Here is a 72,089-nt window from a genome sequence, read left to right as displayed (position 1 = left end):
CCATTAAAGCAGGAGAAAGAGCCAGACCCATGTAGAAACCACCCTTTGTATATATAGATCTGTGCATGGGCGTCGTTTGCTTCGTCTACACTCTGTGTCCGTTGCTTTTGAGTGCAGGAATACATGCAGATATGTATGTGTGTGCATGTGTGTGCGCGCATGCATATACACAGAGAGACGTGGGTGTCCATGTGTGTTCTTCCTTGCAAGTCCTTCCTTCCCCCATGCAAATACACAGTGTGCCCACCCACCCCTTGCTGATGCCGCATTGCTCCCCCAAGTCTCGTTCTCAGAGCTCTGTCCAGTTCAATTTGCAATTTCTCACATGAGTCATCCTCTCTCCCTTCCCATGGGAGAGGCCATTTGGTAGACTAATTGCTCTCATGGCAAGTCAGCAAATGGCTACTGTTCCCTTGCATTTGCTCAAGGCCAATTCCTTTCCTTCTCATCACCTGCTGCTTGCTCGTTCCTGGATTCTTTCCTATATCCAAGCACATATCTGCACCAGCTCAGCCGGGCCACACCCTCACCAGAAACTAGGCCAAGCTCTAGAGTTTCAGTTCTCCTAATGTTGCTCCATAAACAGAGCCCTTTAAGCAACAGACTGTAAAGTTAGGGACAGGGGAAGCTGTAACGCTCTGGATAGCATAGGACTCCAGCTTCCACCAACCCCAGGCACCATGGCCAGTGAATGATGGGAGTTGTAGTCCAGCAGCCAAAATTTCTCCATTCCTGCAACAACTGCAGGAATGGATTCTGTGGTTGTCTGCAGAGAAAATCCGGCACACAAGTACTTCCTTGTATGTACAGGCTCTGCACAGGTGTCCAGTATATCTGAACCATGCCAACCTCCTGCTGCCTTGCTGCTCCCCCTCTAGAAAGGGCAAACTTTGAAGGCCAGTGGATCGCTATTAGGAATAGGGAACAAATTGTGGGGTTTATCACCTGGCTCATCATTTGTTCATCCTGCACTGTTCAGAATCAGTGCATTTCCCTGTCACTTTCCCAACCCTAAAAAGTCCATTTTAAAAAGTGATATATTTCACTAGGATAACAGAGACTTCACTTTAATTGGTGAATCCCTCCCACAAGAGAGTGACAGTCTGGAGGCTTCACCAACACCCAACAGAAACGGTTTTCCCAATAAGAGAGAAACTCCACGGTTTCAGAAATGCTTCTTCGTAGCAATTTTGCTTTAGGTTTCTTTGGAGGGCCACCCCCCCCCTCCATCCTCTTATTTTTCCTTTAGCACAAGTTCCATTCAAACTGTGTGTTTCCCAGCAACCAGCCAGTAGGATATAGACGATGCTGTTAACTGAAGGGCAGGAGCTCACGATTCCCATTGATTTAGATAATCAGTTTAAATATTAAAACAGCAGCAGAAGGGAGATAAAAACCCTTAGCAGCAGAGATTAAGAAAGCAGTTTACAGAGGTGGGTATTTTGACAACATTCTGTTGCCCCACCTAGTGGCTGAAGGAAGAAAAGTGCATATTGATTCTCTTAAAGGCACTCCATTCTAACTTGCATTGTTCGAGCAATACTTTCCATCTCTTTGTAGGCCCAAATATTGCAGTGGGGTGGGGGCACCCCATAAAACCTTTTTAACAACAGTGATGGTTGTTGCTGTCCAAAGAATGGTGCTGAAATATGTGTTTAAAATTATTTCACTGGAGATTAAACAAAAAATCTTGGGGAATTTGCTGCTCGCTGGTGGCGCTGTGGTCTAAACCACAGAGCCTAGGGCTTGCTGATCAGAAGGTTGGCGGTTCGAATCCCCGTGATGGGGTGAGCTCCCATTGCTCGGTCCCAGCTCCTGCCAACCTAGCAGTTGGAAAGCACGTCAAAGTGCAAGTAGATAAATAGGTACCACTCCAGTGGGAAGGTAAACAGCATTTCTGTGTGCAGCTCTGGTTTCACCAGAAGCTGCTTAGGCATGCTGGCCACATGACTCGGAAGTTGTCTGCGGACAAACGCCGAGATGAGCATGCAACCCCAGAGTCGTCCGTGACTGGACCTAATGGTCAGGGGTACCTTTACCTTTACCTATTGCTTTTTTTCTAGGCGAGAGTAGAAAGAAATTTAAAGTGAGGAGTTGAGGATTTAAGGCAAGATCTGATACCCCTCACCCTGTAAATCCATGCCAGTAACAGAATACATGCCAGTTCTTCTAAATCCCCCCTAATGTTTCTATCTATCTATCTATCTATCTATCTATCTATCTATCTATCTATCTCCCCTCCTCCTACAGCATCCTTAACCTCTCTCTCCTCTCCAGCCCAAACAACAGGACTGTTAAATGGAGATTCCACTAATGAGGTTCAGCTGCTTCACATAAAATGGATTTAGATAATCGCTGCTGACCCACCTCCTATGTGCATTATGACACAGCCATGCACACTTCTTACTTATCACTCTGCTGTGGACACTAAACAGTGTTTTGTGCATGAGAATTGCATAGAAACCCAACAGATCTTGTGGGCTTTCAGGGCAGAGAAGTGTGAGGTTTTGGTTGTGCAGAATCACTGCAGGAGAAGAAAAACAGGGTGAAATGTTCCCTCCCTTCCTAGAGACTGTGCATTTAAGCAAAGGGACTATATCTCCTCCACATCATTTCCATCTAATTGAATTTAGCAGAAGGTTGGTGCTGAATCAAATGCTTCTTGATGTTTCTTCAGGCTTCTGTCTGTCTGAAACAGACTTTCCATGTATTTATTCAACTTTAAGAAGATCTTAAGGAAGAATTCACAAAAACACACACAAACATATGGGCAAATGTGATCTTTGATTAGGAAGAACTTCCTGACAGTAAGAGCTGTTTGAATTTATTCTTCTAATACATAATTTTAAAGAAATAGATGACTTCTCCACAGATCCATCAGGCTGGATTTTAATGTAGCTTCTGGTGCAGGATGCTATATCTCAGATCCTCTGACTTAAACCATTCAGATTGTGTTGGAGCTTCCACTTTTATTCTGTTTCATAGCAGTGCAAACTTTGCAATGCAGGTTTGAAATTGAGGGATTGAACCACCTTTTTATTTTAAAGAGTAGACCCAGCCTACCTACTTATTATTTTGGGATCTCACCTCAACTGTCCCATCAGCACAAGGATTGCCTCCACCTGTGTGTGCCCTACTGCCCCAAATTTGTTCCTAGGGCTAGGAACCTCGAAAACAAATTTATGGGGGGAAGGGGGGAGTTATCCATTGGCCAGGCAGAAATCCTTGCACTGATGGGACCATTTACTTAGTGTTAAAACCAACCCCATGCAGAACTTGTCTGAGGCCCGGAGCGGGAGTCTTGTTAGAATAAAATTATAAACTCAAACAAAAAAGCAGCCAGTCTCTGGTGCCCCCCCCCCCAGCTTAGCCCTCTGAGGTCCAGGGCAAGTGTATACAATGTCCCCCCTTCCCCTGCTTTGCATGGGCCTGGCTACCCCTCCCCCCCATTTAACCTTTAACTTTCATTAGGTTAACAGAAATCAATCAGAAGTATTTAGAAAATTAATTTCACTTTAGTTTGTATTTTATTTTAATCAAACGATTGCACACGTATACCATTAATTAGAAGACTCCAGAACATATTAAAACCTCCCATAGCAACGTTGATAACATAATTAAAAACAAGCTAAGAAGCTTTCAGTCTATTAAGACGCAACAAAATGGGTAAAAGGAGTCAGAAAAGAAGCAGACTCAGGCACCCATTCTTGCAAGTCCTGCAGCAATCCAGCTGGAATAGAAACAGTTCAGGGAGAAGAGGAGCCAATGGACCTGATCACTTTGCTTGAGCACAATGGGACCAGTTCTTAACTCTCCCTCCACTGCAGCCTGCCACAACCAAATAGTGCATCTGAGCACATGCCAAGTGTTTTCTTCTCAGCACTAATCAATTACAACCTGCTCCATTATCACACATTTAAAAGCAGCTGGTTTTTAAAAAAAAAAAAAAAAAAAGCTGGAGATGGCTTAAAGGCAGCTTTAACCTTTTAGGCACATTGTGGTCCTGATCCAGATTGAGTGTGTGTTCATGCATGCAACAGTGGTTCAAAAGCTACTAATATTTTCCTCCCACATTAAAATCTATGGCAGCAACTACTAGAGAAATAAGGTGGTGTTTGTACAAATTGAATTTTGAAGCATGAATTTTGCCAGTATTACAGTGTTTGAAGAGGGAGCCACCTAATGGATTCAATGTGCAATAAGTATTTCTTTAGTTTTGGAATATAGTGACAAGGAGGCACCAATGTTTTGGGGGGCCCAGGGCACTTTTGGAAACTTGAGAAACTGTTGTGAGCACCACATACACTCTCACACATCACACAACCACACACACTTTGCAAGTTACCAGTCAATGACATACCATGTAGCCCCACCCACCACTGCAACCATGCAACCTTCTGATAAGACACAATTCCACACAACCCACAATCACATCCCTTGCAATCATCCTCCCACAGCAATCACGCACACAGCCCTCAACCACATAGCCCTGCAACCATGCAACGCAACACAATCATTCAATACATGCTCTACTACACACATCTCATGTAACCACAGAACTCCTCCTGCTCCCACAGCCACACACCCCCTCTTCAGTCATACAATGAGAACTAACAATTACATTCCAAAAACCATCGCTGCAAAAAAGCTACTTTCAATTTTAATAGACCCTAATATTTTAATACATTTGTTTTTCAAAAACCAGGAAAATGAAAGGAATATATATATATGTGTGTGTGTGTGTGCGTGCGTGTGTGTGTATACACATACACACACACACACACACACCACACACGCTGGTTTAAGTCCTGAGTTGACTGAAACTCAACAAAACCAGGAAATTAGAAGTCAAAGTCGACACCTTAACAGCTGGGCCTCTCCATCAACCACGATGTTGTGCAATGTTACAAACTGTGCTTTCTTACAACTTACCCTTCATGCAACCCCCCCCCCCTTTTCCTTGGTTCTTCAGGCCCAAATCCAGAAAGGGAGGATGGCGTGCCTGGGACCAGCAAAGACATCCCACATTGTCCTGATTCTGTAATATCGGAGCCTTAGATGAATTCTCCTGTGTGTTGGTCCAAGCCTGCACATGGGCTTGGAAGCACACCAGCTGCATCCTCCACGAGAGGCTCTGATTTGCACAGAAGGCTGTGTTATTGTGCAGCACAATTAATATGCATCGGATACTCTGCCAGAATAAAGAGGGTCGAAAGGTCAGGACCCAGAGGGGGCATCTGCAAAAGTGCAAAAAGTCCTCAAACTACAATAGCAGCGGGTGGTGGTGTCAGGCTGGGAAAGTTTGGTGGTGGTGGTGGGGAATCAAGAACGGAAGGTCAGCTACAGAGCAACCTAGGGATCCAGGACTGGACTAGTTGTGAATCTTGAAGAAGATGCATTAGAATAGGATGCCAAATCAAAAGATGCTTCATGGAATGAAATTGCAAGGTGGAGTCTCAGAAAAGGAACCTCAATTGATCTGTCAATCTTTTCTAGCAAATATCTTGACAGTTGCACATTAGGATTAAAGGAGAAGGAGAAGAAGATGTACTGAGTGAATGCTTAATTTTTTAAAAATAGCACTAGAGTCATTGATTCTTCTTCCCAGCACTGGCAGATCAAGGATTAATGGTGCTTATGCAGCCCAGCACCAGATATACTCAAGTAAATGAGAAGTTGAAAGAGGGAGGAAGAGGAGACAGTCCAAGGGAGCAGTCCAGCAGCATCACTATCTGCCTGGCAGTGAAATTAATACCAGGGTCACTGTCTCTTGAAATCTGTTCCCCTTAGGCTTACGGTGCCAGCGGAGGTGAATGGTTGCTGCTCCTTTCAGTAGAGACGGCCTGTGGGCAGGCGAGGCAGGCAGAAATAAGCACTGGGGAAGAGGCTCAGGTTGATGGGGTTGCCATCCAAACGGATGTCCTCCAGAGCCCGGCGGATGTGGCTGTGGTCCCTGCTGTCGCAGAACGTGTCTACGTGCATGGTCTGGATGTTGTTGTTCTAGGGAAGGAAATTGAGAAGGGAAGATGATCACCAGGTGGAGCTGGTGGAGGAGGGGGGGCGGGGAATCACCAACACTCGTAGATCAAGAAGAGGCTCAAAGTTATTAGAGTTTTCCCTTGTTCTGAATTCTGAGATTCCATGGGCAAAGCAGACCAATGATAGCTTGGGGGCATGATAGCTAACTGGAAAGGGCCTTCACCAGTATAGTCCAGGGTGGACTATAACCTGGACTTCAAAACACTTAGGGCCTGATTGAATGCATCCAGGTCTCTTGCTGGGCATGGCGTTGGTTGTGGAGGTTGGCAAGAGACCCCATTTAGGGTTCAATCACAATTGCAAAACAGGGAAAGAATATCAGTAGGTACAGATCACATGCAATTAGAGAAACAATGGCAAAGATAATGCATGAGCCCACATTAAAACTGCTCCTTGCTTTTTAACAGTAATCTGAAAGGAAATGAATGGCAAACGACAGAGCCTCTCAGAGGCTTGTGCTTTGGCTGTTGGTCCCCTCTCTCTCTCATTTAAAGAGTTCAGCGCCATTCTCTCACCTGTAGATGCAAAGACCTCAGTCTCTCAGGCAGCGGCATGGGGATATAGTCCAGTTTGTTATCAGACAGATGAAGGAACTCCAGCTTCTTCAGATCCTGAAAGCAGAAAGAAGAAGGACCCTCAGCCCTTTGCCTCCTTGCGTGTTCAAGTGAGGCATCCCAGGATTTTCAATGGAAATGTGAGTTTTCAAAAGAAGTCAGCTTGGCTAGCCCCTAGCAGATTGAAATCCAGGACAAAGCAGCTAAGGGTTTGTGCAGGGGTAAAAATCTAACCCAACAGGAAGCGTGCCTCCACAGATGATAGGAGGGAGCCAACATATTACATCAAAGTGGTTCCTCATAAGGATGTCAGAGAATTCCATCCTAAGCAGCCATTGGAGCAGATATTGCTACAGTTTGCATATCTACCTGTTCAGGAGCTGTGTTCAACTGATGGGGTGTTTGTGTGTGTGTGTGTGTGTGTGTGTGTGTGTGTGGTTCAAATCCTGCTTTTTTAGCAAACCTCTAAGCACCCAGCCAACCTAATAGGATTTAACCACTGCCCCACTTCTGCCTCAATCAGCAAGTGCAGGTGTGAAATCAATAACAGTGACAATAATTATGACAGAACTTATGAAAAAAACATAGCAGACAAACAGCAAGATGCTGGGAATGAACTGCAGCAGAAAAGAAACGATGCTGATTTTTATAAATAAACTCTTATGAATAAAATTATGAATAAATTTTTATGAATCCATATAGGTTGAGAGCCAGTGTGGTGTAGTGGTTAGGAGTGGTAGACTCATAATCTGGGGAACCGGGTTTGTGTCCCCGCTTCTCCACATACAGCTGCTGGGTGACCTTGGGCTAGTCACACTTCTTTGAAGTCTCTCAGCCCCATTCACCTCACAGAGTGTTTGTTGTGGGGGAGGAAGGGAGGAAGGGAAAGGAGAATGTTAGCCGCTTTGAGACTCCTTCGGGTAGTGATAAAGCAGGATATCAAATCCATCTCTTCTTCTTCTTCTTCTAGGTTGGAATAGAAATGACTGCCTTCTTACCTTTAAGCACCCAGGCCAAGAGACAAGCTCAACAAACAGATGGCAAAAAGAGTTGGGTGCTCTGGAGCCTGCTAAACGTCTGTTACATAGGATGTACCGTAGTACAAATGAACATTGATTTTCTATTGTGTTTTTTTGTTTGCATAAAACATAGACAAAAGGTTAAATGCAGAGACCTCAAGAAATTAAGAAGGGAGCCCCCATCCCCAGACCTTCCTGAATTCCACTGCTGGGTTCATCACCAATGGTTAATGTCTACAGCAGGAGCAACCAAAGTGATGCCCTTCAGATATTGATAGACATCAGCCCCCAATAATCAGCTATGCTGTCTGGGGCTGATAGGAGTTGGTACAACATCTGGAGGACCCCACATTTCTTACTCCTGTTCTAAAGCAAATCAAGAAACCACAAGGAGAGGGCTCAAACCTGGCGATGATTTGCCCAAATCCCTGGTAGGGCTGTAGTGACTCAGTGACAGGGCAAGCAGCTGCAATCAAGGAGGTTGATCAGCCCGTATAGCTCAGGTCCATTAAGAGGTCCACAACACCAGGGGCAGTCACTTTGTACCCTAGATCATGTGAATGCTTCACTCACGTTGTCTGTCCCCACTCCCCACCCCAAACACTTGTGAAATGATGCAGAACATCCATCTGGAACAACCTTCTCTTACCAATACGGAATGAGAACAATCCAAAACAGCAAATAGTGGAAGGGTCTTAATCTAGGCCTTGCAGCATTTGAGAGGTGCTCACCTTGAAGGCTTCCGGTTGAATGCCTGCACTCTGGATTGCATTAAAGCGGGCGTCCAGCTGCACAATGGAACTGGGCAACTCAGGCAGGGAAGTCAATTTGTTTTCAGGGAGGACAAGCTCTTGCAAGGAAGGCAGCATCCTGAAAGCGTCTTCATCCACCCAGGAAATAAAGTTGCTCGTGAGGTCAATTCGTTTCAATTTTGCTGTGAAAAAAAGAGTTTGGGGAGCCGAATCACAGGTGATCACTTGGAAATCAGTTAATGTGCATCACTAGCATAGTGTTTCCTATTTTAAATGAGACCACACATCCCTTCCAAGGGAGTGAGAGTAGACTGGGATTCCCTTCCGCATTGGCGGTTGATGATAGCCCCTGTGCAAACCCATTTCTGCATCACCTGCCTGTTCAACCCACCTGTTCAGCCCACCTCCCTCCCCTCACACACGCACTTGTTGCACTGATCTCTGGTGAACTGACAAGGTTAGGGGGAAATTGTCAATTTCACAGATGCCACCAGCGGTTTGGTGCTGTTGTTTTAATTACAATATTACTATGAACACCAGCACTGGAGTACATATATGCTATTTGAAGAAAAGAAAAACAGCTAAAGAAACATGCCACTGAAAGGCTGCTTCAATGCATGCACAAAATGTAAGATAAAAGCAAATGTGCAGGATATACTCCTCTCTCAGCATTTGGGAGCTGCAACGAGAATCTGGGATCTCCTTGGTGCAGAAGTGTAACACAGATTCAGCCCAAAATAGGATCATTTCCTCTTTTTGAAATGTTTAGTTGTATTTGTCTTTCTCTCAGGCTTTGATGAGAGTGGACTGAAACATTGAGCCCTCTGGTATTGTAACAGGATTGTATCCAGTGCTGTGCCAACAAGTTTCCACTGGTTCAATGAGGCCTTCTTTTCCTCTCCTCCCCACAAATCTGCTCTCAAGAGTACCCCTATTTCTCCTAAGCTGATTTTGGGGGGCAAACAAGGGGCTGGAAAAGGCAGGAGAGGAAGAGGAAGTTCTATTGTGCCAGAATTGAATATTACCTCTTTTTCTTCTTTTTTTTAAAGAATCAAAATGAAATTAGCTGTTCTGACACTGATGTCTCACAAAACAACTTGCTTTCAACGCACTGCCCAGGAACTGCACAGCTGACAGGCTTTGTGAAGTGAACAAGTTCTCTTCCACCAGTTTCCCCTGGTATTAAACAGTGTGAGATGCTAGCAAAATGCCAGCCTTTTTCTTTTGGTATTGACTCAAAACCTTCAAAGGTGAAAACCACATTCCTCTTGAGGCTTTCCACTGGCTGAGAATAGAGCATTACAAGGTCTCAAATGTATGTGCCTGGCAGAAATTGGTCAGTCTTTTCCATCTCCAGATCCTGGCATATTTATTTGTTAAGGGGAAAAAATCTTTTGGGCCACAGTTATTTGGGGCTAATGCTGTGTAACCACAAACACGAGGAAGTCTTTGTGCCTTACATATGCTGGTACCTGGTTGCAGAACAAGCAAAAGTCCTGAGGTTTTCTTTTGCATATATTCATAATTTGTGCACTAAAGATAATATACAACAGGAGTCAAATTAACATCAGGCAAGAGAGAATAGTTTGGTGCTAATATGAATCTTATTCCAGATCTTTATTTCCTTTATGCATGGCTAGAACACAAAATGGTTGCCCAGTTGTTAATAGACTTGGGGATCAATGGGTGAGTTCACCCAAATCCCACCAGGTTGGGATGAATGTAACCAGGTTATGTCCAGATGAACAGTGAAATTTGCTTTGTGTGATTGCTTCATCACATGCCCAGACTAGTAACTCAACTCGCGGTTATCACACACTGCAGAATCCATTGTGATAGCTCATAATAAAGGTGGATATCATTCCAGATAGTGCAGGAATTATGTCATGCTCACTGCAACCCAGATTCTGTCCGGATTCATTCCATTCACATTTTCCAGCACACTTTCAGCCTGTTCACACATCCATTTAGCATTTGATAGCCACAGGGAAAGCCTGTAGGAATCTAGCCTATGCTGTGCCGGCTCTATGTGTCTCACCACGTTGCAGAATTTGTGGTGACATGCCCAAAACCAAATTCCTTTCCCACTGCTGCTTCCATGCACCTTGTGGTCATGAAAACAGAGCCTGATTGGGTCAGATTTTTGGCTTGCAATCTGGCAAGGACCCAATCTTCTTTCAGTCTGCATTATGAAATAAGAGCCATTGTGAAAACAGACTCTGGTATTCGGATATCCACTTCTGAGACAAACGTGTGGCAAACACATTTCCCATCTCACCCTCAGGAGAGTAGCGGAAGAGCAGAGAGTTGCACAGGTGACCTTGTAACAGACAAGGCTGCCTAGATGGGGTGAAGCAGCTTGCAAGTGTGAGAACTGCAACCAGAAGCCCTAAGGAGCATAGCATACCAAGTCCGGTGAAGTCACTGGCCTGAATCTTGCTGATGTGGTTGAAGCGGGCATAGAAATATGTGGTCTCCAAGGGCAGAGGTGGGATGTGTTCTAGATCAGAGTCATCACAGTACACAGAGGTGCTGATGCACACACAGACCAAACAGGTGGGAAGACCTAGAGACAGAGTAGAGAGTGCTAGTTAATGTGGGCCTGATGCAGTGAAAGAGTTTAGGAATGGCCCTACAGAGATGGAGAAATTGTTGCTGAACCCAGTAATGATCTATGTGGTGGGACAAAGCCACAAAGCTGCTCTCCTGACACCAGCATTGCTACAGCTTAACCTGGATTACACTGGGATGGGCCACGGTAGTGGTGTGATTGTGGCTGCACAAACACACCAGCAGAGGAAATTGGGAGCTCTAGCTGGGGTATCCACATCCTGGCCACCCTGCCTCACCCCAGCACTGCCCAGGTAAGCTGAACAACACCATTGTCAAGAGGCTGGCTCTGTAGCTCTGCCTTGCCATTTGGGCTGCTAGTGGTTGAGCTACTGTTTCCACCATTCCTAAGCATTGGCCATAATGGCAAGGGCTCAGAGGGAGCTGGAATTCAACAACATCTGGAAGGCCACAACTTCCCTATCCCTGCTTTAAGGAACAAGACAAATTTAATTTTTAAGGATTAGAGCTAAAGGACACATCCATTCTTTAAGTGCTCACATTTTGGTATTACTTTAAAAAATGCATTTTCCATTTTTCTATTTACACATCATACTTTCCCATCATGCATTGTTTCTGGTATTACTTTTTAATTGAAATGATGTTGCATTTTACTGTGTTCTTTTGTTTGCTAAACCGATCCTGGGAATTCTCCAGTATGTCCATGACTACCCGTGACCTGAAAAATCTTGTTAAACATTTGTCTCTTTTGAAAGCCGTAACATAGTGAACTGGACATTCATTTTATTATATGTATATTGAATGAATGAATGAATGATGAATCTTTATTTGCATCATCCACCAGCCATAGCAATAAAACAAACAAAATGTATATTTGTATTATTACAACAAACAACAGCAACAACAACTTATTACTTGCAACACCCCCCCCCCGCTGCCATTTGACTAGGTTGCCTCAGCCACTCTGAGTGGCTTCCAACATAATAAAAACACAGCAAAACATCAAACATTGAAAACTTCCCGAGACAGGGCTGCCTTCAGATGTGTTCAATGAAGTCAGATAGCTGTTCATTTGCTTGACATCTGATGGGAGGGCATTTCACAGGGTGGGTGCCACCACTGAGAAGGCCCTCTGCCTGGTTCCCTGTAACCTCACTTCTCAGTGAGGGAACTGCCAGAAGGCTCTTGGAGCTGGACCTCAGTGTCTGAGCTGAAAAATGGGGCTGGAGATGCTCCTTCAGGTATACTGGTATATATTTATACCCCACCTTTTCCCAAAGGAGCTCAAGCTGGCATACATGGTTCTGCTATGCACCTCACCAGGTAACCTTGCTCAGTCACACTCACTCAACCTAGGCTGCCTCACAGGTTGTGGGGATAATACAGGGGGCAGAACCTTATATTTTGCATTGAGCTCCCCGAGGAAAGGGTAAGATTGAAATGTAAGAGATAAATGATAGATCTGCTATTTCTCCTAGACTCAAATATTTTCTGAAAACTGTGGGCATGGGATAGAAGGAATTGCCACTCTCATTTTGCTATCAGGTGAGAGGACGACCTGTTATGGAAAATGTGGGGTGTCAAATTGGCTCTGTTCACAAGTGAGTGCTAAATTCTTTTAAAAGGCAAAAAAAGAGGAACAAATGAGTCAATTCCAATTAAAGAGACGAATCACAAACCACTAGTCCAAATAGCTGCTTAGCAATGAATCAGCCTGGGGCCAAGTCCAATACAAAGGGTGCAACGTTGCCTTATTAACCTTATGGTGTTACCCCAGGAATTTTGTTTGGCCTTTCATATTCAGAGAAACCCAACCGAAAGGAAATGGGAGTTATTTTTGCACTGAGAAATCATTGCTGCTGCTACGTCTGGAACCAACAGCCCATTGCAGAGTCAAAGTGACAAGATTCCAGGCACCAATTAAAACTGCTTGAGTATTTAAAAAAAAAAAAAAACTTCTATTCAGAGGACTAAACAGACTCCAAATCTATTAGTGGAGGAGTTCAAAGCAGAAAGCCAACAATTTCGCTCAGCCTACTACTTAATTTGTCCCAGTTCAGAGTGGCAGAAAATGAATAAAGATATTTATCCCTCGCTACAGGATTTTAATTGTCACTAATCTAATTGCTACTCTGTCCGATTGTCGCTGCGTCGCTGCTCATTAAAGTGTTGGTGCTTTGCTGGCATTTCTGTTTGTTTCTGAGCAGCTCCTTTATCAAGCTTCTCTCCTGTCTCAAACAAGGAGCCCAAGCTTGCTTGCTTTTTGAATGTACAAGCAGAGCAAATTTTGCTTTCTTTCCATCTGTCAGATGGATGGGCATAGGGCAGAGAGGGGATGAGGTGAAAAGAACCAGGCGCCTCTTTTAAATGTTCAGCAGTGTGTGTTTGTTTATCAAAAGAAATGGGAGCTGCTTTTCCCATCAATTAAAATACTCAAAACTGGCATGCAGTTTGAAAAAAACAACATAAGGACAACAAAGGAATACAAAAATAAACCAGGCAAGATATAAAAACTGGCAGCAGAGATAAATACAACACTAGCAGCACCATTCCCTTTAAAAGAAAAAAGAAAAAAGCAGGCTTTACTTCAACAGAATTTTTTGTTTTATGGTGGAAGAAAGATGCTTATTACAATCATATATTATTCATTAAATTGGTATAGCACCCTTCATCTGAAGATCACAGGGAGGTTCACAACAGAAAAATACAAAATGAGAACACAAAAGACATAATAAAAACACAATAAAACAAAACTAATCAATAGTCCCACAAACACATTAAAAAGGCCCACAGAATATTAATCAGCCAAAGACTTGGTTATAGAGAAAAGTTTTCGCCTAGCACCTACAGTTATGTTATGAAGGAGCCAGGAGCCAGGTGAGCCTCCCTGGGGAGTAAGGTAAAGGTAAAGGGACCCCTGACCATCAGGTGCAGTTGTGTCCGACTCTGGGGTTGCAGCGCTCATCTCGCTCTATAGCCGAGGGAGCCGCCGTTTCTCCGCAGACAGCTTCTGGGTCATGTGGCCAGCATGACAAACCGCTTCTGGCGAACCAAGCAGCGCACGGAAACGCCGTTGACCTTCCCGCTGGAGCGGCCCCTATTTATCTACTTGCACTTTGACGTGCTTTCGAACTGCTAGGTGGGCAGGAGCTGGGACTGAGCAACGGGAGCTCATCCTGTGGCAGGGATTCGAACCGCTGACCTTCTGATCAGCAAGCCCTAGACTCTGTGGTTTAACCCACAGCGCCACCTGGGTCCCTGGGGAGAGCATTTCACAAATGGGGAGCCACCACAGAAAAGGTCCACTCTTGTGTCCATTTGTGTGCCTCCTCCAGACCTCTCATGGAGGAAGCACATGAAGAAGGACCTCAGAGGATGGCCTCAAGGTCCAGGTAGATTCCTATGGGAAGAGGCGGTCCTTGAAGTAATGAGGTCCTGAGCCATTTAAGGCTTCATAGGTCAAAACCACCACTTTGAATTGGGTCCAGAAACTAATTGGCAGCCAGTACAGTTGGGCCAGAATTGGTGTAATATGCTCAAACAGTTTTGCCCTGGTGAGCAACCTGGCTACTGGATTCTGCACCAGCTGAAATTTCTGAACTGTCTTCAGAGGCCCTATGTATAATGTGTTGTAGTGGTCTAACCTAAAGGTTACCAAAGCATAGTTAACAGAAGTTAGGCTATCCCTGTCTAGATAGGGGCACAGCTGAGCCACCAGCCCAAGCTGATAGAATGTGTTCCATGCCACTAAGGCCACCTGAGTCTCAAGTGACAGCAAAGGATCCAGAAGGACCCCCAAGCTGAGTTCCCACTCCTTCAGAGGGAATGTAACCCCATCAAGAGGAAGGAAACCATCCAGTCTGAGGAACCACCCAAGAACAGTGCCTCAGCCTTATCTGGATAGAGCTCCAGTTTGTTGGTTCTCATCTAGTTAATCACTGAGGTCCATCCCATCTACTGCCAAGACTATGGACCAAGACAATGGTCCATCCCATCTACTGCCACACCTGCAGATGTAAAGAAGAAGTAGAGCTGTACTCCAAAACTCCCGATAACCCAACTCGATGTTTTCGTGTAGATGTTAAACAGCGAGTCTGAAGGAGATGCTGCCGAATATATGCAGATTGTTTAGGGCTTTGCAGGCAAAGCTGATCAGGTGTTTAGTGATTTATTTATTTCTAGATGTTCAACTTCAATAAGCTTTTAATATTTAGTGATCTGTTGCTTTTAGACTGTTTCTTATTTAACTATCACTTCTCCCCTTTGAGCTAAAGACAAGGAAGCTATCACCACAGCGAGAACCCAAAAGAATAAAGGAGCCATTCATTCCCAGATGTGACAAAACATCCCTTCCTTGGGCATTCAGGTATTGTGTGATGCCTTAAGCCTAACATGGCACTCCAAACAATTATGAATTGCAACTATTGAGGAACCCATCCTGTACGGATATGAAGAAACACAGATGCTTCACATTCCTCAAGAGACCCCAGCAGTACAACTGGGGCAATATTTCACCAGCTGCTTCACACTGAAATTTCCTGCGCAGCATATGCCACTCTTATCCTTAGTTTTTGTTTCATGCAGAAAGACTAATGGTTTTGAGTGTTGGTGTTTTACTCACCCTGATCTGTTATGGACCCAAACAGGCCTGGTCCCTGAGGCCTGGCAGCCGTGGATGTTGGTGGGCTCTTTTGTGGAATTTCAGTTGCCCCAGTTGTTGTGCTCAGAGGCCCCGCCAAGCTCCTGGTAGGAGGAGGCAGGGTGCCAACCTCAATCTGTAAGTAAAGCAAGGGCCTTGTGATTGCATTAGTTATGATGCTCAGAGTCCATTTTACAGAGGGCGAAACTGAGTCATATGTAGGGCAGAAGTTTCCAGGTTGGTCTTCTAAGGGTGATTCATACATAATGTTGTTTTTCTTCTGCACACAAACACTTCAGGTGTCCCTTGCTGGGGTAATGTTACATAGTCTTAATGTTCCCAGCAGCGGAAAGGAAATGTCACCCTTCCTGTGGAAATTACAGTTCACCATACTAGAGACCAGTTGATTATCACAATACATTTCTTTATGTAGGGATGCAGGGGGTCTTGATTTGGATCCGGACCCTGGAAGCATTGGGTAGGCAGAGAGGGAGGCTTTAATGTTTTATCACCTGCTGCAGTTCTGACCAAGATTTATGTCTGCTATTTGCACGACTGCACATTTTTCTTTCCCATGCAAATAGCAGTTGTGGGGGGGAGGGGGGTCCAGACCAAGGTTGCACTGATGGAGAAAGGGTTAAAACCTCCTACCTGCATATGCAGGGGCCTCAATCTGGATTGGGTACCTTTTATATGAAAAAATTGAATCATTCAATTAATTGCAGAAACGGCATCTCATTTAGTTTGGTTCTGAGGGCTAAATCATAAGTTACATTAAAATGTTGCTTTAACTAGTAAATGTGGTGGCTATGAGAGGGGGAGAGGGTGATCCGGAACAGAACAGTGGCATGTGGAGAATTTGAGGTCTTAACTCTCTTCTCCTGCAGTCTCCGAATACCCCTCTTGGCTGCAATTGGAGGGAATCTCCCTTTGGTGTCATTTTTGTTGGAGCGATGGCAGGGGATGAGAAGGTTCCCCTCCTAGCACGCTATGGTCCTGATCTGGATCTCCCCACTCCTATTGCAGTGGCATGCAGTTGCTCTTTAAGACTTCAGTCTCCTTTAACATATTTATGGCTGCCTATGAACTGCCCCGACAATAGTGTTGGTGAAGGATTTATAGAGAGTACAATCTATTGCAGCTTGCAATGTAAATGTGGGGAAAGGAAACAATTTCTGACTGGGTAGACAGTGGAAGAGATGTGCACAGCTAATTGAAATTGCTGCTGACAGTTGAGCTCCTGGGGTAAGGTGGTAAAACCTGAGAAGCTGATGCCTCTGCACAGGGTGACTATGTCTACATATAAGTGTGGACACACTGTACACTCAGAATTGTGATTTGGCCCTAGGGTAATCCAAATTCTGCAAGCGGAGTACACCAGTTTGCATGTATACACTATATACACAACCATCTGGCAAGATCTAGTTACAGGTAGGTAGCCGTGTTGGTCTGCCGCAGTCGAAACTAAATAATAAAAAAATCTTTCCAGTAGCACCTTTGAAATCAACTAAGTTTGTTATTGGTAGGAGCTTTCATTGGTCTCAAAGGTGCTACTGGAAAGACTTTTTTTTTATTTTGTTTCGACATCTGGCAAGAGTTAGTGGGTTATTAGAAAGGCAGAGTATGAATATTGGGGACAGCTAAATTATTGGGAGGCACTTAAAGCTGCGATTCTGAGCAGGACAAACTATCTGCTGAATAACAGACGTCACATTTCAGTGGCAATTCTATAGTACCTTTGATGCCAGGTCCCCGTAATCGTAGTTCTCTTCATAGTTACTAAGATCGATGACCTCTCCATAGTTGTCCAGGTTGAGGTCATAGTTGCCTAAATCCAGACTGTCATAAGTGGCAGATCTGTGCTTCTCCCTCTTCTTTCCATCTTCCTTCAGTGGAACAGCCAGAGTCAGAGCCAGGGTGGATATTATGCCCACCAAGGCTGCAGTCTGCATCCTGTGCCTGAGTGTCAGGTGGGGAGCAACAAGAGCAGGAGCACCATAAGAAAGCCAGCACCAGATGAGTACCATTCCTTGTTCTGACACAGACTCTTTGCCATGCCCTTTGGCATGTTGGTCTACCTGGGCATTAATTTTGCATCCATAAAATGAAAATGATCTTGCCTCACTGAGTATGTTGTAAGAGACTCCAGTAGGATGGTGATGGGCAGAACCTTTCAAAACCTGACATCAGAGCATGGTCTAGAACCTGCTTTCAGTACCGTGTAGAGGAAAAAAGGAGCCAGCTTTTTAACGTAAACTGAGTGCTTTCCTTCCACCACTGAGGAAACACCACCAAGACCCTGGTTCCCCATGGATCTAGAATTCAGGTTTGCAGTGAAACCCTCACACTGGGTTCCCTTCACAGACTCCCTTTTCGGGAATGGAGGCAAAGCTGACTGGGTGCCTTGAGCTAGTAGCTGCTTCTCAGCTCACCTACCTCACAGGGCTGTTGTAGGGATAAAACGGAGAGTGAGGGAGCCACGTACACCACACTGAGCTCCTTGGAGAAAAATATGGATATCTATGTAATAAAATAAGATAAAGAAATAAAACCATGGGCCATTGACCTGATCTAGTGGGCTCTTCTTGTGTTCTGAGGAGGTATTGGCTGAGGGCAGACTGAGGTTGGTTTGCCCTTCTGGGAGCAGCCAGATCCTAAGGAGCCTTGATATTGTTTTTCGCTCAGCTAGGCCTTTCTTCCTAGCACCACGCTTCCAACTCGCCTTCTCAGTAATCTGGCTGCTGCTTTTTCCTGCTCCAACTCCTCATCAAAGCCTCCACTTTAGCTCCTTATTACTATACCTTCCAGTGCTTTCAGAGACCACCTGACCTTGCCCTGCAGCACTTTCAAAAGAAGCTCCACTACAAGCTTCATAAAGAGCTTGCAGGCGGCGGCGGGGGGGGGGGGGGGGAGCAGTGGAGGTTCACAGCGCCAGGGAACAAATGGCTGAAGCTTCCAGCCCTGAGGGGATATTAATCTCCTTCCCCTTTCAGTCATTTTCATGCCTGACTGCTTTGCCGTGCCGGAGAGGCCCAGAGCAACTTCACCTCTTACTCACAAGCCAGATTTGACTGCAACAGAAAAGGACGTTCAGACCCAGGGTGGCAAAGCTTCAGAAAGAGGGAGTTAAAGCTTCCGCTGCCACCAGTGGGAATGCTGAGGCATCATTAGCAACTTGGTGAGCTGCAGACAATAAGAGGATGCTTCTTGCTAGGGTCTCAACCTGCATTTTTGCTCCAGATTGCCAAGTGCATGAACCCTGTCGAAAGGTAATTGTGGTTCAGTTCACAGCCGGAGGGAATGAAGGCATGACTAGGAGATGCAATAGTTTATCAATAATAATAATAATAATAATACTAATAATAATAATATAATAATTTATTTATAACCCCACCATCTGACTCTGGGCAGCTTCCAACAGAATATTAAAATACAGTAGTCCGTCAAACATTAAAAGCTTCCCTAAACAGGGCTGCCTTCAGATGTCTTCTAAAAGTCTGGTAGTGTTTTTTCATCTTTGACATCTGGTGGGAGTGTGTTCCACAGGGTGGGTGCCACTACTGAGAAGGCCCTCTGCCTGGTTCACTGTAACTTGGCCTCTCGCAGTGAGGGTACTGCCAGAAGGCCCCTTGCGCTGGACCTCAGTGTCCGGGGCAGAACAATGGGGTAGAAACACTCCTTCAAGTATACTGGACCGAGGGCCGTTTAGGGCTTTAAAGGTCAGCACCAACACTTTGAATTGTGCTCGGGAAATGTACTGGGAGCCAATGTAGGTCTTTCAAGACCGGTGGTATGTGGTCTTGGCAGCTGCTCCCAGTCACCAGTCTAGCTGCCGCATTCTGGATTAGTTGTAGTTTTCCAGGTCACCTTCAAAGTTAGCCCCACATAGAGCACATTGCAGTAGTTCAAGTGAGAGATAAATAGATCATGCCACCACTCTGGCGAGACAGTCCGCGGGCAGACAGGATCTCAGCCTGTGTACTAGATGGAGCAGGTAAACAGCTGCCCTGGACACAGAATTGACCTGCGCCTCCCTGAACAGCTGTGAGTCCAAAATGACTCCCAGGCTACACACCTGGTCCTTCAGGGACACAGTTATCCCATTCAGGACCAAGGTACCAGGCCACCACCTTCCTTCCCAATTGGCAAAACAAAACAAAAAAGGATCCAAAACCTTTAAGGGAACAGGAAGAGAACCCATAGCCTTGGCCACCTACAAGGAGGTCCACGGTGGTTGAGGCATTCTGAGTCTGGTACGAAGTTTCCCCTCTGAACAATGTGAGGAAGAGACAGAGACTGAGCGACAGAATTTAAAACCGATTAACTTCTCTTGGAATAAGAATCTGTTTTGTACGGAAGATGCCAGTGCTTGGACAGCAGCCATTTTTGGATCGTAATGTGTTTGCCAACGCATTTATTCCATCTGTTTGTGTACTTATGATTAATAATAATAATAATTATATATATAGAACCATCAACGTACATGGTGTTTACACAAGCCTAGGTGCATGCACACATACACACAAATTCACATATGTTCTCACAGCAATGCATCACATATGTCCAATACTTACAAACAGACACAGAAGCTCGCCCACAGAAGCATACAAGAAGCCTACGTTACACTTACTTAAGCTTGTTTCAGGCACAATTATAAATGCTGGTTTTAACCTTCAGATCCCTAAATGGTTTGGAACCCAGATATTTCAATCTAACCTTTAGGATCTGGAAGAGCTAACTTGTTTTTTAGGCACCCTTGACTTTGGATATTGGCTGATAGCAACAGGGAAAGGTCCTTCTTCGTGGTGATGTTCCCAACCTTATGAAATGCCCCCCCCCTTTCGATTTGTCAGATATGAATGACATGTCATTCAAATTGCCACAGCTTCTGGATGGTTTTGTTTAAGATACGGTTTTTATATGCTGTGGTTATACATTTGTTATACAGTTTCTACTTTATTGGTTTATTGCTGCTGTCTTTCTTACATTGTATCGCCTTTGCAGTTGCGTGGATAGTGGTTCTTTAGACTTTTGTAATTCAGTGTTTACTTCAGTCAACTGCCTTGTAGACCATCAGGTAGGAAAGTAGTATATAAATATTTAAATTTATTTAAATAATAAAATAGGCACACACATGACTATTCTACAGGAATGCATATGTGTAGGTAAATATATATATATAAAGGACCCCTGGATGGTTAAGTCCAGTCAAAGGCGACTATGGGGTTGCAGCGCTCATCTCGTTTTCAGGCCGAGGGAGCTGGCGTTTGTCCACAGACAGCTTTCCAGGTCATGTGGCCAGCATGAGAGAACCGCTTCTGGCGCAACGGAACACCGTGACGGAAACCAGAGCACATGGAAATCCGTTTGCCTCCCTGCTGCAGCGGTACCTATTTATCTACTTGCACTGGCAAGCTTTTGAAGTGGTAGGTTGGCAGGAGCTGGGACAGAGCAAAGGGAGCTCACCCCGTTGTGGGGATTTGAACCACTAAACTTTTAACTGACAAGCCCAAGAGGCTCAGTGGCTTAGACCAGAGCACCACCCACGTCCTAGCATAGGTGTACTCACACATCTGTGTGCACGCACGGCAATACACATAATTCATACAGAAGAACACTTGCAAGCATATAAAAGCATTATCAGAGGCTCTCTCTCTCTCTCTCTCTCTCTCTCTCTCTCTCACACACACACACACACACACAGTCTTTCATTGATGGATGCATGTACATATCTGACTAGAAATGTTTGTAATGTCCATTTCTGTCCACCACCCCCCATGCGTACATACGGACACATGTAAATTTAACCCTAAAAGAGAACATTCTAGTAAGGTCCCTTTAAGTGGTCATTACTCCCCACAGATCTTCCATTGATCAAATCCAGCATTGGGAATATCATGGCCAGATTTTGAGCCTCCACACTGCAGGAATAACTCATGCTTCGTGTAATAGTCCCAATCCCTGGGTAGTTTTCATGCCTGTAACTTCTCTGAACCAAGCCTGAAGATACTGAGCTCTGCTTGATAGCAACAAATAGGGAAGGGTGGGGAAGAGGAACAAATTATTGACATACATACCACTTTCACTGCTTGCCCTGCCTCGAGTGAAGAGCCTCAGTATTCCTGTAGCACCAAGTGTGATGGGACTGAAAAGCTTTTAATGAGAGTGGTGGCGGCGAGGAGGGAACACAAACTGTGCAGATGTGAGGGGTGGGCAGGGGCAGGCATAAAGGGCAGCCAATCAGGGTGATGATTATTCAGCCCATCTGTCACCAGGCTACCCCCTCCCGTTTTACCCCCCCCCCCCATGGCTACCTTAACAAAGTCCACCAGAAAGCAAACATGCTCAGTTAAACCTTTTCTCCAAGAAGCTGGTCTTGTTGTTGGGATGAAATGCTGCAGGCCTGGGAGTGACATTTCAGACTTTGTTGCAATGTGTGTAGGTTTGGAAGTTGGTGGGTGGACTGTAGCGTGGGGATGATTTCAACTCACACTGCTTCTGGGAACCCTTCCTAAATATTTCAAATGATATTAGTGCCTGGCCTAAAGCATACTACTACTACTACTACTGCTACTACTACTACTATAGCTCTTACGTGTCATTAATGGCCTCTCAGGGTTATTTTTAGGTCATGGTGACCTCCAAAGTGCTAGTATTGTATGTCTGTTTGGTGGTGGGGAGGGATTCAAGCACGTAATTTTGGCTTGCTCAATTAAAGTGGATTTAATGCTGTGTCGCCCAAGCAAGGCAGGTGATATATAGATTAGATAGATAGATGATTGTTATACATGCACAGGGCTCCTGGGAGTAATTGAAGCTAATCAGATCCATCTTGAGAGATGGGTATATAACTTGTGTCATTTCACACATGTGCCTGGGACTGATATGTATATCCTCAGAAACTAGGCATAAAAACCTCTCAGAGTGCTGTTTTGGTCTTCTATGACAGCTGTAGTCATTTTTCTTATGGCAGGGAGGGCAGAAACATGACATAATAAGAAATGAAATCAGTTTGACAGCATTATTAGGGATTTTCTTTTAGTTTTAATTTAATTTGTTTTGTGACGAATATTCTGTGCTCTGTCTGGACCAAATAATTGGAAATAGCTGTCAAAGAGAGCAAAGAAGAATCTGAATGTAATTAATAGATCACTTGATTAGTTTCAATGTATATAGCCTGCCCAGTCCAGGAAGTACAGGCTTTCCAAGCAATTAAAAGGGAATTATATGACATTGTTGTAGTAGTTTAAAAAACACACACACAACCCTGCATCTTTAATAGCATGCCAAGATGTAAAAATCAAGGAAATGAAGCTTCTCTGTTTATATGGAGACTGGTGGAGGGTGGGGGGAGCTTCCATTACCAGTTTATTGCTGAAACCATCCATTGGGGGCACTTCTAGATTGTGGCCATTTTCAGGTGTGATTCAGTCAGATACCAGCTTCAGGTTGAAGTTGATTGGGAGATCTTGCAAACAGGCCCACTTCCCCCAAACATGAGATTTTTTATGAGAAGGAAAATGATGGGGAAATATGCTGAAAAGTGTGGATAACCCTTGCTTTGATGCAACATCATCTAGCCTCCCCACAAACAAACCAGAATGGATACTCATTGCATACCCAACACCATCTAACCCCTGAAAACAAATCAGTGTATATATATCTACTCATTGTAGCTGATATCATTTGAAATAGGATTACCAATTGATCAGGGGGAAATGGCCTGATCTTCTTTTGTACCTTTAACAGAAATTGGCAGGTGAAGCTTACCACAGCATAGAGATGGATATTGCCACCTGCTAATGGCTTTGGCAGAAATGAAAGACAGAATGAGGCAAATATTTTGGTGGCATTTCCCACCCTGCCTCACCCACCTCAAACCAACCAAGTTGAAACTTACACAACATATTTATTATGATATAAAAAGAAACCAGCAGATCATGTTCCAAATGTTACAAGCATAAATCCAGAGTAACTCAACAAATATCAACGGGGTTACGCTAGCTTACACCGGTGTAACAAAAGGCCAAGTATGGCCCCATAGATAGATAGATAGATTAAATTAAAAGCAAGTTTCATGCCTGCATTTCCATTAAAATAAATGATCCCAAGCATGCCCAACCCCAACATGGGTACCAGTGGGATATGCTGAGTTTTATCCGGAGGGATGTCCAGTGGACTGAGGTTGTTTGGTCATTAGGGACAAAATCCAGAGTCCTCTGTTTTCAAGGGATTTGGATTAAGGCTCCACCCAAGCAGTGGTTTGAAAAGAGCAGAGATTGATTAGATAAGATGATAGATAAATGATAAATGATAGCTAGAAAGAAAGAAAGAAAGAAAGAAAGAAAGAAAGAAAGAAAGAAAGAAAGAAGAGGGTAGGTTGTGTATATTGCTGATTGCAGAGCTTCATTTACATTTAGCATGGTTGACTTCATACTGGTTTGTGGAATATAACAGAAGTGATAAAGGAGCTAAAGGAAAAATCATGACAGGAGATATTTCTCAATGTTCAAGTCTTTCAGTCTGAATTGTAAGAGAGGATCAGGAAGGCAGTGGAAGAATCTGGAGTTGTTTGATGGTTGAAGGTGAAGCACCTTAGGGTGCAGGGCCTTCTCTAGAAATCTCTATTTCTATAATGCTCTGCTTGTATATTTATACTTCAATTATTATAAAGACACTATATGTCTCCAGTGCTCTCTCATCCAAAGAAAGCTAGACCCCGTGTCATTGCCTTTCAGCTCAGGTAAGTGGGAAGTACATAACAAAATCTTCAAATCCAATGTGAAAGGAGAAGAGAACATGAGAATGGCCGATGAACTAAATCATCAGCTTTTCTGAGTCACTGGAGAGTCATTAGAGCTCCTGGAACTGAGGGTTGAAATATGAAAATGTACTGAAGAATCTCAACCAGAGAAGTTATGCACAGGTCCAAAGCCTAATTTTCTTTCAAGAAACCCCCCACTGAGTTTCATTTCACTAAGCTGTAAAAAGACTTGATTGGCTATAAAGAAGGATTTAGAGAGCATGCAGAGTGGAACCTGGCTCTTGGGGCAGAGCAAATCATGAGGATCAAAAGGGGCCTGAGTCATGGAAGTGAGTTGAGCAAACATAGCTCAGTCGGTGTCAAGTGATTAGGAGAAGAGAACTGCTCCATGTGTTGGAAGTGACTCATATAGGTCAGCAAAATAGGAAAGTCTTGTGCCCTGTTTATCCACTGGGGTCCCCTTCTGATATAATGTTTATGTTCACCAATTGACATTTTAAAATTATTACGCAAGCACCTCTGCATGGAAATGTTACCTGGGGACTGTGACATTTGTTGAATGGGATCTCTGAACAGAATCCTAGGGTTTTCAAGTAAAGTTGTGTTTGTGGACACAGCTCTGGGAAAGTCACATAGATGTCTAATCCTCATGCAATGTTTCCAGGGGTGCTGACATTGAGGGGGCCTGGTGTCACATGATGCATCCCACCCCCAACTAGTGTGGCAGTGGTCTCCCAGCAGCAGGGGCATATGGGAAGCACAGACAGTGATCTTTCCCCTCTGCCTGTGTTGCCCCTGCCCAGCACGCAAACACCCTCCCATCATCAGTGAGGGATGGTGGCCCCTTCAATATTTATTGGGGGACTTGGCCCCCTGCACACAAATATTGAGGGGGCCAAAGCCCCTTCCACCACCTATAGTTGGTGCCCCTGAATGTTTCCATGTGGCAGAGGTTTTCAACGTTATTGAGTCCACGGCTCCCTTGACCAAATAAATTCTTTATGTGGCACCCCTGTGGGGCTCAGGAGCCCAGCTAAGTCACCCCTTGCCTGCAGAGCTGGCAACCTTTCACCCTTTTGTGAACACCCTCCTTTGTTCCCTCAGCCTCCTCTCCCCTCTACTTGGGAGTCCTCTGGGCAGCCACTGCCACCCACCCCCCACAGCCCCAAAGAGAGGTGCCTCCCAGAGGCACCATTCGTCTGGTGAGCTTGTAGACAGGGCTACTGCAATAAACAGCTGTGCAAGCCTTTGGGAGGCAGAGATGAGAGAGGGCATCAGAGGAGGGAGGGGAAGAAAGAGGGACAGAGGCTAGTGCTGCCTGTTGTACCCTTGACCATCATTCAAGGCACCCCAGTGTGCACACTGGCTGAAAACCAATGTCATATGGGAAGTGCTTGCAAAATCACATTTAAAAGCCTATCTTTGAACTCAGGAGGCTATTAAGCCAGAAGCTGCCCTAGGCTGCATGAGTATAAAGAGGCCGGCACCTAACTTTTCACCTTATTGGTAGCGCCTGGTGAGTGGAATATTGCATATGGGCAGCTTAAATTTAAACCCTTGTGTTGCCCCTGTTTCTCAGTCTCAGTTCTTACTCCAGAAAGTAGGGTGGGTAACAGGCTTTGGCTACAGCTTGTGGTTAGTGAGGAGAGCGCTTAGCCATGAGTCCCAGTTCAGATGACAAGCTAAGATAAAGAGACTGCAGCACAGCAGAAAAAAAGGACTGGGGGAGGCCATGCTTTTTCCACAGAATTCCTCCCGAAAATAATGAGATGGTATTGTCCTGTCACTCCCAGGGGGGCTTGATCTATGTGCATTCATGACACGTAGTGGCAAGATGCCCAGCATGCAAGCCATTCAGGCTGTGACAACTTGATACCCTGTTTTTAGAAGTTTTTAAGGAGACCTGGGGAGAGTAATGGAGGCAGCACACAACCCTCAAATCATGTCACGAGTACTTCTCTTTTTTTAAGTGTGTGTTTTCAGGTTGATTTTTTCTTACAGGTTTCCAATTAAAAATCTACCCAGAAATGGAATGGGGTGGACTTTGTCCCCTCTGGAACTAGGACAGACTGGGCTTTAATGGGTCTGTCTGTCCCTACCCACAAGCAAGGCATTAGCTATTTTAGGATAGTATGACTGGTTTGGCCCCACTGGGCACTGCACTGTAGAGGGCACCACAATAACACTGTATAACAAAGTGCAAGAGGTGGGGGCACCAAATTTTAGCATCTCACAGGGTGCCGCTGGAATTTGAGAGCCTAAAGTTCACCACTGGTACCCAGCTGCACCCCCCCCACACACACTATGGGGGGTTATCTACGCATCTATATGGGACTCTATTGATATCTGTTAGTTGTTTCTAACATAACAATATATGTTTATTGTTCCTAGTCCAAGAGACTAGTCCCTGCCAGCTCAGTTTCCCATGGCTTCTCTCAACTGTATTTTGGCATGCTGTTGCTCCTCCTCTTTGAGTAATTTTACTGAAAGGGAAAGCAGCATTATGCTTGCGAACTTCAAGGGGACATTGCCTGAAGGATGGGGAGGCACAATTCCCTTTGTGACATCTGTCCTGTATAGACATTGCAAAGGGAAATTGTGTGAAAGTTAGTGAGGCAACAGAGCATTCGGATAAGCAGCCTCTTATGCAAAAGGACTCCCACATACAAACATATACACACGGCCCAGAAGGTATGGCCATATCCTTCTAATCATCATGGCAATGGGATTGTCCTTTCCAGGTACACCGTTCTATCCTTTGGCAATTTCTCTCTAGCACTGCACTTGTGTCACAGTAGCGAACTGAAGTGGAATTATACTGTGGGGAAGAGAATGAGTAATTAATCAAGCAATTATTCTCATTTTTAAATGGTGCTGTTAAAGTACCATTACATTATGTTTGGCAACTCAGGTACATACTGGCAGTACGTTGCTACCATCACCCGTATCATCCCATAAGAGCATAAACAGGGGGGATATCTGTTCTCTGTCACTCTTCATTGTACCCACAGTGCACTTCACATGGCTCCACAGAATACAATCTGCTATGCACTTTTATCTATTGATTAGCACATGCCACAGTATGGTGTTCCTATTACCATGGCATTTATGAGTGCCTGTCATCTATAAATAAATTTGAATATTCCTTTCCTTTGATCCAGCATCCTTATTAGACAAATGGCACTTTGAAATTTTACCTATTTAAATGAAATTGCTTCCTCCTCTTCTTCTTTTTGGTCTTGATAATAATAACAAATCCAATTTCTTTTATGAGCTTGATGTTGTTGGCTAGGGGTGGGTGGGTGCAAATGACTCAATCCGAAGTGTTAGACAGCAAGAGTACAGACAGCACAAATGCTGCATCTGGGTGTGTTCCCTTCTCTAATTTTGAGACAAATTAAGGGGTTGGTATTTAAGAAGCCAGTATTACTGTAACTTCTAGCTCTTCTGTGGATAATACACATATCAAAGAGGAATCTGTGGAACTCTCCTAGGAGACTCCGTAAGATGCTGTGTAAAACAAGATCTGCAGAGTTTCCTGCAACAGAAGGAGGTTGCGGCAGCAGCAGCAGAATGGAGCAGTAAAGAGAAGGCACTGGGGCAGCAAAGTCAGGGTAGGGATGGTAATAACATATATTCCCCATGTCTAACATAGACTGAAATCAAGTCACTGTGCAAAGCCAAAGTCCCAGAGGAGTGGCGATTGCTGCGTGGCTTAGAACACGACAGATTGCAAGAGTCGGAAGCACATCATCAGGTCCAAGGGGATCGGTGGCTTCAGGTGGTTGCCATCCAGGCGCAGATAGCGAAGACGGGGCATGTTTTCGAAATCTGAGGACGGATCATGGAAAGCGACCATAGAATTGGGGCAAATCTGGGTCCCGTTGATTTCTAAGCAGAGAAAAGAAAGCACAACAGTAAGTTAGGACAGTCAAGATAATTGATTCTGCATTTCTCTTTTCACCCTCTGGGCTTCCACCAATCGTCAATTCAAAATCAAAGGTTATTAGACTTCAGTGGTCCCTTTTGGCCTCATGTTTCCATTCATCATTGTGAAATACCTGGAGAAATCCTCCTTGTCTGCTTTGAACAAGGGCTTTCCCAGCTCATTTCTCAAGTCCCATATCAACCCCACCCCCTCATTTCATCGGCCTGTATAATCTAGTTTATAAATGATACAGACATCTTTCAAAAGAGGTTGGCAACAATGAAGTGAACATAGCTTTAAATGCACATAGATGTAAAATGTTAGAAAAGGGTGAATGTCACATTCCAAGGCTGCTTAGAAAAGGGAGTAAAGTAATGTAACACAGCTTGGTGTTTAGCATATTGGATATCCATGCCATCCCTATAGTATTCAGACTAGTACAGAATATTGCAATCTGTACATTCCAATCTTAAAGCAGATCCGATGTAAAGATGTAACTAAATGCTTGGTACAGATATGTGACTTCATTCATGTATAACTATTGATTGCTAAAGTGATGGGATGCATTTAGGTAAGCAATATAAGTTTTGCTCTTTTTGAAACGAACTGAGAAACTTGCACTCAGTTTCCCATATGGAAGACAAATTGGCCACTGGGTCTCTCTGCAGGTTAAGCCTTGGAATCAGTCTGCATTTGCCATTGAGCAGCTCTGATTCTGGGCAAAAAGTGTGTGTGGAGGGGAGAGAGAGAAGGAAGAGGCTTAGGAAGACCTGGAACTCTGCTCTGAGGCCCCTACTGCCCTCCTATGCACCTCTGCCATCTGAGTCCTATCATACCAACAACACAGACATCTATTTCTACAGGGGGTCTTGAATACCCTTCAAGTTAGTGTTGGTAAGAGACATTCAGTGCCACTGAGATGGTGATGATAAACAGCAGCAGCATTGTATCAACAGAACAGCGTTGTTCCACTTCTAGGTTCCAAAGACCTGCTCAAACATAACACTAGATGGCCTCAGGCTAATGAAGACTCTCATCCGTATTATTATTGCAAAATGAAACTATTCAAATGGCTCTCGCTGGGGATGTTATGAAGATAAAATAAACAAGTTAACTGGGCCTTTGCTGGTTGTGACTTATAAATACTGGCTAACATTATTTAAAGGGGGGAAAACATTTGTGTTTTTTGTTTTTTGTTTTTTTAAAAAAACCTAACCAACAAAGTAGGCCATTATTTAAGCAGGAAAACATCCAACCTCTTCCTTTGATCTATTCTTCAAAGAACCTTAAGTATTCTGTAATTCAGGGATCACTAACCTATGCTCCTCCAAATGTTCCCAGACTCCATCAGCCTCAGCCAGTGTGGCGGTCAAGACTAATGGAAATTGTATTCTAGCAATATCTGGAGAGCCAAAGTGTTGCCATACCTGCTGTAAATGCTCTAGAGGAATCCCTAGTACTCAGAAGGCTGGTTAGCAAGTAGCCAACTACTACACCCTTTCTTAAAAGGCTCAGTTTTTAGGTGTTAATTTATCTGTTGCTTAGCAGACATTACAGTATTTAGGTTACAACATCATTCACCCTTAGCCCTGATTGGCTCTGCCCCCACCCTCCTTATATTACTTCCCTGAAGTCTGATCAGTTATCCAAAGGCACACACCACTGGTGGAAGTACTGAGTAAAGTCTAATACTCTTTTGTATAATGTTTAGGCAAAGCCAACCTGGAGTAGTGGTAGTGGCGGTTGGTAAAATTATGTTTACATATGCTTCTTTCCTCCTCTGTGTCAATGGCATGGGATTTAGAGATCAGAAAACCACCTTACATTGCCAATTAAACATGCCAACATTTCATTATCTGTCATGCTTGGACACCCACCTTCCTACCCAATTTGAGCAGAGGAGAGGTGCAAAGTGCTTCTCTCTGGGGGTGAGCATGCTAGTGGCTAAAATAGGCTAAAATAGGACTTCCGGCGGCGACGCCATTGCGGGTGGTCGTGGGCTGCTTCGGCTGCGAAGCACCCAGTCCATCCCGGGGGTTAGGAGCCCTGCTACCGCAAAGCGGGGCTCCGGTTGGGGTGCGGGAAGAGCGTCCCGCACCCTGGGCTCCCCGGCTGTGCCCGTTGTGGCTCCGAACCCTTCCCCCGCTCCCCCTGTAAAGGGGGAGTGGGGGTGAAGGGACGACGGAGCCGGGCTATAGGGGACATGCCCCAACCGGGATGTAAATGCGGCGACAAAGCCTGTGATGAGCGTCTAAGTTCTACCTGTCTTTAACGAGCTGATAAGAACCCAGTGGCTGTGAGTATTTGATTGACTCTTTGTATTCTTGGAACGATCTGGGGGAAAGAAGAAAGGCAGCCCGCCTCTCTCCCTTCGGGAGGTGAAAGAAATTAACCGTTTAAGTGACTGCTGCTACAACAATCGATAGAAAGTATCTGGAATTTGAAAACTGAGACTGCTGAGATTTCCCTTCGGGGGTTAACTGGGGAAAAAATATCTCCATTTGAAGCTTTGGTCTTTATACTCCGGCTTCGGAGAAATGGCGACGACTTGGACTGTCGTGGGAAAAAATTGAAACAAAGGAAGGAAGAGACAGGAACTGAAATCTGACACTCACCCTCCCTTCTAAAATGCTGGACTTTGTGTGTGCACTGGTATTGAACTCTGGTTTAAAGGATGAGGAAATGCTCACTGTCTTGAAGCTGGAACTGCTTAATCGGAAACTGCAAGTTTTGAGTGGAATTATAAATAAAAAGGACTCACTTTCCACAGAGGAGGCTTTTCAAAAGTTTTATACAATGGAATCAAACCTTGGCAAAGAGCTGGGAGGGGTGCTTGAAGGATGGTTCGAAATGGCTGGGCAACTCCGGGAAAAGGAACCGATTTCTGGGGGTGGCAGCCCTGGAACGGGAAAATTTATAATATCCAGACTCCGAGGTGGCAGCTCGGGGGCAAGGGACATGGAATTAAGATTTCTACAAGAAGAAGAAGTATGGTACAAAGGTACGGAGGAGCCCAGAAAGGAAGTGATGAACACCCTGAAGCTCGATGCTAGGTTTGTTGTGAATGCCTGGATCTGTGGACACTCAGAAGAAGATAATTGGAGATCCGGTTTTGGTGAAAGACAGAAAAAGACAATGGACAGAGGGGGAGTGGGTTGAAGTATTAAATGTATAATCCAAATGGTCTGTCATGGTATCCGAAATCGGAGTGTGAAGTCTGTCAATTATAAGTTTATTTTAAATAAGTAAGGAGATATTGAATCTTAAGTCAAAAGCATCATGATAAAGGATAGAAGAAATAAGTTTAGTTATAAGAATATATGGTTAAGATTTAGGTTATAATAAAAAGATTAAGATAATTGTGTTATTTTTAAGTAAAGTTAAATTTTTTTATAGAGAAAAGTTGTTAAGGAAATAGTATATTGATTTAAAACCGAAGGTGAAAAGGCGGGGGAAGTCAAACGTCAAGATTCAGAAGTAGAATTTTTTTTTTTTGTAAGATATACAAATAAGAAGAAGAATCCTGACATTATGTGTATTTGTATTTGTTTTTGTATTTGTAGGTGTGGGGTTGGGTTTGTGTTATATTACGAAAATGCTAATAAATTCTGTTTAAAATAAAATAAAATAGGAGGGCACAATTTTGTGGCCTTGTCTCTTTTTCTGCTCTTTGAGGAGTGGCAGCCATTTCTTGTTATGCCACATTCTGACGGCAGCCATTTTGTGACTGGCACCCATGGCCCTTCCTTAAAGTTCAAAATGTACCCACTGGGTGGTAGTCAAACATTTTAGTCACAGTGGGCCCATTTAAATTTAGTTCCTGTCATTAATTCCTGTGGTTCTACTCTGAGTAAACTTAGTTGAATACCACCTACACAGTCCCCAAAAGGTTGATGCTCCTTATACAGTATTATATTTTCCCTCATGTAGCTTCTTGCAACAAAGCAACCTAGGCAGAGCAAAGGGCAAGGGTGGTGATGTCTTTTTCTGGAGTGCATCTCTAACTGAAAGTAACTAATGAAGTAATTAGTACCCTCAAACTGAAGCACTAATGAGACCCCATTACCATTTAGTAAAATATCTGCACCCACAAGTATCACATCCCTGCTGTGCAAAAGTGCTTTTATCCTTACTGCACAGATGGAACAACTGATGCTGTGAAACACAAGCTTATCTGTTCAAAAGAAATTTTTAAATCCTTTAGGTCTTAATCCTGACAAAACTCCCCAAGGGGTTGAGAAGTTTGGGAGTGCCCCCTGAAATGGGGCAAGTCCTGTTGCATTATTCTAGGTGAAATCCAAGCTAAGTGTCAACCTGAATGCTGTGGGGTTAAGAAGACGCCCCAAATAAATCTGAGCTCCATATTTCCCTGCTTCTAAAAGTAGGTCTCTAGCCTTTGTACTTGCTAATAAAAGATGTAAAGTTTGACCTTAGGATAACCTTAGACTAGAGACTCCAAGGCGTGTGAATCTAAGTTATGAATTTAAAACAAAAACTTGTAATTTTAACACAAGAATCATTAGTCTTAGATCCTGCCTGTGTTCTGTTGAGCACGGGAGTCATAAATGTTGCATCAATGAGCTAGCCTGGTTCAAATGAAATGTTTTTGCCTTGAGCTGCCAGATGTGAATAAAGTTACTCAGAATTTAACTACATTTTCTCTCTTTGGAGCCCATTGTATAAGCTGGCTTTATTGGCCTAACCCACTGCTCTTCCAGAGTGCCAAAAGTTTAAAGCAAAGTGCGGGGGGGGGGGAATAGCACTTGGGCCACTTGTGTCATGGCTTATTGTTTCCTTTGCTTGCTAAGAATTTCTGGAAAGGATTCTGCATTCCTGCTCTCCTGCAGATGTTTCCAATCAAGGCAGCAGGTGGTGGGAGCTCCAGCAGCACAAACATCTGGGGGTAGTAAGGGCTTTGTTATTCCCATGACTGTGCTTGCGCACTCTGTGGGATGACACCTGTCCTATGAAATGACATGGGCTTTGCCCGAAAGTGTATAGCCCAAAAGCATTGGCTAGATTTTCTGCCTCAGATGAAAAGTATGGGCACTATATATCTTGACTTGGTCACCATTTGCTGCTTCACCTCAGGAAGCAAAATGTCTTGGATTGGCCTTGATGACCATTCTTAGGTGGCTTGTTTCTGCCACATGTTCTCCTGTAGGCCTAGCCAACTGCAGATCTCTACTGACTCACTTTCAATGGAATTGTTATTCAAGTAGAGGTGCTCCAGCCTGGAGTTGATGTAGGGGATGTTGGTGAGGTTGTTGTATGCCAAGTGCAACACCAGCAAGTTAGTGAGATTGAAGGAATTCTTGGGCAGTCCTTTGTCGGAGAGCTTATTGTAGTTAAGCCTAATGAAAGCCAAGTTGGGGAAATCTTTGAAGTAGTTGTTGGGGATGTCTTCGATTTGATTCTCGTCTAGGAAGAGCTGGTGGATTGCATTGGGAACCGAAGGTGGCATCTTGTGTAGCCTGTTGTGAGCTAAGTTGAGCTGCATGAGGTTCTTGAGCCCCTTGAAAGTATTTTTGTTGAAGTTTCCATCATTCAGCTCATTGTGATGAAGGTCTAAGAGGATGAGGTGATTCAAGTTGTTGAATACACCAGCAGGGATCTTAGAGATCCGGTTCCTGCTCAGCCGAAGTTGTTCCAGATTGGGAGGCAAATTGTTGGGTACTTCCCTAAGATGATTCTTCTCCATGTACAGGAACATAAGGCTTTCCAACTTATCCAGCACCTTCTTGTTCACCTTCGCGATGCGGTTGTTATCCAGATTAATCCATCTCAGCTCTGTGGCATTCTTGAAGGACTCCTCAGGAAGCTCATCAATGAAGTTATTCTGCAGGTAGATATAATGGGCCCTGGGTGGGAAGATGGGCACTTTTCTCAGGTTGCGGCTATCACAGTAAATGGCTGAAGGGAAATCTGGAGGGCAGAAACATTCTCTAGGGCAGTCTGGGAAAACTGAGGGAGGTCCAGGTGGCAGAGGCGGAGGCAATTCTGTAGGTTCAACTGGTTCAGAGGGTGGAGGAGTAGCACGCTTTCTTCCAGGCTTGCGCCTCTGTCCATTCACCTCACAAATCAGCACAAGAATGAGCGGGAAAATCAGTCTGGCAAGCCCCTTCATGGTCTAGACAGTTGCCTGTTAGAAGACAAGAAGAAACTATTGAAAATAGGACCATGACACATACATATTGGACATTAACTTAGTCTTGCTATCCTTTTCTCCAGCACTGGATTTCCCTCACTAGAGTACCTTTAGATGCAAAAGTGAAGTGTGTGTGTGTGTGTGTGTGTGTGTGTGTGTGTGTGTGTGTTTTAATGGCTAGTTGTACATAGCTTATTTGGTGCACAACTTTTTATGGTCAGGCAGAGCAATCCTGCAGTGGCATAGCTAGCTGCTAAGGTACCCAGAGCAGCGTGCGCACCCTAGGGGTGGGGCAAGCTGCCCAATGGAGTGGGGCGCGACGGGGCAGGGCGTGCTGTGGAGCCTCCTAGGAGTCCACCTGCTGCCTCCCCTTCAGCTGTAGAGTGGCTGAGGGGGAGGCGGTGGGCAGACGCAAGCCCCATATTGCTGTTTCAGTCAGTGTGGAGCCTGCAGGCACCCGAGCCACCACATCACACCCAGGAGGGATGCATGGCTTGAGCACGCTGCAGGCCCCATGGTAAGCGCTGCCCCCCACGATGTGGCACCCAGTGCACAATGCCCTCTCCCCAGCTACGCCTCTGCAATCCTGTATACCAGGGGGTAGAGAACCTTCTTCAGCTCAAAAGCCACATTCTCTTCTGACCCACCTTCTGGGGGGTCACGTGCCAGTGGCATCCAAGGCCAGAGGCAAAAGTGGGCAAAGCAATGCATGTAAATCTTATATTTGTGCTGGAGGCTGGTTTCTACACACACTCAATTGTATTATAATTTGGTGTTGTATTAATGTGGCTTTTATTGGATTGTTATAAATGAAAACTAATAAAAATTATTAGTAAAAAAAAGATGCTATCAAATGCTGATCACATCAGCCAACAGAGAACTGTCAAACCTTGCAAATATTTGTACATCAAATGTGGATGCCTAAGATATTCAGTAAATGTTTGGAGAACATGCATACAGCCAATAAACAAACAAGGAATATTTGCCACCAAAACTAGAAGAAGAGAATGCTAAGGTGTGGGGTTCTTTTGCTCCATTTTCTGGTTCCTTGACTCATACTTTAGGGAATTAGATGTACTGCTTTATGGTGGTAGTTAACTAAGTTGCACTCAGAGCAGACCTAGTGAAATCTGTAGTCCTAACACAGTCATGTTCATTAAGTTAAATTGGCCAACTTAGTTAAATACTACACTCAATATCTTCAATTTTCATGGCTTTCTTTTCACAGCTGTGGATTTGCGAAAGAGATAAATGTGATCCCCATCTTGCAGCCTGGCAACCTAGCCTGCTGCCTTGGATCAGTGCCCCTCGTGCCATCAGCACAGCTGGCTTCCAGCCTTGAGTACAGGAGGGTTCCCTGGAAAAAGGAGAGTACCTGCCTTTACCATGGGGATCTCCTAAGCTCATGAATGCGTATTGCAGTGCATATACTAGGTTTTTGGTTTTTCATAAATCATGTGCTTACAGCTTGCCATCTCATCTCCTTTTTACGATACCAAAAAGAAGTGATACCCTGCAGTTGAAAATTGTTTAGGCCTGTTATCTTATTTCTACATCTCTTTTAAAGAATTCTATAGATGGACAGCTAATGCTGTAAAACAAACAAAAGTTCTCCATTGTATCTTTTCCTCCCAATCCCACACCATTCTGTACATTTTAAAAATGGCTGTTTTATTGATGATGGTGATGATTACACGCGGACAGCTTTTTAAGTATATGTTTTAGAAAAACCGAGGAGCACCTGCTAGCCAGTTCCATTTTCAGTATACCTCATTTCTTTTTTCAGCACCATCCTTTCAATTGTGCGTGTTTCCCTCATCTTGAAAACAAAGAGCACATCTACCGTACCTTGTTTGCAAGCATAAGCATAGCTAACCTCTGCAACAAGACTGCCCTTCCCTTTATTGCATGGAAGCTGGGACACCACACTGCCACTGCTAGAGTAGGTCTAGCATAAATATCTCACTGAAGAATAGCATCCTCTTTTTAAACAACCATCCAGAAAGGCCCTTATTCTCAAGAGTGTCGGAGGAATAAGAGGGCTTCTCGTGGTCACAGCTGTGAAGCAAATGTGAGCAAATTGTAGCCTGTACAACAATGTCCTTGAAAGCTGTAAAGAACCTGTAGGTGTAATAGCAGCTGAGAATGGTGCTGAGAACTGCTGTATTCTTACTGAAAAGCTAATGTCTTCCATCTCTTCATTTTTCATGTGAGGAAGGGAAAGGAGACTCATGCACCTGTACCTATGTATTTGGACTGTGGCTCCCTAATTTTTTTTTTTAAACTGCTTGCAGCATTTGATGGGAGGCATTTTAACCTCCCATCCTGCCCTGTCTGAATCCTGTGCAAAATAACACAACAGCTTTTGATCCACCCAAGCATGCATCTTGCACAAAGCTAATTGTTTGCATGGGAAAGCTGAACTAGAGAAAAAAAGAGTGCCAACATACACAATGATTCTTTTCATTATTCTCATGATGACTTCATTTACTCTCTCCTGTTCTCTGCTTGTGATATATCCTAATAAGTATTTGGGGATCTATCTCATTCTGGGTCCAAATTATTTTGTGTGGTAGCACTGAAGATTGGAATTCAATTGCACACCCGCCACCATCCTACTTTTATTAGTGTATCCTTTAAATTTTTGAGGACTTATTCATGCTTAATTGTGTTGCTTAATCTCTGCTGTGCTGTGTCTCAAATGGTAATTGTTATTTATTTTATTTTTCATATTGTATCCTAGCCATATTTAGCTGTGCCACCCAGAGAACTTAGGATGTCATCAATAAAAAGAAAATAATACTCAAATTATGGAATTTAGTTTCCCCCTGCTTTCCATCACTCCATCCATCAGGCTTCCTAAGGACTTGGTTCTCATTAGGCATCAAAGTAAGTGGCAGATTTTTCAGCATACCAAACACAGCTCCAATTATGGCCAGATTTTTAAAAGAATGTGACACACACAGAGAAGGGAGAAGTGCTTTGGACATCTGGTCTTTAAAACCCAAAAGCACAAGGCAGTTAGATCCAAACAGGCACAGTGGTTGTCATCATTAAAGCCATGCAAGGGAAATGGCTGGGTCCAAGTGATTTTGCAACCGTCAACTTATTAAATCCTTAGCAAGGCAGGAGCAACGCTGAGGTTCCAAGCTTGCAAATATTCCAACACAATGTATCAGGATCCATTATCTGGGATACGAGTCTTTTTGCACCACTGCCTTCGGGCAAGACGTATAGAACAATTAAAGCAAGAACAAATAGATTAAAAAATAGTTTCTATCACAGAGCTATAACCATCTTAAATGCTGTAACCAGATAATATTACCTTGGAGAGTTGTGATGGGTGTGGATGTATGTGGATGTGTGGCTGAAAATGTGTTTCTTGTTTTTGTCTTGTTTTTATGGGATGGCATTCAGTTTCGTTGCACTTGTACAATGTTGTACTTATACTTGTACAATGACAATAAAGAAATCTTATCTGGCAAATGCGAATGCAAATTGTCAGAACATATGGAGAGGAAAGGGAAAGTTGCTTAGCTGGGGTGTGATGAGGTGGGCGAGGTTACTTTCTTGGTTTCCTAGCATCCTCCTACTGAGTGTGGAAAAATCCTGACAGCTTTGAACCACAGTGTTTCACTTCAGCACAAATGGATATTTTAACAGCACTGCCACCAAGCGCCTGCAATGAAATCTGCACCACACTTTTTCTCTCAGTTGTAAAAATGCACAAGCAGAGCCTAATTAACTTAGGAGCCTCAAATGGTGCCAAGGGGCACTGGAGCCATTAGAAGTTCTGCCAAAATGGTTTATTGCAGCTTTGGAACACATTCAATGGAAATATCGCCTTAGTGATCTATGCTTAATATGGAAGCTGACTCACAAGACAATGAATCAGTACCAAATAGTCTTAAGGGTGCTGTCAGACTCTCAACTACAGCAACCAGCAAAACAGGAGCAAGCTTCTCCCTTGGGAAGAAAATGAATGTTTTCAGGCCCATACTCTGTCACAAACTTGTCCAGAGTCCCTTTGCAGAATCGTATTGAAACTTGGTCCAGGGGACCCGTGGCCCTCCAGTTGTTGACTTTTGAAAACAAATCCAATCACAAGATTTAAAGTCAAGGGACCATGTTGCATTTTGCAGCCCCTTCTGCTCATTTAACCTAACAGAGCAGCTCCTAATTGTGGTCTATTAGAATGTATTCTGCAATTTGTCACACTGGAAATACTGAGTCAAGCTGGTGTAACTCTAGGAACTGAAATATCTCCATTAAAATGTACAGGTAGCTCCCCCCCCCCAAATGCAGCTCTTTTGGATCAACTGACAAATCCCAAACCAGGGCCAGACTCTGGTAATATGGTACCCTGAGCAAGAAAAAAAATTGGGTGCCCCCCAATATTCCTTATTTTCACAATAATTATTTTTGGTACAGCTGCTTTTTATGGACCTCCTCATTATGCACCTGTACAAATATATGTGATATCATCATCATAATTTTGTGCCCCCTCAGCTCAGCACCTAAATGTGGCACTGCCCAAACCCAACTGAACACACACCGAGAGAGATTTCTAGTTTTTAAAATATACACCTTTCAACCCATTAAAAGGGCCTATTCAGAGCCTATTCCAGTCATGGCAGTGGGCCCAAATTGTCCTGCTCTGACCCATATGCCACAATCCCCCTCCAATTTGTACTAACACCTGCACACGAAGAGCAACCACAGAGATAAACAGAATTGTGCATCTCTGTGCCACACGGGCAGGCAGACTTATTCTGTCCTATTAATTTCACTGAGGCAGAGCAATGCACATATTGCTTGCTCCGCTTGCTGTGCTGTGCAGCCTACCAATATGTTCAATTTCCCCACATCTGGGAACATGGCCTTTGTAAGTGAAGCAAGATAAGAGAAATGTTCTGAGCTGGAGGGGATTTCTGAAGAATCGGATACATGAAGCTTGTGTGGCTTAACTCTATCTTATAATAGTGCTTGCAAGAGTCCGTTTTTGCCGAGCCCCGACAGTAGCGTTTTATTGGGTGTTCTAAAGAAATGCTTACAGGCTGACTCTTTTCAGTTCTCTAGCCTCATGCTGTATAGCCAAGTTCCTTATTGCTTAAGATGCTGCTAGTGAACTTGGATATTATTAGCCTCTTTTCCCATGTATGTGGAATTACAGCTCATATATGGCCCCCTGGATGACACTTGGTACCAAAAGAGTAACCTTCCAGGTATGAAAGGCCACAGAAGTGGCAACAAGTCAGATGTTAAGTCCAGAGATTATCACACTAGTAGCGAAAGAAAGGGCTCATTGATGCTTTCACTTGTCCCGTGCTTAGAAAACACGAGTCCAAGTGGTTTTCTGCTTATTCCATGCTTTCTAGGTACAGGTCTGAGCAATTTTGCCTTTGCTGTGCCATTTCCCCAAGGAAAATCTGTTCTTTAGTGTTAAATTGGAACAAGTAGCAATCAGCAGAAACCTTACTGCCATTTGTTCCAATTCAGTGCTAAACTGCAGCTTTTCCAAAGGGAAAGCATTGGGGCAAACAGAAGTGTGGATGACAAGAGAGAGAGAGAGAGAGAGAGAGAGAGAGAGAGAGAGAGAGAGAAAGAGAGAAAGAAAGAAAGAAAGAAAGAAAGAAAAGCACAAAGATAAAAGCCCTGAAAAACATAGGCCATGCTTATTTGAGAGCTATGTGGCTTAAAAATGAAATCATAGTCCCACTCTATTCTGCTTTGGTCAGACCACATCTAGAGTGCTGGGTCCAGTTCTGGGCCCCCAAATTTAAAAAGGATATGATCAAGCTGGAACATGTGCTGAGTATGGCAACCAAGATGATCAAGGATCTGGAAACCAAGCCTTATGAGGAATGGTTGAAGGAGTTGGGTATATTTAGCCCGGGAAAAAGGAGACTGAGAGGAGATATGATAGCCAGCTTCAAATATCTAAAGGGCTGTTACATGGAAGATGGAGCAAGCTTGTTTTTTCCTTTGAAGGCTAGGACCCAATAGATTCAAGTTGCAAAAGGAGATCACGACTCATCATCAGGAAGAACTTTGGGCAGTAAGACCTGTTCAACAGTGGAATGGACTCCATTTGAAGATGGTGAGCTCTCCTTCATTGGAGGTTTTTAAGCAGAAGTAAGCCCTGGAAATTAACAATGTAACTACTTAGCTAAAGTGGGTTATAGACCTGTAATCACAAGCCACATTTATGATAATACCCAGACATGGTACTGTGACAATGGATTTTTGAAATTTTGACAGCCGTTGACCCGCCTTTGAACAGACTTGCTAAGCAGATAGGCTTCTGCAAGGAGGAAGATTAGCAGTCAAAGCTAACCTAAAGTCGATTCAGCAGAGAGACACTTCCATAAGATTACAGGATGGTGTGTGAAAATGTGTACAAAGCATCTTGCTTCTCTCTTAGACAAGCCATTAGGCTGACAGAGCTTGTAGTCTTGATTACATTGGTTTAAAAAAAGTAGTACACAGCCTCGCCTTGTGTTTTCTTACATGCTCGAGTGACATGGGTCAAAATGATTTACAGAGCAACCTGGCACTGTAGGCCTGGAAGCCTCTCACATATCACTGTTCCAAGTGTGTTAGTTTATTTCCTACAGCTGTTGTTGCAAATGTAATGTGATGGTGCAGAAATGTTCCATGAGTTGGCGATAGTGCTAGAAATATTCAGTTCAATACACAAAGGGTTCCCAGAGTTTGTGTGTGTGTACATGCACCCATCATGTGTTTAGCATACAGTGGTACCTCTGGTTAAGTACATAATTTGTTCCGGAGGTCCGTTCTTAACCTGAAACTGTTCTTAACCTGAAGACCACTTTAGCTAATGGGACCTCCTACTGCCGCTGCGCCGCCAGAGCATGATTTCTGTTCTTAGCCTGAAGCAAAGTTCTTAACCTGAAGCGTTATTTCTGGGTTAGTGGAGTCTGTAACCTGAAGTGTATGTAACCCGAGGTACCACTGTACTGTGGGACAAACTACAGATAAAGCTACGAATAGCCATGCCTGGACAACGCTTTCTCCTTTTCAAAGAGTAGGATAAGGAATAAAAGGGAAAGGAGAGGTTAGAAATATTCCCTTGACAGTTGCTTCTCCCCCCCCCCCAAAGAAAAAGTTCCTCTCAGGGACTTCCGGCGAGGTCGCCATCGCGGGCGGTCGCTGGGTTGCCTCGGCTGTGAGGCCACTCAGTCCAGCCCGGGGGGTGGAGCCCCGCCACTGCTACGCGGGGCTCCGGTGAGGCCGGGAAGAGCATCCCATGCCTCGGGCTCCCCGGCGGGCCCGCTAGGCTACGCACCCTTCCCTCGCTCCCCCTGTAAAGGGGGAGTGGGGGTGAAGGGAACGCGGAGCCGGGCCATTAGGGGAAATGCCCCAACCGGGCGGAAAAGCGGCGAGAACTGGCCGTGGTGAGCGACGACGTTCTCCCTGAGAGATGAAAGGGAAAGAAGCAGGAGGTTGTAAGTACTTGATTGGATTAACTGCTGAGTTTAAAGACTTAACGACTTAACGACCCTGGAAGCTGTAGATAAAGGAAGTCTGCCTGTCTCCCTTCGGAGGCAAGAGAAATAACAGACTGTGATACTGTTGCTATTGGATGGATATATTGTTAAGACTTTTTTAGGAGTGAGACTTTACAGATCTCCCTTGGGGGAGGAAGAGGATGGAAAATATTCCATTTGAAAGTTTTGGTCTTTGCGCCCCGGTTTCAGAGAAAATGGCTGCGAAGACTCTGAACCGAAGTGGAAAATTACTGCTACATGATGAATAACACTGAAATAGAAACTGAAATTTGATACCTATGCCCGTCCTCACCATGTTGGGCTTTGTTTTTGAAACTGTTTTGGACTCTGGACTAACTGATGAAGAAAGGATTATTATACTGAAACTGGAACTGATTAATCGGAAATTGAAGGTTTTGAGTGGGGATTTGAAGAAAAATCTATTTCCCACAGAGGAGACCTTCCAGATACTCGATACTATGGAAGAAAGTCTGGGCAAAGAGCTGAGGGAGTTGATTGGAAAATTGAGCGAGTTGGCATGGCGATCCCCGGAAAAAGAAGCGAGGAATGTTATATCCAGCCCCCGAGGTGTGAGCTCGGGAGCGACGGTCACGAAATTAAGATATTTACAAATAGAAGAATGCAGCATTGAATGGGAGAAGCCGAGAGAAGATGAACAGTGTATCCTGATGCTCGATGCAAGCACTGTTGGGGACGGTGTCTGGTTCTGTGTCTGGTTCTGCGGGCGTATAAGAAAAGAGGACAATCTGAGGAGCGGTTCCGGTGAAAGATGGGGAAGGACATTGGATAGAGGGGGGATAGGGTGAACTCTATCAAGTATAAAATATAAATGCTCTGTTATGGTAATCTGAAATCGGAGGGTTAAGACATTAAGCTTTATTTTAACTTTTAATAAGAAAAGGGATATTTTGAAATTTTTTGATATTAGCAGCAGTTTAAGGGAAGAAGAATAGTTTAGATTTAATATAAGAATAATTTGTTAAGATCCAAAGAATTGTTATTAAGATTGTTGTTTAAGGTTTGAATTTTATTAAGTGAATAAATTTTTTAGAGAAAGGAAGTTATTAAAGTAGAATATGGATATAAAACCGAAGGAGAGAGGGTGGGGGAAGTCAATTGTCAAGATTTGGAACTAGAATATTTTCTTAAGTGTGTAAACAAGAAGAATTGTATTTGTGTTTGTATTTGATTTATATATGTAGGTGTGGGTGTGGGTTTATGTTTTGTTATGAAAATGCCAATAAATTCTTATTAAAAAAAAAAAAGAAAGAAAAAGTTCCTCTCAGACAGCTGGATTTAGACAACTGGTGGTGTGTTAGCCATCACCACCTTTTTATGGCATTTTTGCAAGACAAATGAGGCCACTGGAACTTTGTTATAGGTCCCTGCAGTGGATTCGTCTCTGAAGCAAACAAGCAACCAGTGCAGAACATAGTCACATCCTCCATTTGACTCCATCTGCACCGGCTACCAGTTCATTTCAGAGCCCAATTCAAAGTGTTTAAATCAACCTTTAAATCAATAAACCAAATAGCCTGGGATTAGGTTACTTGAAGGACCATCTCCTCCTGCATCAGGGGTGGGGAAATGGTGGTCCTCCAGCTATTATTGAACTTCTACTGCCATCATTTCTGACTATTGGCCATGTATGGCTGGGATTGATGGGAACTGGTGGCCAGCAACATCTGGAGGGCCACAGCTTCCCCATACCTAGTTTAGAGAAATTATTACATGAAAAAGGTTACAGGCTGATGCCACAGAAGAGTTCACAATGATGAGCTGCTTTCTCTTTCAGGGGGCAATCACACTTAGTGCAAGATTATTTTTTCAAGTGCTCTTGCGAAAGCATCCCTGCTTAGCAGAATCAATATTAACAATGCCTGTTACATGGCAGCAGCTTCTGTTGACTCCTCAGAGAATTCAGTGTTGCCTCCACTTTCCTTCCCATGAGAATTCTGGTACTTCACGTTCTTTCTCTCCCAGCTCTTTTTTCTTTGCATGGCAAGCCTTTCTCAACTAGTTAACTTTTCCCTCCCCTGTGATTCCAATGATTACTAACCCTTTGCTGCTATTCAACTTTCCCCTAAGCTTAATAGCAGCCTAGGGGAGCAATTTCTATCAATATGGTGGAAGGGGCAGGGAAGATATTAAGCTTTCCTCTTCCTGCAATACCATCCCTGTTTTGTTGCTCAGCTGACTGGAGAACTGCTGAGAATATTGAAAAGTAGACTGGACTGAGGATATGTTGAGGACCATATAAGATTAGTCTGTGGGGCAGAAACAGCTCAGACAATGGCTAATTGGGGATTATGCATAATGACTAGAAAATGTACATAATTAAATCAATATATGCACATTTTCTAAAGCGTGTTGGGGAAATGGGCACACTTCCTTCTTCATGGATGGATTATGTGCACAGTCTCCATGAAACCTCAGGAGTATGTACAAGGAGCAGTTGTTGTGCACCTTAACTGCTCATTTTACAGTCATATACAGGACTGGCTCGAGACATTTTGGCACCTGAGACAGACCACAAAATGTCCAGCCTCCATGCCAGGGAAGAAGGGGTGAGTGAAGATCTACATCAGGGGGAATAAAGATTTACGTCTTGAACAGGTGTGGGAGAAGGAGACTAGCAGTGTCTCCTATCCACCATGTGGCTGCTGTAGATGTGACATTATGAGGAGACATGGTATTATTAGAAAGGTGAGGAGGTGGCAGATTCGACCTCCAAGGAGAATGCTGCAGCAGAAGCTGCTGCTTTCGTCACCACAGTAGCAGCAAGTGATGCATTCCTGTGGATCCTGCTGTCTGAGGTGGTCATGACACCTTGCCTCATGGGTGGGCTGCTCCTATTCATTCACACACACACACACACACACACACACACACTACCAAACCCCCCTCCACAATTAAAACAAAAACACCACAATGCCAGAACCAAGTGAAATAGAACACATAACATAGTTACAGAGTCTAAAATATAGCTTCATTTCCCTTCAGTGCTGATAAATTCATCTCATTTTAAACCCTGAGGGACTAAAAAATGTCTTAACCTGGCATCTTAAACAGTGGCGGAACTACCTGCTCTGGCACAGGGAGCGCCGTACATCCAGGGGTGTGGCTGGTGCGCGTCCCAGGGGGCATGGCATGTATCGGGTGTGTGTGGCAAGCGGGGTGCATCCCAGGGCTTGCACGACGAGTGGCGAGCATCCCAGGGGTGCACGGCGAGCCCTTAGCATCCTGGGGGGTGGGGGCGGCTGCAATGTCATCCCCCTGGATGGCACCTGGGGTGGACCGCTTCCCCCACCCCATTTTCATCTGCCAGTGTCTTAAAGACAGTCAGATGAACTCCTCTGTGAGGGAATTATACATTCTGGGCACTCACCCCCTTTGTTGCCAACAGCAGTGGCACTTTGAGAAGTGAATCGGTGCAGGAGCTTAACTACCATATAGCTTGGTACTGATAAAGCAGTCCTTAAGGTACCTGGTTCCGAAGCCATGACAGACTCACAGCTTAATACCAACGGCTTGAATTATCTTTGGAAACAACATACCCAGCAAAAATAAATAAATAGATAAAAATCTTGGTGAAGACACAGGAGAATTGTGACAGCCAGGCTGTACAACTCCCTAGTCCACAAGATCACATTGTTCCCTTTCTTTGTGGGCTTCAGGCCAACACATTTTTTATTCTGGCATGCTTATAGTTTGGCTCATTTCTAAATCTCACTGCTGAAAAGTATACTGCTGGTTACCAGCTGTTGTACTCTTTTTGTTGCTTTTTAAGGTCACAGTGTGATTGTTCTTCAATTATGGTGCTGCTTTCATTGTGAGTTGGAAACGGAGGATATAAATATTTCAATTAATAAATGAAACAATAAAACATGGAGTCTATTAGTGGTCCATTCCCACAACAGTGTTCCCCCCCCCCCTCAGCATGTTCACTGAAGAAACTGATCACCTCTCTGACCCCCATGTCCCAGTCTTGAAATGTACTGTACAAACAAACAGCCAAACTGCTTTCCTTTTGGGGCTGCTTATGGCTTTGCTGCAGCTGAATTACCGGTAGTACTTATTGTCACTTTAGTGTGGTTAATAGTATATGTTCAGTTTTAATTGGGTTTTATTTTTCTTGCCTTTTACTGATTTGTAAGCTGCCTGAAGAATTGGGAAAGTGGGGGTAAGTATAATCTTAAAATACCGGTACATAAAATATATTTTTATGTATTTTTCCAGTATGCTCTATTAATACAATAATGTTCAAAACTTCACTGATGTTAGCAAAGTTGTCAGGTCTTAGATTAAAGCAAAGAAGGTGATGTTAAACCACTTGCAGACATTCAGAGGCCATATATGGACAAATCTGGTAGCCAATACTGACATAGTAAGAAAACAATGCTGTACCTATGATTAATTGAGGACATAATAATAACAGTGTATCAAGTCAAATTCCCTCTGTGGCTCCATATTAAAAATAATTAGCTCACAGGGCATCAGAGATCTGTGTATATTCTGAATCAGCTACCACCAAGCCTTGGCAAATGGCTAAAATAGTTTATATTCCATCATAAACTAGCTAGATGTTGTCTCAAATGCATGGAGGCTGGGCAGAGTCAGCATGTCCAACCATGGAATGAGTTTCTTTTGAATATGCTTTAATAATGGGATAATCCTGGGTATTTTAAAAGATACTTCACTAATGAAAATTCAAAAATCTCTGCAAGCATATCCCCATATTGTAAACAGGACTGATAGTCATGAAGTGTCTTCTAAACTCAATCCCTAACCATGCAAAGCTTCCACATATTAGAGGTTTGGTCCACACAAGGACTTCTGGCTATATCCAGTGAGTGTAGGCTCTGAACACAGGATCCCTACCCTTTATTTTTCAAGGGTAAAAATCACACGAACATAGTCATGGTGTACTGGACTGTCTGTGTAAGCCCCCTGTGCAGATGTGAGTTCCAACACGTGAAGGTCAGATACAACAAGGAGGTTGGGCAATTGGTACAATTCTCCCCTTCCCATGTGTGCGGCTTTATAAATGCTTTGACTGCCCATGCAAAGTAAGATAGGGCTAATATATATTTATGGGGAAACTGTGGCCCTCCAGATGGTGTTGGACTCCAACTCCCATCAGCCCCTGCAGGAATTGCCTTTTTAAATTATTATTTTTATTGATATTTTTATTAAAGATTTTCTTGATTTACAAAGGTAGTGCAATGTCTCTCTCGTATTTTTCCATATAACATTTTTACAAATCAGTTTTTGTTGTTGAGACATTAGGAAGAAAAGGGGGATCGAAGGTTCAGGTGCCCTGTCCTCTTATGCAGTGGGTTATCCTAATTTCCACCCTATTTAAGGTGCTTTACCAACTTAGTGTTAGCATCATTAGCAGTCAGTAGACAATTGTTTTAGATTGTTAAAAGCATTTGGAAGCTTCTAAAAATTAGACTTTCCACATTCAAATATGGCTTGTGGATTTTTTAAAAAATGGAATATTTTGCGCCTGTGCTGTGATTCTTTACAGTCTACTAACCTCAGCATGTTTCATTTCATCAACTGTCCAGCACACAGCTAGGAGTTCAGCTGCCAGTGACATCATGTATGCAGCCAGCCAACCAGCCAGGCTCCATCAGACAGCTCTTGCCCCATTAACAAACAGCGCTGTATGGCTGTCAAGTTCCCAATTGGTCTGCGGTGAGGAAATGTCAACAGTGTTACGCTAACAAGAAAACACTGAGGACCAACAGTAGACAGAGTCAGAAGTCAAAAAGATTGGTCTGAAAATATTTTGGGAAATGGCGAGATCTGCCAGTAAGCAGGCCTGCATACGCTTTTTCCAGTGATTGCAGATGCTTTCCTAGGATCCTCTCTTACATACATATAATGGCCTGGCAGTGTCTTCATTTGGAGAGTGGACATGTCTCCTACTTTACACATGTCCTCTATTTGAAGGGCTGTCAATCCTCTGTTTGGAAGGGTCTTCTCTTTGCTGTCCCAGTTCAACGATAAACAGATGTAGGAAGGGAGAGTAAAGACATCTATTTCAAAATTTGCATCTACAAAATATAAATCAGCAAATTGAAAGTTTGTGCAAATCTGTGTCCTCTTCTGCCTTCTTTCTCAGAGATGCATTTCTTCTTTTTTGGTGGCACATAAGTGTCCACCCTAGGGACGCGGGTGGCGCTGTGGTCTAAACCACAGAGCCTAGGGCTTGCTGATCAGAAGGTCGGCGGTTAGAATCCCCACGACGGGGTGAGCTCCCATTGCTTGGTCCCAGCTCCTGCCCACCTAGCAGTTTGAAAGCACGTCAAAGTGCAAGTAGATAAATAGGTACCACTCTGGCAGAAAGGTAAACGGCGTTTCCGTGCGCTGCACTCTTCGCCAGAGGCGGCTTAGTCATGCTGGCCACATGACCCGGAAACTGTACGCCGGCTCCCTCGGCCTATAGAGCGAGATGAGCATGCAACCCCAGAGTCGTCCGCGACTGGACTTAACTGTCAGGGGTCCCTTTACCTTTAAGTGGCCACCCTAGTTGCATCATCAAATAATACTGACACCTGACACCCCCTCCCTAAATCCACACAACACTGCAAGATCTGTCTGAGGCTGGGGAGGATACTTGGGCATAGGGAAGGAACATGCACCACAGGGCTGTTGGCATACCGGATTAGTGGAAAGCTTGGCCGCCTTTGACATATTTTGGCTGAGCTGTCTCAAAACATTCCTGGGCATCTAAGTTACAGACTCTTTCCATAAAGAGATTCTGTGCCTCCTCCCCTCCCCCTGTATTTGCTGCCATCTGTCTCATCTTAACCCTAGAATTCTTTGGTTCCTGCTTTTTCCCATCATCATAATGGGGTTGGGGCTTGGAGTCATTACCTCCAACACAAAACGGTGGACTCAGCAGGGACACAGCATGTGAATTATGGGAAGGAGGAAGAAAGTGAATGTCTCAGAAAACTATTTCAACAAAATGATCTTTTCTATAAGTCTAGCTCCCTCTAGTAAGAACACAGCCTTTTCACTCTAACGCCCCTCCTTTTGCTCCTCTGGATTTTATCCCAAAAGGTTCTTTTTATGATACAAGAACTAATGTAAGCTTCTTGTAAGGAGAACTAAAAATGAATTCAGATCTGGAGGCACTGGAGGCGAACAAACTTCCATGCATGCAAAATGTGAACACTGCATTTCAGGAGCTTCCTATAAAGTCGTAAAAGAAGTGCCAGTCTGCTTTGAATTAGCACATAACTTTTTAGTTTCTGATGATGCAATCTGTCAGTGTGTCATTTATTTCTATAGTTATGTAGCTGGGCTTTCAACAATATAATACACATTTATCTAGCTCAACCCTGAAATAACGTTTGTGAGCTGAGCTCACAAATTATAAAGGGCGGATGGCGAAATCTGGCAGATGAACTCACAATGTTAGATGTGAGGTAGGGTTGCCATATTTCAAAAAGTAAAAATCCTGAAACCTGCAATTTCAAGCTTTTGGAGCTGTTTCTGCTGCTTTTTCTATCGCGTTGCCATGCACCCAGTTTTTCCCGACATTTTGCCAGTTCGGCAAAATTCCCTCCTGACACCATTTTTACACCCGAAAACCAGGACATGTCAGAAATTTTCCTGATGTATGACAAGCCTAGTGTGAGGAAAAGCTCCTTGGAAGTCCAAAAGACTGACAGTTTGTAGGCAGAGATACTCTCCTTTTGTGTGTATACAGTGCAGAAGGGCTAAGGGAGATGAGTGAACTTACCACAACTGAGGAGGCAGAGACTGGGCTTTCCCCTCCAGCCAATGGGTGTAGCTGTTTTCCAAGGTTTGGCCTGTAGACACTGTCTCATAGGTGTAGCATAGGAAGAAGAACACCACCATGTTTTGCATGTCACTGTGGTTAGAGCAACTGACAGATTCTCAAACATCAAAAGAACAGATAGTGAGAAGGTGAATTGGCAGAAACTCCTTTCTTTCTTGCCAGACTAGACACTCAAGCAGATTTGCTGAGGCAAGTGAATTTAGGACACTTGCAATGTGCCAGGGAAGCTGTCGTTTGATTACTCCAAAAACAATTCAACATGGAGTGATCAATATTTAAAAACAAGGGCTTTCCTTCACAGGGCCGTCACAAAAGACAAGGAGGCTGTTGTTGTCTACCAGGCTCTGCCCTAACTTCCTTATAATTCAAGTACGGTTGCTGCTTTTGACTTTCCAGGGGGCATTCTTGTGTCATAATAGAATATGATGGCCCTTTATTCTAATATGTGCACACCTTTGCCTGTGAGGAGTGAGCAAAAGCCTCCTGCTGCATTGTCTTCAATTTAATGGAGGTTGTGTATACATAAAAGGTTCACCCATACTTTGCTTTGGTTTGTTCTGATTTAGCGCTGAAGAGTGGATTTTCCCCGGGGAAGCCACAGGGCAAAAGACAAACCACTCGGACTGGAAAACGGCTTGAACCCGTGCTTTCTAGGCACAGGGCAAGCAGAAGTATGGACCTAAATCCTTAAAGCACATTCCAAGCACATTCCCCCCTGCAAAAAAGAATTCTGCATAGTTTACCCCTCACAGAGTTACAAATACCAGCAACGCTTAACAAAATACAGTGCCCACAATTCCCTGAGAGGGAAAATGTGCTTGGAAATGTACAGTGCTTACGCAGCCTGAGGCCTACCTACTCCAAAGGCATTTTGCTGTCTGAGGCAAAGGAAAGGATGGCACACATGCACCCCGCATAAAGAAGCCAACCAGACTGGCAGCTGAATCTCAACTTCAGCACTGGCGACAGGACAGCGTCCTCCGCCACACCTGAGGGCGGCGAGCCGTGTGACACACACTCTCCTGTCCTCCAACACTGTGTTGCCACTTGCTACGCATTCAAATATACACTGCCGTGAAGCAGCAGTGGTGGGCCAGCATGTGTCACCTGAACAGAGCTATGCATCTGCACATACAATAGCTGCTAGAATATGAGCTGTGCACGCTGACTCAGTCAAGGGCCTTACCCAGTTGTGTCTGTGCTACATCTGAAGAAGGCGAGAGACATCCAAAGCCGACGCCCAATAATGTAAATGAGCCTAGCTGGCAGAAAAGTGGCTGTGGAACAGGCTCTATGGTAAAAGACATGGGGCAGGTCAACACAAAAACATAAAACTGCTTCACTTCTCCTTATCAAAAAAACGGAATATTTTGGTGCCAGAGCATCAGCTATAAGTAATTACTTGCCACAGATAAGAGCCACCAGTTAGAACTGTAGAGTTGGAAGGGGTCATCTTGACCAACCTCCTGCAATTCAGGAAGCTCAACTGAAGCACCCGTGGCAAATGGCCATCCAAACTCTGCTTTAAAAGCTCCAAGGAAGGAGGGTCCATAACCTCCCAAAGGAGTACGTTCCACTGTCAAACAGCTCTTAGTGACAGAAAGTTCTTCCTGATATTTAGTCGGAATCTCCTCTCTTGTAACTTGAAGCCATTGGTTTGGGTCCAGCCCTCCAGAGCAGGAGAAAACAAGCTTGCTCCATCTTCCATGTGATAGCCCTTTAGATATTTGAAGTTGGCTATCATACCTCCTATAACTCTCTTCTTTTCCAGGCTAAGCATACCCAACTCCCTCAACCATTCCTCATAAGGCTTGGTTTCCAGACCCTTGATCATCTTGGCCATCCTCCTCTGCAAACGTTCCAACTTGTCCATATACATCTTAAACTGTGGCACCCAGAACTGGACACAGTACTCCAGGTGTGGTCTGACCAAGGCAGAATAGAGCAGTACTATGACTTCCCTTGAACGGGACACTTTAAACAGTCATGGCTTCCCCCAAAGAATCCTGGGGATTGCAGTTTGTTAATGATGCTAAGAGTCATTAGGAGGCCCCTATTCCCCACCACCACACATGCATGGCTACATTTCTGAGTGGTTTTTCAGTCAATCCATTTTCCCAGAGGACTCTGGGAATTGTAGCTCTGTGAGGGGAATAGGGATTTCCTAACACCTCTCAGGAGCCATAACAAGCTACACTTCCCAGAATTCTTTGGAGAAAGCCATGACTGTTTAAAGTGGTATGATACTGCTTTAAGTGTATAATGCAGAGGGGACTAGTGAGTCAGACCATTATTCCTCAGTACTGTCTACTCTCAGAGTTTCTCACTCAGTCCTTCCTAGTCCTATCTGGAGATACCAGGGATTGAACATGGGACTTTGTGAATGCACAGTATGGGGTGCACCACTGAGCTACTGCCACTCTGAGCCTCAGCATCTACCCACCCCCTAAATTGCAACCACAAACCCCACTTTATATATACAGTCGTACCTTGGTTGGCAAACGCCTTGCAACTCGAATGTTTTGGCTCCTGAATGCCGCACACCTGGAAGTGAGTGTTCTGGTTTGCGAACCGTTCTTTGGAAGCCAAATGTCCATCGTGGCTTCTGCAGGTTCCGATTGGCTGCGGGAGCTTCCTGAAGCCAATCGGAAGCTGTGCCTTGGTTTCTGAACATTTTTGAAGTTGAACAGACTTCCGGAACGGATTCCATTTGACTTCCAAGGTACCACTGTAACTGGAAAAGATCCAAATAGAAGCACATGGCTCTGTTGCTGTCATATATACTTTGGTCCTTAGAAGTCAGAGTGCAGTCTGGCTAGGACTTCCAGTGGTCAGGAACTGGAGCTCTTCACTCAGACAGCATGGATTCTGAACTTTTGCCATAACATTCAGGCCTTGACTCTCTGTTCATACCTCTTTCTCTTTCCAGTGTTTATATGAGTCATTATCCTTCTTTTCCAGTCCGTGACAAAAACATTCAAACTCTGTATGAAACAAATAAACCCAAGCACAAACCAAGCATGCTGTAAAGCCTAAGTAAAGCATGAAGATTCACATATGCTTGTCGAATGTGTATAATCAATTTCCATTCCACTGAGACAACTGTGGGTAGCTTTCCTACCCCTCTCCCTATCAGAATGAGATGTTGGTTCTCTCTGCCTCTTGGAAGCTGCAATGAAGTCCAAGCTAGGTGTACTTAAAACAGAAGCAGGAAACTTTACCCTCAGTAAAATAGTATTTTCTTCTGCTGTCTCCAAAAGACATTGAAGACCAGAGAGGTGATGCTGCAGACCATCTCTCTCCACAGACTCTGGAATGACTGAAAAGCCAGGCAAGAGAGTGTTTGCATTGGGCTGGAGCCATCATACCATTAACCATTCCAAATTATTTGTGGGCTGGTTAAAGGAGGGAGCCTCGACCACCACAGCCTTTTGTCTACAGGGAAGGCTTTCTGCGCCTGCATGCAGATGGGGTGTGCCTCATACAGAAAGCATCTGGAATCAACTGGCTGGATAATTCCTGTGATATTGCAACACAGAAAAAGAAAAACCCCATTGCTAAATGCCTGCACTCTTTTACATCCCTTAGGGCTCATTTTATGTTTCCATCTGCCTGAGTCCACATTTCAAAAGCAGCACAATAAAATGCAAACATCATGCATTTATTTGGTGTATATACAATTCCCAGCCGGAGTGCAAAAATATGGTGAAATGCCTCTCCTTTGTCTTTCCCCCATTCAATTGTACAGCATAAAATGAGAAAAAAATCAAGTGAACAGCACAGGCTGTGCCTCCCAGTCTTTGCAACTGGCCTGCCCAGAGGACATGTCTCGGGATGGGAATTTCCTGCTCATGTGGGCTGGCACAGGGAGTCTCCTGAAAAAACACAGGTCCCTTTGGCCCTGATAATATTCCCAGCAACTCATTGCTGAATACAGACTCCACAGAGTCTTCAACTTCTTGGTTGAAGCAGCTTGGATAGGAACATCAGAAACTGCTTCATACCAAGTCTGATCTTTAGTCCATCAAGCTCAGTATCTTCACCAAGGGTAGTCATTATTGGACTTCAGCTCCCATCATTCCTAACCACTGACCATGCTGGCTGGGGCTGATGGGAGTTGGAGTTCAACAACATCCAGAGGGCATTATGTTGACCTGATTCATACTGACTGGCAGTGGCTCTCCAGGGATCTCTCCCAGCCCTACTGAGATGCTGGGAACTGAACCTGGGACCTTTGCATACAAAGCAGATCCTCTTAACGCAGCTACATGCACCTGTATTCCAGGGGGTTGGACAAGATGATCCTCAGGGTCCCTTCCAACTCTACAATGGTCCTCCATTTATTCATTTCAGGCACTGGAACTGTTTGCCCAGCCCCCTAAATAAAAGCTGCCCGATGTAGCTGAGATGAGATCTGGAACATGGGCATCCCAGATCACAGTTTACACCCTTAACCAGTATAGTTGGTAACACCAGCTACTGGCGATACTTTTGCCATCCCGGTATTGTCGTTTTGCTTGCCGTTGATGTTTGCAACCTCAGATCTCCTTGGAACCTCCAGTTCTTGCCAGTTGCTCTTTGCCAGTCACAAGGAACAGGGAAGACTTTCCAAAGCGCTAACAAAAGTGCAGTCCAAATCCTGCACTTCTGTTATTGCTTCCATTGATGGTAATTCAGCCCGGCTCCTTGAAAGCTCCCTTCTCCCCCAGAGGCGAAGTGCCTGTTCAATTCCAAGCCCCCTTCCTGATTGCTTAAGTTCTGCTCCTATATCAGCCTCATCTATCTTCCCCCACTTTCATAGTGGAGGAGAAGGCTCCCAACCTCCTCTTCTGAACATCTAATCTCTGGTAAAAATCACATGAGTTGGATTCTGTTCCAAGAGGCAAAGACTGTGTGTGTGTGTGTGTGCATGTGTGTGTGTGTGCACGCGCAGTACACATCCTGCATGAAAATAGCCCTTCCCCCAGCAGGCACATGACTTCCTAAACCCACCAGGAATGGAGGTGCTACTGGCTAAGAAAGGGGCATTGTGAAGAATGCCCCCAAAACCTGCTTTAGTGGGCTTTTCTTCATTGGGTAAATGCTGCATAAATGTGGACTGGCTGCTGAAGTTCCTAAGCAAATCTCTGAGGCTCAGCAAGATGGACTGCATACACACCATGCATTTTAATCACCCCTGCCTCATACACACAAAGAATCCCTGGAAACTGTAGTTTGTTGAGGGTGTTGTGAATTGCAGCGCTCTGAAGGGTAAACTACAGTTCTGAATATTCTTTACAGGTAGGGGGTATGTGCTTTAAATGTGTGGGGTGTATGCAGCCCATGACCTGCAAACCTATTTGTTCAAAGAATGGTTCTAACTTATATATTCAATAAGCCAGGAGTAGCTATTCTCTCTCCTGACTCCCATATCTCCACAACAACAGATAATTAGGAATCTGTCTCAAAATCTATGGAAGCATAAGCAACTGAAATGGGCTGCCAGATAGATTTATTTGACTGAAAGACAAGAACTAATCATCTAAAAAACAACAGCAGCAGCAACATGTATCTGTGTTTGGGAACCAGGGGTGTGTGTTGCTTCCTAGGAAAACATTGATGCAGTATATGTGTGTGTGTGTGTGTGTGTGTGTGTGTGTGTGTGTGTGTGTGAAACTGAATAATCTTAACACTCATGCTGCAATCCTATATCCATTTACCTGGGAGAAAGCTCCATTTAACTTAGTGGGACTTACTTGTGAGTAGACAAATATAGGATGGTGCTGCAAGTAACCTTATTAGAGATTACATAACCTACTTGGAAGAAAAACCTATTGAAATCAATGGGACATTGTTCCAAGTAAATGTGGTATGTAAATACTGGTGTGTACCAGAGCAAACCTATGCATGCTTGCTCAGAAGAAGACCAACTCTGCCCAAAGGGGCTTACTCTCTCATAAGTTTATATATAGGACTAAAGCCTTATGACACAATCCTATATATGCCTACTCAGCATAAATCCCATTGAGTTCAATGGGACTTACACCTAAATCAATGTCTATAGGATTGCAGTTAGTGTCTCTTAAATCACATCAGTCACTTTAAAGTGTTCTCCTCTTTAGTTATTGAAACTTTTAGGGAATTGAACTAGGGACAAAGTCATAGAATTAAAGAATTTTAGAGCTGGAAGGGACCCTGAGGGTCATCTAGTCCAACCCCCTGCAATGTAGGAATTCTGCCCACAGTTGTTCCTGAGTGGGCTCAAACCACCAACCTTCTGGTTAACAGCCAAATGCACCGACCCATTGTGCCACAGGAATCTCTGAGTGTGGGAGAATGATTCTGTCTTCCAAAATTCACCTCTTTGTGACAAAACAGAAAACAGCCCTAAACTAGAGCCCTAAATTCTCAGAAATGCAAAGAATTTGTATTCCTTCCCTCAAGGAAAAAATAAACATCGTGCGATTTTCTCAGCTATCAGAGTGCGAAGAGGAATTGAATCTGCTTTATTAAACTAATTAGGGGCTCTTAACTCCTTTCTATCCAAAACCGTTTACAAATTGCACATGCAGTGCAAGCAGTATTAATGGACGCCACTTAGAAAGAAAAACAAAACCACAACCTAATATTCCTCTCTGAAAATAAAACTCACCTCCTTCGAAGCTATCTCCCCATACCTTACAAAATTCTGATTGTGTCCCTTCAGTGAATCAAGCTTACAGATAATGAGACTTCTGAAACACTCAACTTGCTTTTGCAAAGGCTATAAACATACGGAGATGTATGTGGATGTGTGCAGCATATGAGAAAAAAGGGGGTTCCCCAAGTTTTGCTGCCATGGAAACAGTCTCAGCATTTTTAACCACCTCTTTACTTTACTTTTCCTTTGTTTGTTTGACAGAACTTTTGCATGACCAACTGAAACAAAAAGCAGCCTTTGAAGACCCAGACAGAAAATACTTGTTGATCCATAAGACAGGGAAAAGTCCCACCTGACTACTGGTTAAGACAGAAGTCCCTCCTTTCTCTTGTTTAGGGTAGGCCATCCCCAGATAGAGGACACCTGCCCAGGGCTTACCTGTTTCCACCTGACCTTCCTCCTGCCTGTGTGTGTTTTAACTTCCAGGACTCTTCCTCCCCCTCTTCCTCTCCCTCCTCACTGCAGTCCGGTTCGGATGCAAATGACCCTCCTCCAAGCCGTGTGTGTTTTCTCCGGTTCCGTTCCTCAGAGATTCTCTCGGAGAGGGGTGGGTGGGAGCGAGGGGCGGAGGAGAAAGTCACAACAATAACGTCTTTCTCTGGCAGCCAAACTCCTGGCATCTAATCCACAAGCATGTCCTTCTGCCTGGCTGCTGAAAGGTTCGTGTGTAATAACATTTCCTTCTGCTGGGGCAAGAAAACTCCCCGCGAGTGTTGTTCAACAAATCACATTAAAGAAAGGAAAGGAAAGGAAAAAATTTGGAGCTTTCACTCTCTCTCTATAAGCATGTTGTCCCCTCCTAACTTTATAGTAAATCTGTGTGTCTAGGTTTGCTTTTCAAAGCTGCAGGACTCAGATGACAGCCAGGCTCAATGGGCAGCAAATGGCATTCCTGTGTTTTAAAGCGAGTGGCAGTCCTGTGCATATCCCCCCATCCTTTTCTAAATGCAATTGTTTTTCTATGCTAATCTTCCTTTGTTGCTACCATTGTTAACGTTGACTATGTCAGGTTATTGCTGGCTGGGCAGTTAAAGCTGCCTTAGGGGTAAGGGTCAAAGGCTGCCCTGGGAGCTCAGTAGGGTGGCAATTTAATACTCCTAAAAGACCAGGATAAAGGCACTGGAGCTAAACCAGCTGCAGGAAGTACAAAATGCCACAGTAAAAATAAAGTCTAATATAGTTGGTGTGGAGGGGGGTATCGCGTTGCTCTTTTTGCTCATAGGGATCAGTTCAGACAACATGTCACCCACCATGTGCAAAGTGAAATCCAGACAAGCTATATATATAAAAAAGGAAAAGCAGCCTGTTAGTTTGAACCCGTTTTTAAAACAGCTGGCACACATTTATTTATTACTGAATTTATACCCCACCTTTCCTCCTGAAGGAGCCTAGGGCAGCAAAGAGAAAATACGCAATTTGAAAATAAAAAAACAAAAGCAAAAACATTCTAAAATAGTTACAACGTTCAATAAACAATTACAATTGAAACCATCTGAAAGCAGCTACAGTTAAAAATGTTCTAGAAGCAGTTCAAAACATTATTCCATCCAATGATCTGAGGGTTGCCAGGATCCGTATGCTTCAGCCACCAAATGCCTGGGTAAACAGGAATGTTTTCAAATCCTCCTGAAAGTTAATAATTATGGAGACAGGTGTATCTCCCTAGGGAAGGCATTCCACAACTGGGGAACCACCACTGAAAAGGCCCTGCAATGGGTCAGCGCCACCAGGCATCCCCAGTAGCAGCACTGCCAGCAAGACCACACCTGCCACAGTCATAGGGACTGAGACAGCTGGTACTGGGGATTGCAGTCTTTCAGGTATTTGGGTCCCAAGCCAATCAGAGCTTTCTATAGAATCATAGAATCATACAATTGCAGATTTGGAAGGGACCCTGATGCAAATACTAACACCTTAAATTGGGACCTTTTCTGCTGAATTCAATCCTGTGCATAGTAACTCAGCTGGTAGAGCCTGAGACTCTTAATCTCAGGGTCATGGATTCGATCCCCACATCGGGTAAAAGATTCCTGCGTTGCAAGGGGTTGATCCTAGTGGTCCCTTTCAACTCTGCAATTCCTACAATTCTATAAAATCAAATGGCCATACTTCTGAACAAACTTCTGTAGGGTTGCAAAGCATGGAGCTGGAAAGTGTGGTGCAAAAGGAAGTCTGGGTGAGCCTAGAGTTACCTGCTCCCCACCCCCTTTAATGAAAAGCCGTGTCGGAAGGAAGTTACGGGGAGTAGAAGTGTCATGGAGGAGGCCCTGCTAACCCCTTTCTCTTCCTACCAGTTGTTGCTCAGTATTGCCTCACTCTTTTCACCAATGCGGGGGGGGGGGGAGATCCTCACAGGGAGAAAAATGAGTTGGGGGTTCATTTTTAGCAGATGAATAGCAGTAGGAGAAAGGATTAAGAAACAACCCCCTGCCACTTTTTCACTTCTATATGCAGTCTCCCAAGGCTGTTTTTCTTTTACAGGAAAAGGGGGAAAGGGACACAGACCATTGTGTCACACAGCTATTTTGATCCTAAAGACTAGCTGTCTTATTGTTCCCAGCACACAGGGTTTTAAATAAAGAGGTATCGGTAGCAGTAGAAGTTTCTGATCACAGTGATGTATCTATCCTTTTCGGGAAGTGAGAGGGATGGAAAAGCCGAAGGGATCTTGTTGCACTGCCACAGAAGTAAACGCTTGTCAAGCCTAGAAACGCAGTCAATTATTGATCTTGGCTTCTGCCAAATGGAAAAATGCAAAACCAGTAGGAAACTAAGATCCCATTTTACAAGATGAATCTTTTAATTGATCCAAATACATCAGTGTCAGAGCACCAAAAGAAAAAGTAATGAGGGTGAATCACCCACTAGCTTGCTTACTGAATCTCTGTGCATGATGCTGTCCATAGAAAGGTAATGTAACATAAAGCCAGGAACCAAAAGTATAGGTAAATATAGATAAATATAAGTAACTATAGGTAAATATAGATAAATATAATTAAAGGTATTTTCGTATAAAGTTGGTTTATTAAAAATGGCATTGACAGGAGTTTTTTGTAAGAGACACGAAGCAGAACTTTAGGAAGTCTTTTAATGTTTTATTTTTATCTTCATTTCTACTTTACTGTGTAATAGCATATTTGTTTATGTCTGGTAATTGTTTAAATGATGTGTGATATGATTTGTAGTATTATTTGTACTATCTGTATTATTTGTGATTACTCAGGGTGGTTTTTTTCTCTTTCTTTGTTTGCTTTTTAAATAAATTTCAATAAAGTTTGTTTTTAAACCAAAAAAAAGAAGGGAAAAAAGAAAAGAAAGGTAACGTAACATAAAGCCAGGAACCAAAACTCCTTTTGCTTTTACCCGATAACAGGGACTGCAGATGATGATTTCTGTATTAAGGCTCAGTGCAGAGTTTCTAGTAGCTCTGGACACCTGTCCAGGCATTCAACTAATGTATCAAGCCATGAAGTGCATAGAGGGCACCCGCTGCCCTGCCCACAACATCCTCACTTGCTCCACCCCCAACAGTCCACAGTAGGAAGATTTAGAGGGGGATTTCAAGCATGTTTGGCTAAATGCATTTAGAAGTCTCCCCACAATCTGGAACCTTTATACTGTGATGTTGCCAGTCACAGGGAGCCTTCTGAGCACATTCAGCTGAACATGCTTAGAAATCCCCTTCACGTAGTGGAGCAGGCACAGACAAGGACACCGGCAGTGCAGGGGTGATGTATGTGCCCAAGCTGCCCTACATATGTTGAATGCTCATTTTTTCCATTGCAAAAGACTTCCAAGATCATAACACTCCACAAAATGGGCATCCTGCATTCCAAAAGTAGTTTTGAAATTGTGATACATCAGTCCAGGATCACATATAAGAGTGTGCTGTACTTATGTTAGCCTGTTAGAAACAGAGGAAGGAGAAATTAATCTAACAAAAATTAGGACGACCCAGAGCTTTGTGTCCCAGGATATGGATTCAGATCTTACTACATAGAACATAGCTTGGCAAACACACAAACTGATAGCTTAGCAAATGTTTCTGCCCCTTGATTAACCAGAAATATTAATAATATCCAGGTCCTAAAATATAGATCCTGGAGGTGCATGATTCAATTGAAGTTAAATATTTTGGGGTTCCATTAATTTCAGTAGGAAAGCACCCATGGTTTTATCAAGTCAGGAAAATGCAGCAGTAATTGCAGTTGTTTATTTACAAGCATGAGTTGCTCTTAAGGCATCCATTTTGTACACACAGAGAACTTCGCTGCCAAAAGTGAATCATTCTCTGGACTCAAAAACGTAGAAGGAACAGTTGTTGGGACACCCTGAACTCAGATGGAATAACGTACTGGCCCCTTTTGCCATTTTCGCACAATTCAGCATTTCTCTGGGGATTTCAATGGGTCTCATAAATATTAAGGGGAAAAGACAAGACTGAGAACAGGGAACGCTAGCTGGAGAGCTGGTATCAGCATTTCTCCTCTTCTCTCACACTGTGATTCTTCTCTTTAGCAATCGCTTAGCAAATATTCCTTTGTAGTGCAAATAGCCTTAAATAATTGGAATGGGAGAACATGGACTGGCTGGTAGTGAAAAGCAGTTGGCTCCCTAAGAAAAGTGATTGCTTTGTCAATGAGCTTTTTCTCCCTTTCTTTTACGCATCATGTTCAAATCCACTTCCCTGCCCCTAATGAGTTCTTTGGCACCTTGTCCTCCTGGAAACTGAAATACATTCCTGTGGGATTGTCCTTGCAGCTTTATATAACTTGCATCCCATTGGCTTTGATCATTTCCCCAAAGAACTGGCATGATCTCTTTCTGTCAGCAACTTTCCCTTCCTCTCCTTTGGAACTAAGGCTGTCATCTAAATCCCACATATGTGGGAGTAAGACCCATTGAATTCAACAGGACTTGCTTCTGAGTAGACATGCTTAGGATTGTGCTGTAAGCATGTTGCTGTAGGAGACAGATCATACCGACCATTGGATCAAATTCTCCCTCTGAGCTTCTGCTAGCTAATGAAGTATTTAGTCCAGAGTTGGGCAGACCGCAGGCTTTTTGGTTCTCTTACTTTGTTTTATATTTAAACCCTAATATCTCCCAACCAGAGCCAGGGGCAAAAGACAGAAAGTAGAACGACATGCATGCATACATAATTTCATTTGTATGCCACCATTCCACAGTTCAAACCATGCTCAAGGAAGCTTACAAAATGAAAAAATACAAAATTGCAACATAACAAAAGCAGTCGTAAACAACAAATAAAACATTTAAAGAATACACAACCAAATTGAACAATTTCCACACAAGTCACAACAAGATCTAAAACCAAGATATAAAATACTAACAGCAGCAACAGCAACACCAATCTCCTCAACCAAACAAAGAAACCCCAAATACGCCAGCCCATTCAGCAGCCTTAGCTTCCGTAGCTGCAGTCAGTCAGGGCTCTGCGCTCCCAGGCCAGGGGGAGAAAGGCCTGTAAGGCAGGGAGCAGGTCTTCCAGGACTCACAGTCAAAATGGAATTAAAGAACAGTGTGCCTTTAAGCACCTTCTGACTGACTGACTGAGCTAAGGAATTTGTTTTTAGTACCAGAACTGAAGTGAACTGGCAGAAAAATTCCTCTCCTGGTTAGCATTCTTCAGTTCAGCAGCCAAGCTGAGGTGGGAAAAGTCATTTTTGTTGGGAGCCAGAAACCCTGCAAATTATCAAGAGATCTACTAGTAGATCCTAATCTACCTTCTGCTTACCAGTGATCTAGCCCAACTCATATAATCCCTTCTGATTATTGTAATTAGTAGGCCTACACGTGCCTTGTTTGGTACATCTATTTCAAGTGTCGGCTTCTCACACACTGAGTGTCAGTGAACTGAAAATGCCTTACACACAATGGAGAAATGGAGCTGTGCAGCTATAATGTGTATGATATAATATGAAAAAGGGGCTTGTACATTGATCTGATCTGAAGTGGAAGGTCTCCATCATGTACATGGCATTTCCATTTCTTGACTCTGTGATCTGTGAACCTTGAGCTAGAATGGACATTTTGTTCACCCGCTGAATATTGGCTGAATATCTGGCCCATACCTAGGTCTCAGTTCTCCCCCAATAAGCTGCTGGAGGAAACATGAAGTGCAAAAAGCCACAAAGAAAACTTTCTGATTGCTTAGTCTACTGATAAATGTTAGGTGCTGATGCCCCAAAATCTGGGTCACATACAAGTTCCTCCATTAGCTTCACCTACAAACTTCTCAAGAAATAACATTTTGTTTGCAAACAGTCTTCGCCTTTTCAAAAAGCAATGCTTTCTCCAAAAGCTTTGGGACTGTAGTGAACAACTACTATTCAGAAGAAATTAATTCCAAGTGAAAAGATCAAATGTATAACTACCAAATTATTTATTTATAGTCTGTAACTGCTACTGCTACGACTTCTACAGCAACTACCACTACTACTGTCAACTAAGATCCCAAATAACACCAATCACTGTATATATAACAGGTTAAAACCCCGCTGTTGCTTGCCTGTTAACTATCTGTCTTTGAACTTCCAGCTTCTTTCACCCAAAGAAGCACTGAAATGGCTTTTGTATTTAGAAAAGAAACAATTTGAAAGCAGAATAATATAAATTTGTTAAGTGCGGACAGGATTGGTTGAGCTGCTAAGTGGGAAAACAACAAACCTCCTACTGTTTGTATTATTCTTTTTTGGAACGGGAAATATGGAGAGTAGCTGAGAGAATGAAGTGACCTAATTATATCAGAATTAGAGAAGGTTAACAACAAACAGATTTGTAGGGAAATGAGTGTTAGTTAGTTATTCAATATTGGAGTGAGAAGCATAATGATAATATCCTTTCCCTATGTGATTCTGACTTGTATCTAAATAATAGTCACAGATATGCATCACTACATAAATTATATTCTGCCAGCATTTCCTGATGAATAAAGCAAATCACCTACCTTCCCTTGAGGCATCTAAAAATAAAGCATTGCATCTCAAGGCTCCACTAATTTACCATGGATTTCAAGAGAGTTCGGCTGTCACATACTGTAGGGGCCCATCTCCCACCAGGGCCAAGCCTTCTTAGGGATAGAAAGATAGACCTAGAGCGGCCTTTGCCAACCTGGTGCCTTGTAGATGTTTTAGACCACAAGTCCCACCTGGTGAACTGAACTGGGGCTGATGGGAGTTGTAGTCCTGAACATCTGGAGGGCAAGGCTGACCTGGGACCTTTTCAGGGATGGGCTTTCCCCAAGGAAATCATGTGTTCAAATTGTCTGATGGAAAAGATGAAAAGATAGGTTGGAGCGGCATGCTGAGGTCAGTTCCTGAAAGGCAGTTCAGGCCGAGCAATTGGGTGCAGGAAGAGGAGCTGATATTCAGCCTGACTGATGGGAACAAAAAAAAAAAACCAGGGTGAGGCTTGTAGAGCTAGAGAGCAAGGAAAGAATATGCAAGGGCAAAGCAAGGAGTGGAGCCTGTGATCAAGAGCTTTGCTGTAAAGAATAAGGTCTGCTAAAAATGAAGGGGAAGTAAGTTTATACAGCGACAGAAGAAACAAAATAGAAAATTCTTTCCAGTAGCACCTTAGAGACCAACTGATTTTGTTCTTGGTATGAGCTTTCGTGTGCATGCACACTTCTTCAGATACACTGAAACAGAAGTCACCAGATCCTTAAATATAGTGAGGGAGGGGTATTACTCAGATGGTGGTGGGAATGGGTGATCAGCTGATAGGTGTGGAAAACCTGTTGACGACTCTTAACGGCTGCAATTAGTCTTGCAGGGAAAGGCAAGGGGTGAGATGGCTAAAGATAGCTTTGTTATGTATAATGAGATAAGAATCCAATGTCTTTGTTCAGACCAGGTTTCTCCATGGTTTTCAGTTTGGTGATTAGTGACAGGGAAGGGCAGTGATCAATTATAGTGGGGAGTAGTGGAGAAAAGCAGAGGCTGGCAAAGTTACTTGGACCACAGGTGATCTATGGTTTTTTGCAGCAGCTCAGGGAGTAGATGTCCAGCTTAGTTCAAAAAAGAACTTTGGGACTAGAAGAGGCTGGTGACTCTGCTAGAGGATCCCCATCTCAGTACACAACGCAGTGACCTTTGACTGATGCTCTTCCTAGAAGGACAGCCATCTGACTTGGTTTAAACACTTACAACTATACATGTGCAGTGCAGGAGTAATCCACTATCAGATGGATCATTATGAAGCAGGAAACAGCTCATGAGTTGCTCAAAGGGGATATTAAATAGCTTGTGGAAACACACATTCACTGTTCTGTACAACCACCACTGCTAGAATATACAATAGGCACAGGCAGCTGAAATAAACATGCCAGACTCATGTGGCAAGGTATGCCTCCCAGTGTGAACTACCCACTTCCCATATGTTCATACCTCCCCTTGTCATTCTTTCTCATCACAAACACAGTTGTGACATGTGAATTCTGTAGCAATTCAGAAAGAACCCAAAAGCATTGGCAGTTTTTCCATTGGGCTCCCTAGAAGCTGCCCCATTTGAGATTTTCAGAGATAATTCCCTAGCACCTTGATAGAGTTTTGCAAGCAGGCATCAAATTAACGCTCAAGTTAGGCAAGGAAACTGGCCCAGGATGACACCCACTGTGCCCAGTCATGGCAACTGTGAATGCATTACATGCAAAGTATCATGCCCCTTCAGACTTTAAACTGATTTATCTGAAATTTGGGCACCCTGCACTTCTCACCCAAGACGTCTTCCCTGCCCATGTCATATCAATAGGACAAATCACCTTGATTTACATAAGATCTGCCATGGTTTCAGCAGAGACTGTGGCATGCATAACTTCCAAGCGACTTCCACCCACACACATGTTCATGCACTCGCATTGGTCCACTTGGGAGTATATCTGTTTCATACAGTTAGATCTAAAGCCAAAGGAGCACATCTTGTAAACAGAGCCATGACAGATAGCTTAATGAAGTGAAGGCGACAAAATCCATTCATTTGGTGACAGTGAGTCCCCAGATGAAAATATGCCCATACACACCCAACCTTTGTAGACTATTGCTCACTCTGTGTGACACCACATGTGATATAATTATTACCACACATACACAATCTTTGTTCAATCCAGGGATGCAGGATTCCCCGTGTTCTACCCACCCATAAAACATCTGTTGCTAAGATATAAATATTTGCAGGCTGGAAACAGACTGTCCCTAAAGGATGACTATTCACCTACTGGCTTATCTGTATTGCTATAACCAATTTATGTTCAGTAGGCCTGTTTGTCCTATGAAAACCATGACAGAAGAAGATTGTTGGTGAGTGAGGGGATTAATCAGCTTCCCTGGGCCCTGAGATCTTCAGATTAGCCCTTTATTGTTGCCCTACCAATGAACCTAATCCTTTGGGGGATGACACGAGAGAGGGCCTTTTCTGTGGTGGCACACCATTAATGGAACTCCCTCCCCTTAGAAATGCAGACAATGCCCTCATAATTGGAGGTTCTGAAGAGCCATATTTTCATCCAAGCCCTTGAGAAAAACTGAACATGTTTAGGCAACCCAAGAAGAAAGTAAAGCTATCAATCAGCTGCAGTAATATGTTCTAGTTACAGGTAGGTAGCCGTGTTGTAGGTAGTATGCACACGAAAGCTCATGCCAATAACAAACTTAGTTGGTCTCTAAGGTGCTACTGGAAGGAATTTTTTTAATTTGTTTTGACTGCAGTAATATGGTTTGTTTTAATTGCATGGTTGTATTAATTGTTTGAAGCATTGTTTAATTATTGGTTTTACTGTTGTTTAAATTTAACAAAAAATCCTGGAAACTTTAGTTCATTAAGGGTGCTGGAAACTGTAGGTATGTAAGGTCTAAACTACACTTCCCATGCTGTTTTGAGGTAAGATATGTGCACGAAGCTACGAACATGAGTTTGGCCAAACTGTGAGAGGCAGTGAAGGATAGGCGTGCCTGGCGTGCTCTGGTCCATGGGGTCACGAAGAGTCGGACACGACTGAACGACTGAAGAACAACAACAATGTGCTTTAAATGTGTATAGTGCAGATGTGACCTAGGTCTATTTGAGAAAGAGGAGCATCTGGAAGAGCTGGCAGGGCAGTTGCTTCAGGTGTATGGATCTTCCAAGCTTTCTTTGAGGGCTCAGTAAAAATAAAAACCAGCTCTTTCCCAATAATTTTCTTATTACAACATTCACCAGTGAAACCTCGGCCATCCCTAAGTGCCTCATAGCCATTGTTGTTGTTCAGTCGTTTAGTCGTTTCTGACCCTTCATAACCCCATGGACCAGAGCACGCCAGGCACTCCTATCTTCCACTGCCTCCCACAGTTTGGTCAGACTCATGTTTGTAGCTTCGAGAACACTGTCCAACCATCTCATCCTCTGTCGCCCCCTTCTCCTTGTGCCCTCCATCTTTCCCAACATCAGGATCTTTTACAGGGAGTCTTTTCTTCTCATGTGGTGATCAAAGTATTGGAGCCTCAGCTTCAGGATCTGTCCTTCCAGTGAGCACTCAGGGCTGATTTCCTTCAGAATGGATTGGTTTGATCTTCTTGTAGTCCACAGGACTCTCAAGAGTCTCCTCCAGCACCATAATTCAAAAGCATCAATTCTTCAGTGATCAGCCTTCTTTATGGTCCAGCTCTCATTTCCATACATCACTAGTGGGAAAACCATAGTTTAACTATACGGACCTTTGTCGGCAAGGTGATATCTCTGCTTTTTAAGATGCTGTCTAGGTTTGTCATTGCTTTTCTCCCAAGAAGCAGGCGTCTTCTAATTTCGTGACTGCTGTCACCATCTGCAGTGATCATGGAACCCAAGAAAGTGAAATCTCTCACTGCCTCCATTTCTTCCCCTTCTATTTGCCAGGAGGTGATGGGACCAGTGGCCATGATCTTAGTTTTTTTATGTTGAGCTTCTGACCATATTTTGCGCTCTCCTCTTTCACCCTCATTAAAAGGTTCTTTAATTCCTCCTCACTTTCTGCCATCAAGGTTGTGTCATCTGCATATCTGAGGTTGTTGATATTTCTTCCGGCAATGTTAATTCCGGTTTAGGATTCATCCAGTCCAGCCTTTCACATGATGAATTCTGCATATAAGTTAAATAAGCAGGGAGACAATATACAACCTTTTCATACTCCTTGTCGTACTCCTCATAGCCATAGAAACATGATTTCTCTCGCCTGCCTGCCTGCTTGCCTTAAGTGAGGTCCCATGGAAACAGCTTTTTGGTGGCTTCCACACATGGACTTCCATGTAAGAAAATATTATTATGGGATCCTCCTGCTGTTGGGAGCCTTCAACAGAACATTCCATCAGCACAGATGTTTGAATCACAAAATTAAGTGGCTGTGACCAAGGGATGCTTTTGTGTTGCCTTTAATTTATTTCCATTGGCAACAGATTCCGTCATCTGAAAAATCAGAGCCAAGGCAAGGGAATGGCAGAGCAGAGGGGTGGGGCCAATGCGTGAACTTGCCTTAAGTCTTCCTGCCCACTACAGAAGTCAGGCTCCTCTTGTCCCCGTCCCCCCCAGTTGGCCCTGGATAACCTGCCCAGCACAAAGCACCTTGGTCAGGACAGCCTCATCTTATAAAAGTCCTTATTTCCCCTCCCCACCTCATCATGTGGCCTGGGATGTTCTGTTTTCCCTGTTCTTTACAGGACGGGGAGGGGAGTGGTGCTGCTTGAGGAGCTGGAAAGAGTGAGGTCACACTGAGAGAATGCGACTTCTGCTTCTTGCTGGATCCAGCCAGGTGCTGAAAGCAACAAAGGAGAACACATGTTTTGAACGTTCCTTGGATACTTTGGTCGTTAAATCCGCGGACAAATTTCCCCCAGGAGAAATCAGAAAAATAGATGCGCCCTGTCCAGTGCTGGGGCAAATGAAGCAATGGAAAGAACTGGGCAAGCCCATCAAGGCTTATAAAGCTTGCACTCAATATACAGCTCATTCTCCTCTGCTTGGGTTATTACCTCCTTCTGGCACCTGCTGAAAGCCTTTTGGATCTGGCAACCCTAAAATAGAAGAGGAAAAATAAGGCAGGGCAAAGTAATTTCATAACAAAGTGGTGCCGCTCCCTTTCTTATAGTATTATTTTTTTTGTTGTTGTTTTTATTTGTGTAAAAAGAAACCATAGTTAACCATCTGCTCAGATCCCAGCAAAGATGGAAAGCAAATCCATCTGTCTCAGATCCTTGAACTTGTGTTGGTGAGAACTAGATTAACTCTATGTGCTGCTTTTCCTATGTTCACATCTGCACCACACATTTAAGGCACATAGTTTCCTCAAAAGAATCCTGGGAAGTGTAGTTTGTTAAGAGCGTTGGGAACTGCAGCTCTCTGAGGGGTAAACTAAAGTTCCCAGGATCCTCTGGGAGAGGGCATGCACTTTAAATGTGCTTTATATTATTTGCGGAGGCCATGCACCCTGGGTTCTGTCACTTCATTGCATCCGTGACCAAGGTTTTTCAGAGTATGGCCCCAAGGAAATCTCAGTAGAAAAACTGCTACTGACTGGACTGAATTGTACTGGCAAGTCACCATTAAGGAAAAACACACAGTAAAATTCCTTTGATAGGGATTTTAATGGGCTTTCTCTCCATTGCTGATACTCCACCCAGCTCCTGCAATTCCTCTCACACACTGATTGACTCTGCACTGGCATGGGAGCAAGAGTCTTTGTTAGACTCTCTCTTTCTCTCTGTGTGCCTTTGTGGTGTTGCAGAGACTGCTTGGGAGGTCTGGACTACAAGGGGATAATCTCATTTGCTACAGAGGCTGGAACACTCTGCTCCGCCCACACATCCACGGCTGCTTTTGTGGCGCTTTTAAGTACAGAGAGAAAAGAAGTATTTTGCTAGGTTTCACATTTCTCCAGTATGAAATCATCTCAATAGTCATCTGAAGTTAAAAATTTTATAAAACCAAATTTCACCATCAGTTGTTGTAGTAGGATTGGTGTTCCACACCCACATATTAGCTCTCGGCCTGCCATACTAAGCCCCTTTCAGACCTTCCACCTTTGGTGAACGAATGCACACGCAGGGGGGACAGGATTTATCCACCCCTCTACACATCCATATGCAGGTCAGGACAAAGCCCTATGCACACATGTATGTAAGTTCTGTTTCAGGGGTAGCCAACATGGTGCCATCCAGATGATGTAGGAAGCCAACTCCCATCATCTCTGACCATTGTCCATGCTGGCTGGGTCTGATGAGAGTTGGAGTCCAGCAACATCTGGAGAGCACCCTGTTGGCTAGCCCTGCTCTGTTCTGACCTTTAAATGCATTCACATGGTTCAGTAGTGAAGTCTCCCATTGAGATTCTGCTTCCCCATCACCATATGTGTTTATTTGCAATGCATTGTAAGTCTGAAAAGTGTGCTTTCCACTCAAAACCAAGGTCTCTGTTGGATATACCTCTTCTGGGTTATGATCAAATCCAGTGAGCTATACCACAAAGCCCACTCAAAACAAGGGCTAACAGGGCCATTTAAGGAAGCATGTATACCATAAGTGATTATATGTGCTCTAATTCCATCCTCTTGAATGCCCATCACTCATGCTCCAGTGAGATCGAGGTTTCGAAATATGGACCCTTGATAGGAAATGCTTTACCTTTCCCAAAGGTCTTGAGACTGAAAAAGCAGTACCTCCAATATTTCTTACTGAGAATGCCCTAGAAGTGGTAGTTTATGGCACAAGGATAGTTGTGTGCCATATGTACCATTGAAAAAAGAGAGTGTGAGACATTAGGGAGAAAGACATTCATGTAACAAAAGTTTTCTGAAGGATTCTAATGACTGCCGGTCTTTGGACAAGCTGGAGGGGGGGAAGTTTGCTGGGAGTATAGCGACTAGGAATCCTTCCCATGCTAGATCTCGTCACACAATCTTGATACGTGGGGAATCTTCTAGGATAAAACTGGAAAAAAATGAGTGGAACAGAGATTGTCTACATCTTTATGAGCATCTTTATTTTGAAAACATCCATTTTTGGAAAAAGTCCAGAGTAGTTTGTAGATGTTCAGAACTCTGTCCATCCTGAATTAGCATCCAATAGGTGCAAGTGTCATGGTTGCATCTGCCCTGCCAAGAGTACACATTATAAGTCTTGCTGGATCAACCAAATTTCCAGTGGGTTTAGTCTCCTGTTTCTCCACAATGGCCAATAAGATGCCTCTGCTAAACAGCAATGCCCCTCCTTGAATCACAAAGCAGGCATAGGTAATGCTTGGCTAGTATGTCATTCCCTGACTGCTCTCAAACCTCCACAGCACAACATTTTTCGTAATTCCCTGGTTAATAGGCAGGCACCTATGGTGGTCTGGCTGAATGAGTTCAAAATATGCTAGACTTTTTATTCACCATCCCTTCAGTTTGTTAAAATGTTCTCCTATTTCCCAAGCTGCGAGGCTGACACCTCATCGTGCTGGAGGTTGTCTTCTAAATTCCTTTTGCAAAACCACCCCTTTTGCAATCCTTCCAACTGTGCCATCTCCAAGGATGTCTTGTCACTGCCGCGCTGTGAGAAATAAAATGTTTACATTAATTAATAACAATTAGGATGACATGTTAAATGTAGCAACACAACAGAGCAATGCCAAATTATTGCCCCCACTAGCACGGTGGGAAAGCAAGTGAGGGTTTGTACTTCTTGTTGTTCAGTCGTTCAGTTGTGTCCGACTCTTTGTGACTCCATGGACCAGAGCACGCCAGGCACGCCTATCCTTCACTGCCTCCCGCAGTTTGGCCAAACTCATGTTAGTAGCTTCGAGAACACTGTCCAACCATCTCATCCTCTGTCGTCCCTTTCTCGCCACGACAAGGCAGTGATCCATGAAGGGGGGGGGGGTTGTGCTTATTTACATATAAAGGGGTCAAAGTCCTTCTGCAGACTGACAACTAGTCCTCAATTCTCCAAGCACATACTTCACGAAGATACTAGGGTAAATAAAGAAGATCAGCCCATTCACAAGATTAGAAATCGGGTCCTCTGCCTCTTGAAAAGAAAGCCTTCAAAATTCAAGTGTAGCAAACACCAGAGCCTGAATTATGAGGGATACTTCATAGCCTGCTGAGTATTTTGATATGTGAGTGGTACTTATTGCAGCATTCTCCATTGCCAGTGGATATGTTTTTCATATTCTTAACATCTACCGTGATTTAAAGGGTTGTCTAATCCATTGGTATACTCTGTCAGTCAAGTGTTTAAAGCTTTTTCGGATGGTCTTCAGGGAGGGATTTCTGTATCTTGTTCTGATAGCCTCAGTTGTTGTGAGCGCTCTCTGTCTCTCATGTGGGAATAATGAAGTTGCTGGATAGATGCAGGGAATAGCTCACGGAATGAATGGAAAGCAGAGACCTACTGTAAATATTTTCTGCTGATGTGTACAATGATACTTGCTCAGTGACATAACTCTGGTCTTTCAACTGCTGCTAGTGGGAAAATGCCTGGGATGATAACTGAGGCTGTGACTTCAGCTTCCTGCAGCCAGTTATCATGTACTGTAGTGAGATGAGTCTAGCCATGAGTGTTTGGCTGCAGACTATGGTCCAGAGATAACTTCTGAATGAACTATTAGCAGGATCTGATTCTCATTATAGTCCTCTGG

General features: G+C 43.9%; 2 protein-coding genes across 2 annotated transcripts; both read right to left on the bottom strand.

Moving 5' to 3' along the window:
* Nucleotides 1–5,678: 5,678 nt before the first annotated feature.
* Nucleotides 5,679–17,538, bottom strand: OPTC (opticin). The gene is made up of 6 exons (XM_033152724.1): nt 17,311–17,538; nt 15,557–15,710; nt 10,772–10,930; nt 8,344–8,546; nt 6,555–6,650; nt 5,679–6,000 (listed from the first exon to the last, which is right to left on the bottom strand). The coding sequence occupies exons 1-6, from the start codon at nt 17,524–17,526 to the stop codon at nt 5,830–5,832; spliced, it is 999 nt and encodes a 332-aa protein (XP_033008615.1). The 5' UTR covers nt 17,527–17,538; the 3' UTR covers nt 5,679–5,829.
* An 8,177-nt stretch (nt 17,539–25,715) lies between these two features.
* Nucleotides 25,716–57,180, bottom strand: PRELP (proline and arginine rich end leucine rich repeat protein). Its single transcript, XM_033152723.1, has 3 exons — nt 56,826–57,180; nt 33,463–34,408; nt 25,716–28,229 (listed from the first exon to the last, which is right to left on the bottom strand). The coding sequence occupies exons 2-3, from the start codon at nt 34,391–34,393 to the stop codon at nt 28,054–28,056; spliced, it is 1,107 nt and encodes a 368-aa protein (XP_033008614.1). The 5' UTR covers nt 34,394–34,408; nt 56,826–57,180; the 3' UTR covers nt 25,716–28,053.
* Between the last annotated feature and the right edge of the window lie 14,909 nt (nt 57,181–72,089).

Source organism: Lacerta agilis, chromosome 6 (assembly GCF_009819535.1).
Source record: "Lacerta agilis isolate rLacAgi1 chromosome 6, rLacAgi1.pri, whole genome shotgun sequence".
Taxonomy (NCBI): Eukaryota; Metazoa; Chordata; class Lepidosauria; order Squamata; family Lacertidae; genus Lacerta; species Lacerta agilis.
This window is presented reverse-complemented; position numbering and strand designations above follow the sequence as displayed.

Excerpts from the sequence above, each read along its gene's own strand:
- OPTC (XM_033152724.1), bottom strand. The coding sequence starts at position 17,526 with ATGCAGACTGCAGCCTTGGTGGGCATAATATCCACCCTGGCTCTGACT. Across the intron at positions 15,711-17,310 it reads ACGGGGACCTGGCATCAAAG|ATTGAGGTTGGCACCCTGCC; the intron begins GTACTATAGAAT and ends CTTTACTTACAG. Across the intron at positions 6,651-8,343 it reads TTCAACCGGAAGCCTTCAAG|GATCTGAAGAAGCTGGAGTT; the intron begins GTGAGCACCTCT and ends TTCTGCTTTCAG.
- PRELP (XM_033152723.1), bottom strand. The coding sequence starts at position 34,393 with ATGAAGGGGCTTGCCAGACTGATTTTCCCGCTCATTCTTGTGCTGATT. Across the intron at positions 28,230-33,462 it reads GAATAACAATTCCATTGAAA|AAATCAACGGGACCCAGATT; the intron begins GTGAGTCAGTAG and ends TTCTCTGCTTAG.